At 35.6% G+C, this 60,948-nt stretch overlaps 1 protein-coding gene across 2 annotated transcripts; it reads left to right on the top strand.

Annotated features, from left to right (window-relative positions):
- Positions 1-48,631: 48,631 nt before the first annotated feature.
- LOC138715479 (uncharacterized) lies at positions 48,632-60,630 on the top strand. 2 transcript variants are annotated; one of them, XM_069848421.1, is made up of 6 exons: positions 48,632-50,479; positions 51,741-51,812; positions 54,720-54,782; positions 55,766-55,831; positions 59,386-59,451; positions 60,150-60,630. In XM_069848421.1, exons 1-6 carry the CDS (start codon positions 50,405-50,407, stop codon positions 60,282-60,284), a joined length of 477 nt encoding a protein of 158 aa, XP_069704522.1. In that variant the 5' UTR covers positions 48,632-50,404; the 3' UTR covers positions 60,285-60,630. The 2 variants fall into 2 exon arrangements, 1 of the variants encoding a protein (XP_069704522.1); XR_011336366.1 differs by lacking the exons at positions 48,632-50,479; positions 51,741-51,812 and having other exon boundaries at positions 51,819-54,782; positions 55,766-55,920; positions 60,150-60,304.
- Positions 60,631-60,948: the final 318 nt, after the last annotated feature.

Consider the following 60,948-nt stretch of genomic DNA (forward strand, 5'->3'; position numbering starts at 1 on the left):
AGTGAAAGTCTCAGGAATCTTCTATGCCACATCAATAAATTTAAAAATGCAGTTATATTGTCAGACTCCAAAGCAGCTATTCTATCAATAGTCTCTAAACACACACCTTCATCTCAAACAGCAGAAATAACTAAAATGCTCTCTCAATTAATATCACTCAATAAAAGAATTGTATTCCAATAGATACCATCCCATTGTGGAATCCTGGGGAACGAGAATGCGGGTGCTTTAGCAAAGAAGGACAGCACTGCTACTTACAGACCTGTAACTAAATCTACGTATTACTCTGTGAAAAGATTTATTAAATCTACATACTTAGACTTCAACAAACAAAATTTGATAACACAATCTCAAGGGAAAAAATGCAACTCTTTGCATCAAAATCCACAGTTAATTCCCGATTTACCACGAAAATCGTCTGTAGCTGGATTTAGATTGGCAACAGGCCATGATTGTTTGGCCAAACACCTGCATAGAATTGGAATATATCAGTCCCCTAACTGCCCATTGTGCAACTCAAACCTAGAAATGGATTCGGAACACCTCAAAATATGTGCTTCAGTGGCTGGTCATGATAATATCTTTGAAAAATATTGGAATGCAAGAGGTCAAATGACTTTGTCAAACGCCAGGCATTAGGAAACAATAATTTATCGTGATTATACTGTCTTGTGTAAGTTTTGTTTACAATACACTGCACATGTGCAGTAAATGAGAGGCCCTGTGTATATATATGCTACTTTTGGACAGTCATGTGGAATTGTTGCCTGCATACAGGTGAACTCGCTACAAATTTAATTCTCTATCTGTACATTAGGGCGTATTATAAAAAAGGAAAATCCGAAATTCAAAATGTAAGGGCGCGCAGAAATAGTCTTGTCTTTACTATACGGAGTAAAGTGACTAGGTTTGTAATTCATTTTTTACTAAGCTGCATGTGGTCCAAAGATTAGCTTAGAGAAAAAAGTTTTAACTTTCTTATTTGCATAATTCTTCAGTGTATAAGTCAATGTGGCTTAAGTGACTATTTTTACAATTTTCAGTTTCTGCTGGACTATTAAATAGAAAAACTTCAGCTTTCATTTGGTATTACATACAGACTGGGTGGGTGGAATAAAATTAAGCAATAAAATGCTCAGTTTGCCTCGTGTCTTATTTTCTAACATTTTGTCGGCATTAATGGTTCATGTCATCATATGCCCTTAGTACCATCACTATATGATTTATTGGAGAAATGTTACATTGGCCACTTATGATTTTTATACCCCTGTACTTCAACTAACGGGTGTCGAAACTGTGTTAGTGAGAAACTTGTAAGATTTATATTTCCATTGTTACATTCTAGAATATGAAAGAATTGCATTAACGAGTTAGTGTTGTAAGGTATTTTCTTATAGAAAAAAAATGGGTTTTCTAGCACAAAGGCAAGTTCACATTGACAAAAGTAGGCAAATGTCTAATAGTATTTTCTGTACATGTTTATATGTTTCATATAAATAGACATTGGCTTGCTCTATGGATTCGACTAAAAATAATGATTTCAGTACCTGATATTTATTTACTACATGCAACTGGTTCTGTATGGGTTATTTTTTTATCTAGTGCAATAAAGTTTTCTTCGAATGTCACTTACCTCAACAATAATACATACATACATACATACATGAAGGATGAGTGCACTGAATTCCTATCGAACTTTAATATAAGACGAAAAAAAAACTGCTATTACTAAGTCTTCCATAATGATTCAGATCTGCAACAGGAGCATATTTTGAAGAGTGGTCCCCCCCAAACTTAGTTGACACATCTCCTTTGAAAGACGAAGTTGTTTTGTCTTTCACGAACAATGACAATGCTGAAGCCAGTTCTTCGCATTATCCGTGGGCAAAAGCAGTGCACATGGAATGAACATTTCTTTAAAATGCTGGGAATTAAACATTAATGTTGGTTGAAAGGGACTTTATTGCTAGGAAAATGAAATCACTTTAACAGTGTTTTCTGCCATGATTACAGTTTTGAGATCATTAGTTGTATGATACCTGTATGCAAATGTTTTCTCAGCACATTGGATAAACACAAATTTGTTAAACAATAGACATATCATTCAGAATAAAAGGCTGAGCAATATTGAAACATAAAAATGAGGAAGAATTAAGTGAAGTGCAGTGACTCAGTTTATTTACTGACGAGAGGCAGACTAGATTAATACAGATAAATAAAAAAACACAAATAAAATTAAATAATACATATAAAAAACACAGTGTATAATCTTTATTAATTTTGAGGACCAAATAGCAGTAAGAACTTGTATTGTTTTTCCCTCATGAAATGCATTACATTAGAACCTCTGTTATTTAAGTACTGGTGATATTCTGCGTATGGTGGAAGATGAGGAATTTTCTGAAGGAAAGAAAAACATTCCTTATTTTCCATGTCGCACAATCAGACTGGTGAAGATAAGCGATACTTCAGCTACAGTTTGTGGTGAAAGATGTTTCTGTCGGGTCCACATTGCATACAAGAAAGAACTCCAATCCTATGAGAAGAGAGCAGATGATTTTTCACTGAGAGCAAAATGAAAACAAAAATAGAATAAAATAAATAGTAGGTGGTTGGGTGGATGGAATTTGTTAGCATCCATCTCCCCATGGTGAGTTTTGAATTAATGCAGATTGTAACATTTGTACCTTTTATTTTGCATTCCTGCAATCTCTTGGAACTTTAAAAAATAATACTCCTTTTCTTTCACCTGCCAATAATAAATCATACCAGTCTGCATCAAGCAAAGACCTATAATCATGCTTGGTTAAAAGTGCTTCTAGGAGGTCAAAATTTTTTGTGCAAAACATTGAAACCCTTATGTAACTTTTGTAGACTCTAAAATTTTGTTGGCTTTTTTTGATAAGCCCTAGTACTGCCCGTGTCTCACGTCCTGAACCGAGAGCTCCCTAGTGCTTATAACCACGCCTCTTAGGTCTGCTCGGACCGGCACGGCAGCTACAGCGTGGCGGCACAGCAGCATATTACATGTGTTGAAAACATTATCCTATGCCAGTGCAGGGGTTTTTACTCTTTATAATACTGGACACTCTAATCGTGGTTACCACTATCGCTATTATCTCTGATGGCGATTTCCTAAAATGTATGTACACACTAGGCCACTCTTCGTTCAGTCTGGACAACTGCTGAATTACCATAGAGCAATATTTCTCAAAGTATGTTCTGAGGTTCCGTGATCCCTATTTGATTTTAAATTTTATTCCATACGTTTTTTTACTTGGTTATTTAACAACATTGTATCAACTACTACGTTATTTTGCATCGATGGGATTGACGATAGCGAAATGGTATTTGGCGAGATGAAGTCAGGGATTCGCCAAACATTACATGACATTCGCCTTACGGATGGGGAAAACCTTGGGAAGAAATCCAACTAGGTAATCAGCCTAGCGGGGATCGAACCCGTGCCCAAGCGCAACCCTGGATCGATAGGCAAGCGCCTTAGCCAACTGAGCTGCTCCGGTGGCTATTTTATACTTAACGTTAGTGGTTACCATAAAAATATATCAATATTACGAAAATATGAATCCATAATATCATGAAACCACTGATAATGATGATGATGATAATAATAATCCAATAATATGCCTAATGACAATATGTTTGATGAACATCTAAAACAGAAAATACCCATAATACTTATCACTTTCATCACTGGATTCTCTGCATATGTGTTCATTAAAACCAAGAGGGCTTAGATCTAAGCCCTCTTGACTAAAACAAAATACCGAAAAGACAAAATGCAGAAGTACAGTAGAAATGAGACCACAACTTTCCGCCATAAAACCAGATTGCAGGCTTAAAAAGCAAATATACTCGTCCCACTGAACAATTATTGAGATACTAGCTTTCACTTGTCTGTTAATTATTAATTACTAATAAAATATTACAAGGATTCCGCAGTTATACTTTGGATTAAAAGGGGTTTTGCGGTGGAAAAAGTTTGAGAAACACTGCCATAGAGGAAAGAGTTTACTGATGTGTACACGTGATAACCGTAATCGCGATTAGGTCGATAATCTCAAGCAGAGACTGTAGTCTACCACTGGTATCAGTGTTTAGTTACAGGAATTGATGAGAAGGACATAATTTGTTTTGTGAGGGGACAGCCTATACATTCACTTGTCCATGGCTGATCTTGCTCCATAGCTGATGAAAGCAATCCTGAGAAGGTCGATGTGTTGAACATAGGGTAATAGGCACATGCGGTAGAGCTGGCGCCAGCATTTTTGGCGTGTGTCCTAGATGTATAGTGCCCAGTTTGTGAACATGTTGCTAGTGCAGCTGAGAATGGTACCACTTCCTGTACACGTCACATCAGCCATTTGCCAAACACAGTTGTCAGACTGACTGCGGCAATGTAAAACACTCGCACTTAACATTCCCATTACTTTTTTCACAAGCCAAAAATGGTGATGCAGACTGTACCTAGGACAGCCCACTTTCCCCCTCTGCATCTCTCCCCGCAAAGAAACAGCTCAGGAAGTGAGGCACGGGCAGTATATATTATTCTACAACTATGGACTTAGATAGCATAAGTCCTTTTATCATTTAGAATCTTGTTATAAACAAAAGCCGTTCAGTGCTAACAGGTTTACTTTAAAAACGAGGTCGTCGTTTTGAGATCAGTAAATTGCCGCACTACTAAGGAACAATATGAGCAAATGTTATGACAGTGATAGTGGAATTAAATTGGTATCATGTGAAAATACAAACAAAAAATCAAGCAATAAGCAGAAACAACATGTAAACTTTGTTTCGTAGAACATAATTAATTTCTGTTACATAGGTAAGTTATACCACACCATACCATTATACCAATGAGCTACCGCACACTTTGACAACAAAACTTTAACATTATTCCACATGTATGTGCAATAGAAGTCACGGGCACCTGAAAAATTATTTGTTAAATTAGTGTATTTGAAAGTTCCGTGAATTATAACATCTGAATTAGAAACATAATGGTAGAACAGGATTGATTTCGTTCTAAAGATGTGGGAGGGAAAACGTGAGTGGAATCATGAATAAAGTGTGATGAAAATTAAGTTTCTAAACCAGTTAGTTTTTATTTCCATGAGTACACTGGTCAAGAAAACTTCTGTATATTGTAACATTTTGTATTTCTGGATGAAATATACTCGTAACACTGAAATAGCTTGAAGATAATGAGATAACACACGATTCAGGTGGGGGGGGGGAGCAAACTGGAAAAAAAAAATAGAAGCGGCAGCAGCAAATTTTCAGTGCATTCAGTAATGTTTGTGGCCTCCACGAACCCTAGGTTAGGTTTGGTGGGACATGCTCATCACAAGGTTGGTTATCCATTACATCTTGTGGAAGGTTGTCCCATTCCTGTACATGGCAGCTGGTATGAGATCCTGTAGGATTTGTTGATGGTTGGGATGGTTAGCAATAATTGTCTTTTCAGTAATCTTCATGCATGTTGAACGTGATTCACATCGGAAGATGATGCCGGGCTGGTCATTCTTTGAATACTATGGCTTTCCAAGCATGGTGAACATGAGCATTACAGTGAAACCTGCTCCAATGGATGCTCTAAATGTTCAAGGATGTTATGTTCATACTTTTGTGTGTACATATTCCTCTGGATGTGGATTGGTGGTGCGGCAACTCATAATTCCTCCCTAGAACCTAGAGTGCTGAACCACGTCCTTCCTGATAGTGTTCGATGAAAGCTTCATTCAAATGCTGACCATTTATACTTCAGACGTGTGTACTATTATCATCTGACTCCCATGCAATTCATACATTCATCGGGAAATGTTTCAATCCATTGTTCTCAGGCCCACTTTTCATATATTCTTGCCCATAGTACACGCTGAGTTCTGTGATGATTGAAGTGGGAATGACGAAGGGTGAACCAGGAATTAAAATTTTGATTCTGACCCAAACAAGAGTCTGGCCATACAAAGACAAAATACAACATAGTTTACTGGGCGTGACAATAAGCCAATGTTATGACTTTGAAGAAAAAGAGAAGGCTATTCAGTAATCTTTATATGCAACTAGTCTATCAGGATAGGAGAAATGTCAGAGGGAAGTGGAATAGGAGTGAAGTGCGTCAGAGATGCCCTGATTAGCTACCCTATTGAATATCTTCTTTGAGGATTTACTGATAGCTGTTTTCAGAACATAGGAAGGATGATGGTAGGAGAGTACTGATCATATTGCGTTCTTGGCAGGAAAGATGATACTATTATTTGTACATTTTGAACTGGCAGCTCAAGGTCAAGCAATGGACTGCATTTGCCATGTGTACTTACCCCAGTCCTGGACCATTCTCCTCAACTAAGTCAGCTAGGACAGCCGAAATTACCAGTGTTTCAGATCAGTGACTTGTGCGTGGTTTGTACGTTTATATGTGACTTTGATCCGCCAGTTCGAAATGCACAGATAATAAGCAATGTGTTACTGGAGCTAAATGACAACTGTGAGCAGTATGGGATAAAGATAAATGCAAAGAAGACAAAGACCATGGTTATTGAAATAAAAGAAAATCAATATGTGAACTTCAAATGAGGTAGGAAAACAAGTGAACAGCTTCAAATACTTGGGGTAGAGAGCTCATAAAATTTCGTACTTTAAACTGTTAATTGCAGAGTACTTGGAATCATTTTTTTTTTTAATAATGAGTAGAATCGAAATAAGGATATATACTTGTATAATTTTTATATTTCATAATTTTTTCATTAAAAATTGTTATGAACAAATCTTCATATTTTCTGTCATGACCTTTCTTAAATATCTTCTGATCTACTCAGTCTTGGAGACGAGCTTTGATTGTCTTTAAATATCAGAGGACAAATAACATGTTATACCATGTTAAAATTATCCAATCACAAGCAACCTATTATAATACTAGAGCCGGTATAGTGTACAGACTTAATTTTGCTACCTGCATATAATAACTGTCTTTATCAACATACTGTGAAGTTTAAGATATTTGAGTTCAAGAGTGCTGTGAATAAAAGTGAAATTGGAGTTTTGAGCTATACTGTTTTCGCTGTAAGAAAAATCCTAATGTAAACATAAGCACGTGGCTGTCATACCCGTAATTGGCTCCCAGTCGAAACACTCACATTACGCAGGAAAATATAGTTCGTATTTGGAAACCACAATCTTGTATTATTTGAAAATAAAAAATTGAATTCTAGTTGTTAAATACGATGAAATATTTAACTTCACTCATATATAAAACGCTATGTAAAAGAAAAGCAACTTTTATATGTTGTTATGTACTATGAACGCGGAGGAATACCAACAGTAATACTGAGGTATTCTGTTCTTGTAACAAGCTGGAGTCACTTGAGCTCGTACCGTAGTTCACGTAAACACGTGGTACTGAAGTATGGCTTCTGTACCCTCAACTGTCCATTGTGAAGACATAAGACTTAAAAAATAATTTAATTACTGTAATTATAAAGTAAATGTTTCCTAAGCAAATGAATGCATAGTAGTGAGGTTAGGTCTACTTGACGAGTAACGGGAAATGTTTAACATGAAACAGAATGTACAACAGTAGGCGGGAACACGTACTGAGAATCTATGGCGCCAAACAGTGGCCAATGACGCCTCACTTCAGTCACGTGCTGTTGTTTACATTAGGATTTTTCTTACAGCGAAAAGATTATAGTGGAGATTCAAGTCGACTTTGAGATTCATCTTTATAGATAGAGATGTAACTAAATCCAGCACAGTTGAAACCACGTTCTTCTAATACAATTCCATTGTTGCGTCATGTGACTACCTGACCCGAAATAAAAATAACCTCAACTCTGAAAATTAATTATTGCGTAAGTTTTTCATTCTACAGAGGGATTCATATTAATTTATGTCCAACTTTTTATTATACTGTAGTAGCGAAACCAATCAGGTTAAGTGACCCATTCCACCACTAACATGTACTGTGTTCTCAGTACAGTCCGAAACATTTAATGTAATCAGAAAAATGTAGTGTAAATCTTAAAACATTAACCATGGCCACAAGACTGTCTGTGTACGATTGAACACGAATTGCTGCTTGAATGGAAGTGTGACAGTCCCCAATTATGGTGGAGAATGGTGAAAGGAAGAAATGTGATGTTGGACTAAAGACAATCAAGAGACTTCACACCAACTTGATTCGCACCGGCTCAATTCTGCAACAGAAGGGTACTGGCCTACCAAAAACGGTGATCACAGAGGCAGCCAAAGCAGTTGCTACTGAGGCGTTGAAGAGAAGTCCTAAGAAATCGATCCAACAGTACCAGCGGGAATCAGGTGTATCCTATGGGTCTGTGCAGTGGTTGCTAAAGGAAATGAATTTGTGGCCATGGAAGAGACACTTTCTGCAAGCTCTTGTGATGTGAGGACTGTGATATCAGAATGGAGTTTGCGTAGTCTCTACTAGCATGGATTCAAGAGGAACCTAACCTTTTGTGACACATCCTATGATCAAACGAGAGGAGTGTGGCCAGATGCCAAATGAAATGCTTGAGAGAGCAGTACAGAACATTGTCACGTCTGGAAAAATGTGCAGCAAATGTTGGTGCTTACATCGAATTTAATATTGGTGGAATTTTAAGCAATCCTAATGACTGGACTATTAGTTAATGCTACTTTGATCCTGTCATGTTAATTCATTTACTTGTGATAAATGAATAAAAATGAGTCACTCTGTAGTTTAAAGATTCATTTCCGTGCATTTGTTGGACTACCATTATGGACGAAGGCAGCACAGAATTTAACTCTACGTTTATTGAAATTATTAAAGAACAACTTACTGATATATTTTCAAAATCAGAAAGAGGTAGGCTGCAGCAATTTTGGAAATAAGGGATAACTTAAATGTTGGGAAGAATTTGAGATTGAATCGTCGAAAACACAAGTATCTATAAGAATCAAACATATGAAAAGTGGGGTGAACAAATCAGATGTGACAAAAACAGGCTTATTGCCTGAAGACTGGGAGATACAGTTACTGAGCATGATGGATGCAGAGTCAAATTCGTCAATAATCAGGATGACAGGTGAGATTAAATTACTCGTATTAAATTCATAAACTAATATTATTAATTATTTAGAATGAAATATAAGGTTGGTTGTATAATTGAATTTTTTTTTAAGCATAATAAGTTCAACTGTTCCACATACATGAACTTTTTTTTTTTTTCTGTACTGCTGTTGCCACTCCAACTTTTCATTTTCAATAGCCTTGGTTGTAGATGGAAATAATTCAGTTTTCTGGCCCCCTTGCAATATTCTGGGCAACTTCCCAAAATGTCTCAGACACCATACTCTGATATTTTCATTTTGAAGAGACGGTATAGACCGATAAGCAATTGAATAGAGTGAATATAGGTTTAATGGTCCGTCTGTTTGCTTATCATGTAATGTGTAGTCTTGTATTATTAACTAAACCACATTTATTGATAGGATTAACGTTTTCGGCAATTGTTTGCCATCACCAGATCATCACAAGTATCATAGTATACACACTATAGCGGTTTCAGAATAAGAAGGCATATGGCTTAAGCCAATTGAGTGCTAGCAACAGTTACACGTTGTCACACAGTGCACGGTGCTCGAGACGTGGAAGACAAAGACATCAGATAAGGACAGAACATATCAGTAGCAGCACTCTCGCTGAGCGAGCGGGTCGAGACCTGTTTCTTCATTGTGTGTAATGTTTACTGAAGTAATTCTCATCTCAATTTTTATTACGTCTTCGCTTCATAGATCAGTAGCTCTTGGAGTCACTGACTTGCGAAATAAAGTGACAGATATGTAGAAATTTACTTTGATAATGTTTTAATTCTTACTCAGACTTCCTTGTACAGCAAAGCTGAATTTATTGTTTATTTCTCCAGAGGAAAGATAAGGTGCAGTTTGTTTGTAGGGGCAGCCTAAGAATATAGCGATAACAAAACGAAAACATGTCTGTAGATACGTAATTTAGTATTGAAGTTGGAAAGTATTTTATTTTTCCTCCGTTAAATGAAGCCTATATAATTTAATTTAATTCTCTAGCTTATACATACCTAGGGGTCCAGGGTTCTACATTCTGATTACGAATCTGGCTATAATGCAGCGTAATCATAATGTGTGTTCATATATAATTCAGTACTCATACTGGAACTGTAGATTATTTTATTTTTCTCTGATAAACTAAGTCCTTCTAATTTTATTTTATCATATAATTTTTACATATCTAGAGGTCCAGTGTTCCATATTCTGGCTAAGAATCCGGCTATAAGAATCTAAGCATATCTGTTCATATGTAGGGCTAATTCAATACTCATATTGAAACTGAAGATTACTTTCTTTTATTTTATTAAATCAAGCCTATCTAATTTAATTTAATCCTCAAGCTTATACCTACCTAGAAGTCCAGGATTCTATGTTCTATCACTCTGGCCTGTGGCAATATAAACCTACGAGTGAAGGTAGTTGTACATAAGCGAATATGAAAACCGTAATCCAATAATATCGTTAATATATTGAAGATAAAATTGCATATTAGAAAAAATCGTATGAAGTGTAATATATGTAACGAAAGGTTTTTAAAATAGAAATTGAGTTTTGGAATTATAAAATCTCCTTATTCCTAGCATGCCTGCATTTATTTTAAAAGTGAAATGTAATTAATGTGCTTCATTTTATAAAATTTTCTAATGCTCTTAAGGAAGAATGTTGTTAATGCTCTTCGTATAATTCACGGAAAAAGAGGCAGGAGTGTTTATGTTTACGATGTCATCCAAATATCTCATATGTTTATGTAATATTTCGTCTTATACCATGTATAATATTCCAATGAAAAGTGAAAATCGTACCTATGATTATTCTCAGCTTTCTTCTTCTTTCCACGTTCTATTTTAATGGCACTGCTAACACATACTGCTAATGTATTTAAAATATCGTACGATGAAGTAATACACGGTTCTGAAAATTGTACAAATAACACGTTTGTTTTGCGTTATTTTCCAGGAGAGGTAAATTCAAGTATACCACCTATTTTAATTGTCTTTTTATCCTGTCCGAGAATATGAGATAACGTATGCACTTCTAAACCACACGTCTCTGCAGTCAGATTCTTTGTTCGTGAAGAACTGACACGCACTGAATCATAAGTTAGTCCTTTAAAAAAATATATACAAAAATACCATACTCCTCGCTTGTGAGTCTTGGACTATCCCTTTGCGTATAACAGATGGAACACCAGAGCCAATTGCAATCCCTTCAAGAGACATTGTTACGGTAAGTTACACATCACACAAGAGAAAACAGTCCACATCTGAATTTGAAAATAAACAGAATCTATCTTCGTTTACAGAGACGGAATTCAGAGCAAAATATGTTCTATGCTGTAGGTTGGATATCTCTGTTTAGTCTTAAAGCGATAACACGCGAACCAGTTGACATACAGTTGCCATTCTTGTACTGTTGGATTCAAAATTCGGAGCCCTATCGAATGGCATAGCTTAAAATTCATTCCTAGCCATAAGTATTGTGCGCGCAAGAAAGAAAATAATACGCGACGCTTCAGCGAGACTTCGCGACGATTTAACTGGGCAACACCGCTTCACTGTCACTGGCTAGTCGAGATAGACCGGCCTGAACTAGCTCCGCCTTATATGCCTTCTTATTCTGAAAGCGCTCTAAATACAAATGTGAGTTGAATGAAGTAATATTCGGGCAAACAAAACTTGGTTACCACTTGACTTACTGAATGTTACATTATGATTAGACGCGTCCTTATTCGATCTGTTTACATAAACAATATTTACATTTTGTCATAAGTATTATTGAACACCAAATTATGACATAAAATAGGTATTACATATGTTATTGATTCTTCATGTGGAAGTATTATGTTCCATATATTGCATAAGTTAAAACAAGCAGGTTACGAACATACTTAATGCAAAATAATTGCTGTGTTTGAAAATTATGGTGTTGAAATTACATTTACATGACATGTCAAGTAATCACCCGTAGTATTGCATTTTATCATAAATGTTAAAAGTGAACATACAATAAATAAAATTGTGACGTGAAATGATTACATGTGCTATTGATTCTTCATGTAGGAAGTACAGTAGAACCTCTATTATCCGTGGTAATGAAGGGGGTGGAGTGAACGGTTAATCGAAAAATCGGATAATCCGTACCATAAAAAGTTGTCATAAACAAAGTACAAAATATTTTCGTAATTTCCTTCATGGTCTTTTCTTTTAATATGCTAGATAGTGGATCAGAAGTTAACTAATTTGTCTGATTTTTTACAATTCATGTTTGATTTTCCGATAAGTCAGTTAGTAAACATTATTGTACTTAGGCCTAAGTCTGGTTTTCAACGACGGGTATTTAATGGCCAAGGAAACTCCTTATGACGACTGTCTGTGGAAAGATTGGAATAGTAGAGGTCTCATGTTGTAGATTTACAAATTTTATACAGTTTATATTTTGTTTTTCATTAGCCCAAATCGAGCATTGTTGTAATTTCGATGTCGTATTGTGATGTGAGATAAACCACAGTTTCTCTTTTCCCAAACCACTCAATTACTTGCACTTTTTTTCCGTAGTACAACATGTTTTCTTTTGACACTTGTAGAAGACAATTTGTACAGAAGTTAAACAGTACAGTCACTCGAAGAGTAAAGGTTTGTCAAAAACATTCTGTAGAACAAATTCATACTAATGTATAGTACCATACTTAATATTTTTTTCTGTGAGAGACAAAGATAGTCGGATAAACCACCAATCGGTTAATAGGGTGACGGATAATCGGAGTTTTACTGTATTATGTTCCATATATTGCATAAGTTGAAACAAACAGGTTACGAACATACTTAATGCAAAATGATTGCTGTGTTTGAAAATTATGATGTTGAAATTATATTTACATATGTCAAGTAATCATCCATGGTAGCATGATATGAGATTAAAATAGTGATAAATATTAAAATGATTAAAATACAGCTGAAGGTGAGTTAAATGTGGTACAGTTTTGGTTGTCACATCTCGAGGATCAGTCGGCTGGTTTCGGTGCAATGTTGGCTATTGACGTGATGTGCTCAGATCTGTTGTTCAGCTGAAACTGATGTTCGAGTTATGACAAAATGTAAATATTGTTTATGTAAACAGATGAGTCAGGACGCATCTAATCATAATGTAACATTCATTAAGTCAAGTGGTAACTAAGTTTTGTTTGCCCAAATATTACTTCATTCAACTCACATTTGTATTTAGTATTTAGCGTGTATAATACAATACTTGTGATGATCTGATGATGGCAAACAATTGCCGAAAACGTTAATCCTATCAATAAATGTGGTTTAGTTAATAATACAAGACTACACATTACATGATAAGCATACAGACGGACCCATTAAACCTATTTCACCATACTCTGATCCGCACCAATATCCTCTGCCACTCCACGTGATGACCTGGGTCCCACGCATACCGTAAGAAAATGTTCATTATTTGTTCTGCATTCAGAGGAGATCTCTTTCCTCATGAACTGCACCAAAAAGTGTTACGGAGCTGCTGCATGTCTTTCAAATCAATACACTTCTTTATAATTTTGAACATGAAAATCCTTCCTAATCCTGTACATTCTCCTCCTCTAAACCAACATTACTAACTCTGCCATTCTACTTTCCAACTTCACTGTCAACTGTAGAGACGCTACTGAGAAATTTTTAGGATAAATCTCAATTATACGATATGCATTTAAACTTACAATGCAAGGGAAAATGCATACATCTTAGAATGAGATATTTTAAAACTGTTTAAAGGTAAATTAGACAGTGAACAAGAATGTCATGACTAGGCCCTGGATCTTTATGTAATATCAAAGTGCGAAATATGTACATAAAATGTAGTAAATATCAGGGAAATATGTAATATGAATAAAATATGTTATTTAAAATCGGTATTTATTAATGCATTAAATTCACATAAATTTCACAATTCAACTGGGAGGATGCAGCCTGGAAAGTCGATTTGCCATTTCCACTCCATTGTATAGCTTGCAAATACAACTTGTCTCTGCCACAATCTATGTTTAAGATTGCCTAGAAAAATATTTTTGTATCACACACAAAATATTTTGGCTTACCTGACACCTAACCGAAACCCTTTGCTAATAGCCTACTTTCAATTTGTAACAAAGTTCAGTGACCGGAACACCTGCCCATCTCAGCTTCTTAGAAAGCATTAGTGCAAATGTATAGAGTTGAAATACTCAGAACTATTATGTTTTATAGACAAAGGGTTGGAATCCCCAGTTTTATGTTTATTTTTAAAATAATTATTCTCTTAAGCCAGCTGAGCAATTGAAGTATTTCCTATAGAAACATAACGATGTCAGTTTCGAGCCCTCCCTATTTATCTCAAAGTATACAGAAATAAAATTCAGTAACTTTGAAAATTGTCCCGCGCCATGGCATCGTGGTCTAAGGCATCCTACCTAGGACTCGTGTTATGGAATGTGCGCTGGTTCGAGTCCTCATGGGGGAAGAAATTTTCTCATGAAATTTCGGCCAGTGTATGGGACCGGTGCCCACCCAGCATTGTGATGCACTTTGGGAGCTACGATAGGTAGCAAAATCCGGTTGTGAATGCCAGCTATAATGGCTGAGGGCATCATCGTGCTAACCATACAATACCTCCATTCTGGTTGGATGATCGTCCACCTCTGCTTCGACATGTGGGCGTGAGGCCAGCAGCCGGCTGGTTGGTCTTAGGTCCTTCATGGGCTGTAGCGCCACAGATGATGAACTTTGAAAATTATTGCCTAGATATGCAGAAAAACGTTAATGTAAAATATGTAATGTTACAAAGAATATATAAAACGAAATTCAGCTATAACCATATCAGAACCTTGAAACAGTGTACAACTAATTTCTCAAAATTTTCTTCACCTATGCTCATGTGTATATCTGAAGCAGATTCTTGAACATAGAAAATTATCGAATTGTAAGTATTTTACATTTCAGCATGACCGTGATCCCACAACACTTCACAATTCCACACCAAAGTATACTAAATTGCAGTTTCAAAGCATGCTGCTTTTGCCTTCCTTTCTTTAGTATTTTGGCCTTAGGCTTGTGACGAGCAAGAGTTTGGGGTTGGAAATTCCAGTGTAACAAAGGTGAGTTTCGTTAGAAATCCAAAGACTTGTCAGGTAGAATGCCACAAAACCATATTACCGGTAGCTTTATTTTATGTTTTTCTCAGTAGACACACAACGTGAAGTCTGACTAATGTAATATGTAGCTAGTCGGTGATGTATGCAATGGAGGGGGAAAGGAACTGGCCATCCTATTCCATTATATCCTGGCTTGATTGCCTCATAAGTGGTGTCTTCCGACAGTTTACTAAACAACATCGAAACAATATGCAATATAAAATTCTAAATATGATAAGCTATTAAATCTAAAATCTTCATAATAAGCATTATACGTGAATTTAATCCCCCTACCCCCCTCCCCCCAAAATTAGGCCAAAACATGATTATTTGGAATTGATGTCATGAAACGAATATTTGAAAAGTTTGAGAAGTATAATAAACTTTATAAAAACGTGCATTTATTTGCATGGAACTCTGGGCAATTGTCATGACCGACATAGGAAGCTAGGAAGGAAAGTGTTTAATTATTTTATAAGAAAACATAATTGTGGCACAAAATAAAAGCACATCTGTAATTAAAATAAAGTAGGGTAGCTTTAAAAAGCGACATTTTCAATAAGAATTCATCTTTTAATGCCATTGGATGACTTTTCGTAATCTCGGGGACATAGATGGTATCATTGAGTCATTTCACATCAAATCGAACAGGCTTGTGATTTCGATGTTTCGAAACTGTTGGAAATTATATGTGTAGGAGGTTAAAAAAGAAACTGTGCATATTTGAGGAGCTTTCCCCCCCCCCCCCCAAACTTAACATGTCCATTTTCAGAAAATGCTACGTGCTACAAATATGCATCTGTGATAAACGAAGGTTTTTCTTCGGTAAAAATTTATACGAATTGATTGCAAAAATAATAATCTTTAATATTTCGCCAGAGGAGTAAGCTTTTGGCCTCTGAAGTGTATTTTCGTATATTGAACATGTTAATTTTTTGAGAAGAAAAGCTCACTTTTATTCAAACCAAAAAAAAAATTGGAATATAAATGAAAATAAAAATAACAATGGGCGAGCATTGATAGACATAAATGCTTATAACTTTGGTTCTGTGTGTTAAACAGAACTCATCTTAGGTTCAATTGAAAGCTTAAGAATTGTAGTTTTATTTCAAATCACTCGTTTTTTTGAGATAATTTATTTTAAATACAACACTAATGCATTTTTAAAGTGGAATTTTCAATATGTTCGCGAGAATTAAAAAAAAATGAATAATCAATTTATTACCTGTTTCGTTTTCTCAATGTATGTTTAAAATTCTAAGATGGAACTGCAGAAACTGAATTGTAAAGAAATATTTTAGAACGTGTGTGCACTGCCTTTGCTGCTGGTGGGATACATAGCTCCCCTCAGTGATAAGGATCTGATGGGATTATATTTTGACTCTCATGAAAGAATTCATCAATGCTGTTGGGTAAACACTTCCTTGCGGGAAATTACACTAATCCTCATTCCATAAATACATAAAGACTCCGCATATCAACAAACATTTAGCAAAATCCTTCCTTGTCCCAACCAATGATTGGTTCTTTGTTCGTGCCGAAAAATGTGGCATGCATCAACACATGTGGAGCTATGTGAGATGACAGTTATTTTGAACTAACAACCTAACATAAAACAAATAATAGAAACTGTTTGACTAAAACCATTGTTTCCACATCTCTTTAGGTTATCATGCCTCATTGCAAAGTTTCGCCTACAGATCACATTATTTCCTGATAACCTTAATTAGTTTTCCAGCCACTTGAAATATCGTATTGCCTCTGTGTGTTTAGAAAAACAGGAAGTTTGCCATTAATACTTGAAGAGTCCACTGCAAGAATGATGGATGTCACTTTTTTTGTCGAAAATGAACCAACAGTTCATAGAATAAATACACATCAAAAAAATTACTTTCATACTCCATCGGCAAGTCTATTGTGCTATCAAAAAGGAGTGCGTTATATGGCAGTAAAAATGTTTAATAGCCTCCCTATCGATATAAAAAATGAAACTCAAAACATAAACTTATTTAGGGCCAAATTAAAGAAGTACCTAATTTCTCACGCCTTCTATTCTGTAGGTGAATTCATGACATTCAATAACACTTCATGAAATTGATACTGAAACTTTGTGTTGTACTAGTAGACTATATTGTAAATCTCGTCTGTATATATTTGATCTAGACTGTGACTATAAATTAAGACTTTATAATAGTATAAGTTTTTTGACTTGTTCCATATTCTCGCTGTAAAGCAATATATGAATACCATGGAATGTTAATAAATACACTACAATACAAGACTCTCAAAGCATAGCTTAAGACATATAGAATGTACATAGAGAGTTATATAGTCATTGTCCAGTAATGATCGGAAAATCACAGTTAAGCTTTGAGCGCTAAGCATTTCAAACTTTCAATTGCTTCTCCTGAGAAATGTATTCCAAATGACATCCATCATTCTTGCAGTGGACTCTTCACTTCGAAAATGTATAATAAATGTGCTTTCAGAAAGGGGTCTTATTTAACAACCTGCGAGATATTTATAATGAAAACTTTATTGAGAAAATTACAAGCAATGAATGAGTGATGATAGTTGATAGAACAGATTATAGAGTCACAAGATGAGGATTTTTTTTTAGAAAAGTTATCCACAAAGTTAGAAGCCTTTGCACCATATGCATTTATTTGGCAGCTACAAGCTAAATTTGTCAGAACGAAAAGGTACAGGAAGGATAATGCTTAATCATGTGATTTTTCGTCATTTAAGATTCTGTGCAATGTGTTCAGTGGGATAACGATAAGGTCACAGACCATGGTGCACAGACCATGGTGCGTTCATTTCTATTTCACACAAGAATGTGAAGTGAAACACAGGAATCTAGTTGCAATATCTGAGTGCCTTAAACATGAAACCAATGCAGTTCATTTTTTTCCAACTTTATTTGATATATTTTCTAAAGGAGGAAGGGATTATTAATAAAATTATTTAATTTTTCTGATGGAGCGAGTACACAATACAAGAATAGAAAGAATTTCGTAAACACATGCTACCATGAAAGGAATTTTGGAGTACAGTAAAACCCCGATAAGACCTTGTTCAAGGGACCGGGTGTAAACCGCGTATTAACCGGGACCACATATTAGGCGGGTATACTAATTTTGACTTATATACAGTATCTATTAGCATTTTTCTTTATTGAAATACATGATTCATGAAGGGTAATGCAGTATTACTCCATTATGTAATTTTTGTACTGTACATCAAAAACATTTACAATATGTACTGTACTTAATTCTTTTGGAAAAAAGTAATTTATAATCGTTTGCCGTGTGCGTGTACTCCAAGTCCTCATGTTTACCACACTTCAGTTTCCTGCGATTATATCCTCCCGATGACGTCGCAACTGTAGTGATTGAGTCGCGATTTTTTTATTATTCTTAATGTCGATGATGGAATTCCTAATGAATCAGAGAGTTGTTTCTTAGTAAGAGTACTGTTTTCTTCGTACTTTCGTAAGATTTCCAATTTTTCTGACACAGAAAGCGCTTTTCATTTAACACTCATTGTAATGACATTCACAGACACTTCAATACACTAAAGGACAACAAACTGCCCAGCAAAAATTTCCAGAATTTTATTACGATCGAATGCTGTTTGAGAGAGGGTTAGCAAGAGGGTGAGGTATTGTAACTGTATGTAGGCTTTAAGTGCACAAGTCACAGTATGTTCTCTATACTGTGCACAGGAAAAGAGTCGAATAAGAGAGCGTAACAAGAGGGTGGGGTATACTAAGGTATGAAGTATGAAGGTTTAAATGTGCAGGTAAAGGGTCCAATACCAATGCTTTTCAGGTTAATGGCACCCGTGAGTTCAGTGACCAAGATGTTTCATTCCTGTTACAGTACATTACTGAAAATTACATCGAAAATATTCCACAAAAAACGCGTATTATGCGGGACTTGAGCGCAACAAACGAGGTATTTTATGAAGGCATTAATATATGAATTGTGCAGGGACCGGACAAAAAAAGCGTATTACGCTGGATAGCGTAATAAGCGGGCGCATCTTATTGAAGTTTTACTGTATCTGCAAAGTGGCACCTTTTTTGCAACATCACACAGTAAAGACCCTTGTGATGGCTTTGATGGCAGAACTAAAATGCTTGCTATGAAAGCAAGTCTTCAGCCACTTTAACATCCTATCATAACACTCAAGAAATGTTCGAATGGGCTGTGAAAAATATTAGTGGCATTTTCTTCAAGTTCTTCAGCAACGAGAATTATAAAATAGAGCGTGAACTTTTGGAAAAAAACTGTATAAGAGATATAACCACTGTGTGGAACACTAACAATACTTTTCTTCCATTACCATTTCAACTAACAAACCAGTCATAAAACAATACTCTGCCTCACTTGAAAAGAAAATAATGGTGCTTGGAACTGATTCCATACAGTATATTTTCCTGTACATAATATTTGTTTAATGCAAGAGACGTGTGTTAATATACTCTCCTGTGATTGATGTTCATCCATACACTTCTCCTCTACTACAACATACACGCAGCGCAGAGGCTGCCTAACCTCTTATTGGGTAAGTCGTTTAATTTTTTATGAACTTCGAGTTCCATCCTGAAATTTTTCACACATACCGAGAATTAAATGGAGAATGCAACCATTTTTCTTTTTTTTTCATGTTTTAGAGTAGTAGCGAAATTCCTTAAATTTAAAATTTTAAAGTATAACTATAGTTTACACACAAACAGTTACATTTTATTTATTTCAATGCCATATTTGTTGAAAGCATGTTTAATTAGGTTTAAAATGAGCCTAGAACAGTGCTGTTACAACAATTACAATATGAGATATTAAAGTTAATATGAAACAACAATGTGCAGACTTTATGGAAATTTATATATTTTGTAACTATCAAATTAAAGGAGTTTGGGAACAATAAAAACAACTGTGTGTGGTTTTACTCATAGAATGGCTTTAAAAAATTTCATAAAAATTGATGACATGAAGGTCATTTTTCTCTTTTACATACATAAGTATTCTGCCCATGGGCAGGTCTTTCACTGCAAACCCAGCTTTCTCCAGTCTCCTGTTTTCTACCTTCCTCTTAGTGTCCACATATGATCCACATATTTTAATGTCATCTATCATCTGATACCTTCTTTTGTCCCGTTCGCCATTCTTTCTAATGCATCCTTTAGTAGGCAGGTTCTTCTCAGCCAGTGACACAACCAATTCCTTTTTTTTTTCTTTCTGATCAGTTTCAGCATCATTCTTTCTTCCAACATAACTTCATTTCTTATTCTGTCTGTCCACTTCACATGCTCATTCTTCTCCATATCGACATTTCAAATGCTTATATTCGTTTCTCTTCATTTCGTTGTAATGACCATGTTGCTGCTCCATACAATGCCACACTCCACACAAAGCACTTCACTGGTCTCTTCCTTAGTTCTTTTTCCAGAGATCTGCAGAAGATGCTCCTTTTTCTATTAAAAGTTTCCTTTGCCATTGCTATCCTCCTTTTGAATTCATGGCTGCAGCTCGTGTTACTGCTTATAGTACATACCAAGTATTTAAAGCTGTTCACTTGCTCTACTGTCTCATTTAGAATTTGCAAGTTTATATTCTTTATTTTTCTTGTGACAGCCATAGTCTTTGTCTTGTTTGCATTTATCTTAATCCCATACTGCTCACAGCTGTCATTTAGCTCCTGTAGCATATCCCTTGGTATCATCTCCTGTTCTGCTAACAATGCCATATCAGCAGCAAATCTTATGCATTTTATTCTTCCTCCTTTAAACTGCCCGAATTCACGTGGAATGACTCATACTTGAAATTACAGTAGAACTGCAATTATCTGGACTAACTGGGAATCAGACTAAGCCAAATATGCAGAAATCCGCATAATTTGATATAGCTCAGGAATAATTAAAAAAAACGATGTCTGACAAAGTGAAACCCCAATTTTTATTGATAAAAAACTAAACAAATGTAGACATGTACTGTACTGTACTATTAAAATTGTACATTAAAGTATAAATAAAAAAAAAAATTAAGATACAGTATTGTATGCAAATTTAGTTTAATACAGTACCAGTATATAATTCTGTATAGAGCTTTCAATGCAATGGCTAAAAAAATACCCAACTAGGGCACGTGAAGGTCGATGACCTGCACCCTTGCTGTTCTAACAATTTACTGTTCAGTGTTAATTTTTTAATTTTCTCCCAAATAGATCCGAATAATTGGGAGTTTTACTGTAAATCTAACCTTCTGCGAGTGCATCGCAGTTATTCTGAGTTAGTTGCCATAATATATCAGCAGTCGCAGGTGGTGCATATGGCCAGTTCTTCCACGGTGTAGAGAATACATTTTAATAAATATACACAGACATTTCAGAAAATGGTTCTGACTTTGAAAAGACTTTAGAAATGTAGTTCAGTTTGTACCATTTAGGATTGCTCGCACATTCATTAGTCACCCATGTTAAGCCAGCAATATTTGGTAGACCAGTATTGTCTGGAGGAAACGCAAAAATTACAGTTCCTAAGAAAAGACCAAAATATATTACTCACTGATAAAATAAGAGGTCTATAAGATTTTTTAGTCACCATCACTTCAGTAAGATCGCTTAGCAGGAGAAAGTGACTCTGCCCTCTACATTTCAAGGCAGTTCTCGAAACATGCAGCAGCTATACCGAGATGCTATGTCTATTGTTCGAAAGCATGGCAAACCTGACATTCTCTTAACTCTCACCTGCAAGCCACAATGACCTGAAATAGCTACTGCTTTATTTCCACATGAAAAACCCATTGATCATCCTGACATTGTTACTTTTTGTTTTCGCATTGAAACTCGTGAACTGAAGATGGATAGATTCAAGAAAAAGTATTTGGCATAAAAAACCATTCAGAGGGAGTATGTTTCATTATTATGGAAGCAAATAACTTTCAAAATGTCTGATATTCTTTTTTAAGTTCCACACATAGCTAATCCAGTATTTACCATTAAATAGTTGCCTCACATAGGTCTCTTGCTAGATCCTTTATATTCTAGCATTCAGATCGAATTCTAGCTAGGTTTTTTTGTAATTTATTAGGAAAGAGAGAAGGAGAAAGCCTGACAAATAATCGAGGTTCTGTATTTTGTTCTATGAATAAGTACCAAGATCAAAAACCCCATGTATAAAGGCTAGGTTTACGGGTGAGGGGGTGGAGAGAAATAATGTCCTTCCACCTCAGTATTCCATCTTTTCAGTCAAGCAGTTATAAAGTAGTAGTGACTGACAAGTGCGAGTTTTGTCCAGTAACGTATTGTATTGTGGTCATATGATTTCGATTTAACAAATTTAAAAAAGGTAAAGGTATCCCCGTAACATGCCATGAAGGCACTTGGTGGGCATGGAGGTAGAGCCCCATGCTTTCCATGACCTCGGCACTAGAATGAGGTGGTGTGGTTGGCACCACGCTCTGACCGCCTTTTACCCCCGGGAAAGACCCGGTACTCAATTTTATACGAGGCTGAGTGAACCTCAGGGCCGTTCTGAAAGTTTGGCAACGAGAAAAAATCCTGTCACCACCTGGGATCGAACCCCAGACCTTCCAGTCCGTAGCCAGCTGCTCTACCAACTGAGCTACCCGGCCGCCTTAACGAATTTAAACATGAGTAAAAAGAAATGATAATGGTAGAGATTCACTGTAAGTAAACATGTCACATCATGTCAAGTTCTGAAGTTTGCAGGCCATCCTAGTGATTTCCATTATATTTGTGCAAAATTGACTCTGAAATCACAAAAGAAAAACATTACTCCCACTATTACAAAAGCTTACAAACTCTACTTTGATTGTCCCTAGGTAACCAGGATAGGTTTTGAGCCACCAAGATAATATGTTCATGCTTTTTACAGTTTCGATGATTTGGCGAGAACCTAAAGTTCATGTGAATGACTGATTGCTACTTTTGCTTGACGAAAATTTCAGAATTTACTGCAAAAACCAAATATTTGTTTATCTCGAAGTAGTGGCATCAGCTTAAAGCCTGTACCACATAGTGATGACCTATTTGTGCCAGATCCATATAAAAATAGCGGAAGTCAATATCCTGAAACATCTTCCTTTTCATGTGATCATTCTAGTTCTGAAGAATATAATTCCAGCGAGAGATCTCCACATTTTATTCAACAGTACAGGTTAAAACAATTTATGGCGAAGTGTATCAACATCGGTTAAAAACGCAGTAATCGTAGATTATGAAACGACGGTTAAAAAGTAACAGTAGTTAAAATGTAATTTGCGTGCACCATCCATAATCACCGATTACTTAAACATGGGCAGCTGACACCTTATTTAACGAGAGTAAAGTCTATGATGGTACACTGTTTCTACAAAATGACTAAAGGAAAGCATCCATACCGCTGCAAAGATAATAGTCAACGTCTAAAAATGACTGCGCTCACTCCGTTCTACATGGAAATGAACGTGTCCTACATTTTCGCTTTGCATTTGTTTGCCTTTGGGCGCTGTTATACTTGCGAGTTGCATTTCCTTGCTGTTAGGTTAAAATCGTACAAAATAGAAAATTGAATGCAAAAATGATTATATCCCATTGTGTGGTTGAAGTATCGCTAGATTTAATTACTAGAATTTAAATATATTATATAAACAGATGGAATATCTATAAATGAAAAGGACGCAGAATATTACTAGGAATGTGTATGCGATCCAGGACCCCATTTACACCAGGGAACTGTTCATTATCCTATGATCCATCCATAACCTCTCTTTGTTCAGCCAGTGACATAGAGAAAGAGATATTAGAGTATTGCCTCTTAAAATACAGAAAATAACAGTTACATAGAATCGTAATATAAGCAGCCGAACCATAGGAGAAATATGACTTTTTGTGTTATTTCAAGTGATCCATTTGTAGATTTTGATAAATGAAACCCCTCCTGAAATTTTCTGTCACTTAATTCCTCCTAAGAATTCTCTCTTTCCACTAAAGAACCTTCACGCTCACGCTCTATCAAGTAATTCAAGTACTGTATAATAATAATCGTCTTCGAAATAAACATCTGTGGCTCTGGCCGCCATTTTGCTTTATTTGCTCTACTAATCACTGGTTATCTCCTTTAACCGCTCGAATATGGCTGGTTAGAGATTACTGTGGTTAACCTCCTATTTAAGTCGTAACCGAGGTCGATCCACTGTAAAAATGCTTAACCAGAGGTTAGGTGACAATTTTAACCGGTGTTTACAGTAACCGACGTTGATACACGTGGGCATTAGTATGTGATCTCAACCAGTCGAAACAATATGCTTCAGGATTGCAGCAACAGAACTTGTTAGCCCCCAGTACAATTGTTACTGTGTTAGAGAACTTAATAAACTACTTTTGTATGAGATTCAAAATGATTGGTTTCGCTTGGTTATGTTCATGAGCCTCAGGAATGGCACTTTCTCATCGATTGATTAAAATTTAGTTTGAAAGCAGTGCATCTACATAGTAGTAATGATTGGAATCTTACTGTTACATGGTAGAAATTGAAGAACCTTGCGAAAATATGATTGTCAATTTGAACGCTATAATATACGAGAATATTTGAGAAACATTTGAAAGTGTTTATTTGCTTTACTTCTTGATTTGCAAGGTGGATTTACTAAATATTCTTGTTCCTAGTGTTTATGGGATGTTTGAGATGGGCAGGGCATGTAGCACGTATGGGCGAATCCAGAAATGCATATTGAGTGTTAGTTGGGAGGCCGGAGGGGAAAAGACCTTTGGGGAGGCCGAGACATAGATGGGAAGATAATATTAAAATGGATTTGAGGGAGGTGGGATATGATGATAGAGATTGGATTGATCTTGCTCAGGATAGGGACCAATGGCAGGCTTATGTGAGGGCGGCAATAAACCTCCGGGTTCCTTAAAAGCTAGTAAGTAAGTGTTTATGGGATAGTCGAGTCTATGAAAGGAGGGACTGGCCTGAAAGAGATACATCAATAATTTGTGAAAGAAATGTGAAAAATGTTTCATTGATTGACTTGACTAAGATCTTACTGTCAATGCACATAACATTAGATATCATTAAAATTTTCATTACAGCTTTACACAAAAATGGGGGTTGGATTTCTACATCTAAGAGCAATATTTCCAGTTCTCAGTGACGTCTAGTTAAAGGAGGGCATTTTTGCTGGTGTGCAAATATCATGGAAGTTCTTAAAGAATCAGAAATTTGATGTGAAAATGAACAAGAATTGTCTATCTGAAATTATTTTGAAGCCCTGACTACTGGGTTTATTTGGGGGGGAGGAGAAGCCTCAAATTATGTGCAGTTAGTGAATGGTCTTCTAGAGAGCTATAAAAAAACTTTGGGTATCTAAATTTGTCTTTTTTTTTTTTCACCTTCCTTAGCAGTGAATTAAAATTTTTTTATCACACTATCCATGACAAGCAACTCATTAGCAACAATGAAATCCATACTTTCATTCATTTATAACTTCTTCACAAACACATTACAGAGAAAAGGCATATAATTTAAAATTGTTATAGAGACTGGTAATGGATAAAATATTGTATAGCACATGAGTAAACAGATTTTATGCACTCGAAGTTTTCGTCCTTAGCTCTGCCTCGGGCGCTAAACTTTCCACTTGTGCATAAAATCTATCTTACCCTCTTATACTATAAATTACTATTGAGAACTATTTTTCGTTCACAACAGCATCCTTTCGGCTTTGCAAGAAGCTGTTGCTTCCAGTAATTACCATGACAACGTTAGAACCTTTAGAAAAGGACATTTTCCAGAACAAAAGAAAACCAGTAACTAGGACATCTGTGTAATTTATACAAACTATAATTGCCACGTGAACTGTCCACACACACAGCAGAAGTACAACTAAATGGCGAAAACAATAGGATTTCATCACGAGGCCTTGAGGCAATGGCCCTGTGTGTGTATGGAGATCAGCCAGACTTGAGATTGTGACTAATGGGAAGGACAGGCTATGGCGGGAATCATGGTCTAGTCATGCCATCTTGACAGTCACCTAATTTAAATATGTGTTCAAATTTCTAAAAATCAAAGGAATTAGTATATTAAACTCATGTTAAATGTGCATTTCTATATAAACTTGTTCAATGTTGGCCATGTTATGACTAAGAATGTGACATCACGCTGTAGCCTGTCTTTCTTGTTGAGATTAAATGACGTATGTATGAAGCTTTATATAGATAGCTGGATGGAGAAATGGGAGAGGTCAGGAAAGTTGAGTTAGAGAACAAGAATACTCTGGGAAGAAAGAGGTGAAAATGTATAAGTACTATTTTATTGCAAAAAAAAAAAAAGTAAACTGTCAATTGTAATGCAATGATAGTCTTTTAAGTGGCTGCGTTGCAGATAGTATTTCGGCCATGTACAACACTGTTGAAGCAATGGGAGTGACAAGTACCAGAGCCTGAGCCTCATCACCAAATGCCATGCTGCAATCAATTCTACTGACACTAATAATTGTAGGGATCAAAGGATCAGAGGTATATGCAACACAAAGTAGTATTGCTAGTTGGTATATATTTAACCACTCCCGCCCATACGCATCTGATCAATTTGGTGTGCATATTAGCCCAATCACAGTGCACTGTACAGTTCAGCAGGCGACTATTTGTATCCTTTCAGATAAAGGATGGAAAATTTAGGGTCGATTTCTAAAACGAGGTCTAGACCACGACCATGGCTTTAAACCGCATTTGGATTTATAAAACGAGGTCTTTTTCATTTTTCTGAGCCATGGCTCGAAACCATGGTCTGAAGCAGAGACCACGGCTGGGGTAGGTTTAAAACCACGGTCTCATGTATACAAGATGGAGGAAGTAGATCAGCTGGATGATTATCAAATGAAAATTTGTCTCTACGGTATTAAATCCCCGGATTAGAGTGATGAGAGACAGGAATAATCCTTTGTAACTATATAACGACGATAATTTCAGGCGAATATTTCGATTTTCGAAGGAATCAATGCAAAATTTAGCAAGAATGCTAAATAATAATCTGCAACGAAATGCAAGAGGCGGCAGGTTGACAATTTTTTCACAACTTCTAGTTGCTTTGAAGGAAGTAAGATATAATACTTTATATTAATTATATCTTTATGCCTATAAGACGATATAACTTAATTCTTAGTCTTTACAGTGGTTTTGGTCATTTTATTTAATACTCGAAATTTATGTGAGCCTATAAGAATATGAAGCAAACTTGATTTTGTCTTCTCATTTTAAGTTTTATGCTACTGGGGCTTTGCACGTAGTAAGTCTAGTATATGTGAAAATATATAGAACTACACTACATTTTAGTTTCAATTGAAATTTTAATCCAGTTAATACTTAGGTTATTAATTCCTTAGAACCGGGTTTTAGGTAGTTAATGTTGGTAGTAGTTATGAACAAATGATAAACTACAACATGAACGCTCGATTTGTGCTAATCATTTGGGCAATATCATTCTAGTACCTAAAAATCTGTTTACTATTAAATACTAAGTAATGCTAGTATTTTAAATGCACATATATTCTGTAAATTAGTAAATATAACAATACCTTAGCTGAGAACAAAGGAATGTGACTTACTGCAATTCAATAAAAATATTAATCCCGATGTTCATTTATTTCTAATATCGACTGTTTACAAGAATAAAAATCGATTCTTAGCTGCCTTGCCATATATAAAACCGACGAACCTCGGTTTCTTCTCAAGCCGCATCTCGACATCGTTTTAGAAATCGCATAAGGAATCAGACCTTGATCGTGGTTTAAAAGCCGGGGTTTGGAACCACGATTTAATCCATGTTTTAGAAATCGACCCTTAAACTTTGTAATGTTGTAAACCATGTTTACACCATGCCTATTCAAATATAATGGATGCCATTTTATATCAGACCTGTATGGGGACTATGTTATATACAGGATGAATAGGAACTAGAGAGACAAACTTTAGGATGATGTTACTGACGGGGAAAAGGAACAAAAATGTTCATAACATATGTCCAGAAATGCATATTTTCCATGATAAATGGCAATATCTCGTTTTTTGAAAGCTGTTTATATATTCACCATTGGCTGGCTATGGCTAGCCTGTCATGACTTCGCCGGAGTCCCTGTTACCTGCTTGTTTCAGGGTACTTTTTAACTTTGCTCTAAAGTATGCCATTAGGAAAGTCCAGGATAACAGAGAGGGTTTGGAATTGAACTGGTTACATAGCTGCTTGTCTATGAGGATGACGTGAATATGTTGGGAGAAAATCCACAAACGATTAGGGAAATCGGGAATTTTACTGGAAGCAAGTAAAGAGATAGGTTTGGAAGTAAATCCCGAAAAGACAAAGTATATGATTATGACTCATGACGAGAATATTGTACGAAATGGAAATATAAAAATTGGAAATTTATCTTTTGAAGAGGTGAAGAAGTTCACGTATCTTAGAGCAACAGTAACAAATATAAATAATACTCGGGAGGAAATTAAACACAGAATAAATATGGGAAATGCCTGTTATTATTCAGTTGAGAAGCTTTTATCATCCAGTTTGCTGTCAAAAAATCTGAAAGTTAGAATTTATAAAACAGTTATATTACCGGTTATTCTTTATGATTGTGAAACTTGGACTCTCACTTTGAGAGAGGAACATAGGTTAAGGGTGTTTGAGAATAAGGTGCTTAGGAAAATATTTGGGGCTAAGAGAGATGAAGTTACAGGAGAATGGAGAAAGTTACACAATGCAGAACTGCACGCATTGTACTCTTCACCTGACATAATTAGGAACATTAAATCCAGAAATGCATATAGTGTGTTAGTTGGGAGGCTGGAGGGAAAAAGACCTTTAGGGAAGCCGAGATGTAGATGGGAAGATGATATTAAAATGGATTTGAGGGAGGTGGGATATGATGATAGAGAATGGTTTAATCTTGCTCAGGATAGGGACCAATGGTGGGCTTATGTGAGGGCAGCAATGAACCTCCGGGTTCCTTAAAAGCCAGTAAGTAAGCTATATCATAATCGATCCCACAACAAGAGACACGAATGGTAGGTGAAGAAGAAGATAGCAGTACTGTTATTCACGACACCATTCCCTCATAACAGTACTTACACCACTTCACCACTTACAGTGGTGTTTGTGTTGCAGAGGCTTCTGAGTGAATGTAGTGAAGTGTAGCTACTATGGTTCGGTATTCATATCAGGAAAAAGCTGAGATGATATTAATGTATCGACAAGCGAATGGAAATGATTGGGAGCCCATAAGGAGAAAGGTACTCCTCAAGGACAGTACCACCCGAATCATAAAACTTCTGCAGCCATTTTTGGGTGTTTGTGTCAGATGGGGTCCTTTGATGGAAGAGTTGAACATGAAGGGTGGCCACGTCAAGTTCTTACATCAGACCTGGAAGAACATGCTCTACAAGAAATTGAGTACAAATCTGGTAAAAGCTTCAGGCACTTGGCCTGCCACCATAGTGTAAGCCAAGGGACTGTGTTGTATCCTACATGAAAACCACTACTATTCTCACTATCTGCTATGTGTGCGGGCATTATGAACACTCCAAACCATCTTCTGTGCCATCAGGAAGTAGAAATATACTAAGAGCATCATATAAAAACCTGTGAAGTTCAGATGAGGAGCTCCGAAACAAAACCCATTAAGTCCACCTCCAATCGAAATTGAGTTTGAAACGAATTCTTACTCTACGAAATGTGCTACATTGATCTACAGTCTCTAGTCAGTTCTCACTCCATTGCGTCCCTGTTAAAAATGCGGTCGAAATCTAGTGTTTGTTTCACAATCCGTTTTCAGTCCACTGCTCCAGTCGGAACAAACCCTGTTAAGTCAACAGACTCAGACTTCTGTTTATTCTGCAGCCACATAATATTAATAATTTTATTAATTCATTGTTGCAGCTGCATCTGCTACTGGAGGCATATCAATGTTACTGTAATGGCATTATTGTTGGTGTATAAATCAGACATTTTCAATAATTTAAGCAAGAGAATAAAATTGTAATCGTAGAAAATAAGTCAGTCTCGCAATAGTGTTCTAGTAGTAGGTGCCATGGAGGGAAGTGTGTCTGTCTTAGAGGGATCTTCAGGGCCAGAAAGAGGAAAAGAATGTCTGAGACAAGGCGAAAGAAAGAATATGAAGCCAGGTACAATATTTAATTAAATCATCACTGTAAATTAAATGAAAACAATGTGGTCCTGAGTTAAAGTGTTCGTAAAAATGTCATGGATATACGACTCCACAATTTTATTCTAGATATTATAATGACAAGGATTATGGTATTATGGAATTTGAACCTCCCGGTAGTCGCAAGGAAGGGCGCTTCAAATGCTGTTCGATCCCCACATATAGTTTTGTAAAGCTCAGAAAAAGGATTTATGCACATTATAACAAAGTGAAATAAGACAGGCTTCTTGCTTCATTGATGTCTGTTTCATCCATGAAGAGGCGACATCAACTTAAACGAGATTTCGAAAAATTGAACAGTCTTGTTGTAAAATATGTGGTAAGAGGGTTTTTCAATGTAATCATGTTCATGATTGGGTACATAATAATTTATGCATTTGTAAGCATCTCAAAAATATTATTTCCGATCTGAGTAGCACATTGGTAGCGTGCCTGCCAGTGAACTCAAAGGTTGCGTGGTCAAACCTGGCACAGCACATCAAAGATATTACCCTAAAGATACTCAATTCAATGTTACAAGTGGTTATGTCGCGATATAACCGAGTTTTTAGAGCGAGTATAACCAGATTAAAAAAATATATTATTATTATTATTATTATTATTATTATTATTATTATTATTATTATTATTATTATAGAATCCAACACACTGGCTGGAAAGCCCACTAAGGAAAGAATGGATGACGATTGTAGGTCAAGTTGGTTTCAAAAAAGAGACGTTCTATTATTACATTTATATCAAACTTGAAAGCATGCGAAAGCCACTACTGTCGCGGAAAAAGTAAGAGATTGTACCTTCTTTCAAATCTCAGTATAAGCAAACTACATAAATTTTGTAATTCCAATGTGTCGGACTCTTTGAAAGTAAAATGGTGGTTCTTTTACAACACCTTTTCCACTGAATTCAACTTGAGGTTTGGTACACCTGCTACCGACACATGTAGATATTGTGCAAGAATACATCATGAAGTGCAATCATCCGTCAGCAGTAAGAAAAAGGAAGAAACTCGTGCTGCACTCATCACCCACAAAATCAGAGCAAAGAAATTCTACAAAATGTTGAAAGAAAATTCTAACACACTTTGTTTAGATTTACAGCAGGTTCAGTCGTGGCCGAAACTACAAATAACTATGTTAGACAGATTAGTTTCTGCGCATTCTGTATTACAGATGTTGAGAACAAATCCCCTAACTTTTACTTCTGAACTGAAAATCAGGGAAGCTGAGAAGCAAAAGAAGTAGTTTCAGCTCTTACAAATTTTCTTAGCAAACAGAATTTTGATGAAGCTGTCTCCACTAAAAGGCTAGTTCCAGATGGGTGTGGAGGCCAAAATCGAAATTCCATTCTTGTACATGCTCTCTAGTGGTGGATTCTGCAAAAATCACCGCAATCTGTGAAAGACATATATGACTTTTTCTGGTCGAGGCCATTCATATCCTCCCAACAGGTAGGGCGTTTGGCATAATAGAAAAAGCATTGCAAAGGCACTCTGAAATATTTATGCCTAAAGACTACCACAATTTCTGTCGAAATGTGGACGAACTTTCCGTTCTGGGGATAGATTAGAAAGTTCAAGACTTCAAGGCATTTACCTCCAAAGTTCATAAGCTGCAAGGGATCAGTACTATGAAAACGATACTTCTGATGAAGAAAATAAAGGCAGGTAAAACGAATGTAAATGTAGCAATGAATGTGTCATATCGACTTGATCATTCTAGACGTTCGAAATCATTGTTAAAGAGAGGTTGTCATGTGAAAGATATAACTTGGTCCTTGAACTGCAAAGAAGGCTGTTATGGACTGTTTGTTGAAACAAAGATTTGTAGATGAGTGGAGGAACATGCCAAAACTACAGGTTTTATGCAAACATTGTTGATTATCAGAAAAATGACACAGAATGAAGAGGAAAATGAAAGATGTGATTGTCTTGATAAGGAAGAAGGTTTTGGAATGATATAGCATTTTCTTTTGTGTTTTGATTTGCTTGTGAAGATGAATAAAACTTAATAGTCAAATTTTGGATCATCAATTAATTAACAATCACCGTAACATGTACCGGTACCAGTTAATTTTGATTTAGTAAACTTTATTTCCTAAAGTGCATACTTGTATTTCGTTAGCTTCCGTTTCAAAAACTGTTTTGTCCACTTGTATGGAACAGAATAAGTTAAGTCAATCCGATAATTTTTTTTAAGTTGCCATTATTCCTAATTTAGATGCAACTGATTTTCAGCGCTAGTCATTTTGTTATCAAGAAAGAATTCTTTTTACAACAGTGGTTTCTTTTAATTTTTTTATGCACAAGTTTAAGCGGTAGAAGTTTTTCGTCTTTTCTGAAAATTTATGATTTGTGAACTTGACGGGTTTTGTTTCAGAGCTCCTCAGATTATCATGATCTAACATGTATCTATGTGTCTAATGCTCTCGATTTAAAGTAATTCTCTTTCTTATCTTTTAAACTTAACTTTGACTAAACAATGAAAAGACACCATTTTAGTGGGTTGAAATAACCACTAAGTTCTTCCATTAGCTCACTAATATCATTACAATATACTCTACTCTAGTTCGTCGTTTTTTTTTTTTTTTTGAAAAAAAAAAAAGTAGCAAAGAATGTTCATGTTTCCTGTATGCTGTTACTTTGACACCGAGTTCCAGCATTGTAACAGTCCAAATTAACTTTTTGTTAAGGCAGTGCTACAGTTGCGGTATATGCTAAATTCCAAGAGACAATCATTCGCTATTTGATGAATACAGAGTAATGGGGATTGGTAGTTTGTTGTAAATATTTGGGATTTCCCAAATGTTGGTCGATCACAAAATCTTTCCTTCTCAAAGTTGGTCTTTTACCCACATCAAAGGAAAGAAGCATTCGTCCTGACCATGTTCATCTCATGATCCAAACATTTGGGGTTTCGTAAGTGATGCTATATAGGAACAACGTAGAAAACTCTGTTAGTCTGTGCATGCATCAATCTTAAAGAGTGACACAGTATACTATTCACCACCTCCTTCCTAATTGTCAGCCAATAACGGAAGAAGGTGTTACTTATGTAGACTTCCAATGAAGCAAAATACAGTATTTTCGCATTTTTTTTTTTTTTTTGCTTTTACTTAATAATAACAACTCAAAAAGTAGTAGTCAGATTCTAATAAGGAAAAATGCATGTTGAAGAGCATTGTTTGTAGATTTTTATGGTGTTTGGGTCACCACAATATAACAAATGTAAGTCTTCTTAATTGAGGTTTATTTTGTACGACTATAGTATGGGAAAATATGTTTTTGAAGTAGAAAATCGATCAGCAATAAATTTTTTTGTTGAAGAGATAAGTGGGTAGTTTCAGTGTATGAAATCGTCTAAATAGACTCTACTTTATGTTCAAAAAACCCCATGTTAATAGAATGAGTCAACAAGATATCATCACTTGTTAAGTTTATGTCCGACTGCTTGTGGTTGGTCAAGTAGGGAATACATAAACATTATTCATCTTCAAAACTCAACTATGCTTTAAAAATAAGCATTTATTGCATTGATTGGTTTCATTTACTTAAAGGGACAGACTAAAATGTTTAGTCTTCTCCAGTCTTTTCAATTGGATTTTTATAACAGAAATTGGGTCCTCACTTAACATAAAGGAACGATTGTGTCACCTTCTTTTCGTAGAATATGGAAAGACAAGTGAAAGAAATGTGTTGAGCACGTTAAAAAAACCAACGAACAATATTTTTCTAGTGCTAGTGTAATAGACAGTGAAACTGACAGGAGAATGTTTAAGTGATAGCAGTGATGCATCAGATGACTTGTCAATCAGTAGCAACAATGGTTCAGATTAATGGAGGGAAACACCGCCTCCAGCGCAGCGGTAAGGTTTAGTAACGTCCCATAATGGAGTTTTCCCAGTTGTTAACCTATAACATACTTTTGCTTATTTATCGGTTTGAAACTGTTTCGATAGAGTGGTCAAACAAGTTGGTGTTGCTCTTTTAACATGGAATATTTAAGTAGACAGGTTAGGAAAAATGTCCGTTACCATTTCTGTAATACTCTACGTACATTTTGTTCCTTAGTGGGAGTGTCCCAATGCAATCTGCAATATGACATAAATAATACAAATAAAGTAACTGTTAATAATGGGGCATGTATAATCTTTAATTGAAGAGCCTATCTCACTCTACATTTTTTTCTTTCAAAATCTGATAGTAGACTCCATCTAATGTGTATGTTCGTGAGTTTTATTTATTTAATTTTTTTTTTTTTTCGTTGTAGGATTTACCTAACCTAACTATTTTTTTGTCTTTTCTCAGAAGTTTAAAAACTTGGGATAGGCCCTTCTTCCACCAAGCCCTTCACTATAGTTCATACATATAATAACCTGCAAATATCCAAAGCCATTATGGTCACACAACCACCAGCCACTCAAATGTTCCACGCCATTATAGGGATTTTACGAATTTCCTGCTGTTTTATTGCATTGTTATGAGAAAGTCAATAATTGGAATATATATATATATATATATATATATATATATATATATATATATATATATATATATATATAAGAAAGAAACGAAGTACATGATGCTTGAAAATGTATTCAAGAGAACTTAGATGTGAACTGTTCAGTTCCTGATACAGTATTAAAAAGAAACAAAACTTTAGATTAAGGTACCTTACTAAATTTTTAAGTTCAGCCTGGGAAGTCACATGAGGTTCAGGTAGTTGTAGCTAGAAATCGGGTTCACTGATGTTGCATTTTGAGAGTCTATATCTGAAAGGATGTGTGAGGTTTCATACATACTTCATGTGGCATAGGGATTGGTAGGAACCTGTCATGCCATACGTACTCCGAGAAAATACTTGGGTAAGCTATGGCATGTTTTGGTTTAGAAGAGAAACCATTTACCTAGGCAGAAGTAACAATCAGTTATGTTCTCTCCAAACCATTGGAATGGCAAATGTCTTTGACTTGAGGTATCAATTAATCAGCCTTGTGGGTATCATAAACATCTACTACAACACATATCTGGTGTCCAACTCCTGTCTTGAGTCTCCAACCTTGCAACATGTACCTTTTTCACTGTAGGCGATAATGATTTACAAATGCAAAAATACTGAATATTTCCACTCTATATTCCTAAATGCCATAAAAAGGTATAGATTATCTACAATATTTTGTTAGAACCGCTCCTTGCAGCTCACGGTGAGAACTTAGTATCTCTTTCATAATGTGCAGTACAGTGCCCACAATGGAAATCTTCACATAAATTTTGTGTCAGGTTTTCCCTCGCATTCCAAGCTACGATGGGTGGGTGTAGTTTCTTTTCATGTTAGCCATGAGAGTGCAACTTTGGCATGCTGTCATTATAGGGGTATCCTGAACTAGCACCAACAGATAGCGCACGTGTACTTTGAGGGATGCGCTTTGCGTGTGCATTTGTTTTTGGGTATGTAAACATTGAGGATATACGTAGTGTATTAGTATATTAAATTCTCTTATAAACAATTAAAAATGGCAAATTTTTGTTATGTTCCTATGTGTAAAAACCGGGGAAAGCTTTTTGTCTTCAATCAGGTCCCGAAATATTCTGAATATAGGCCCTATGCTTTAAACCTTCAAAAATATAAGTAATTAAATTGCGCCTCGAAAGTGCTAGCTATTAAATAAAAGTAACACTTCAAGTAAGGAATTGTTGACTATAGTTTCATTTTGGAAGGAGAAAAAGAAAAATTAATAAAAACATATGCAACCTCGACAGCGAGCTATGTTAGCTTATATTATTTTAATGTACCGAAGTACATATGATATTTTCATGCAGTTATTCTGCGTCATCATACGATGAAAGAGTAATGGAATGGAGAAAAACTCTCTCCGACACCGGGATTTGAATCCGGGTTTTCAGCTCTACGTGCTGATGCTTTATCCACTAAGCCACACCGGATACCCACCCCGGCACCGGACAGAATCGTCTCAGATTAAGTTCCAACTCTTGGGTTCCCTTTAGTGGCCGCCCACTGCACTACATCATAGATGTCTATGAACGTAGGACTGAAGTCCACACATGTGCTGAGGTGCACTCGTTATGAGTGACTAGTTGGCTTAGTGGATAAAGCATCAGCATGTAGAGCTGAAAACCTGGGTTCAAATCCTGGTGCCGGAGATAGTTTTTCTCCATTCCATTACTCTTTCATCGTATGTTAGCTTAGATTATATGTAAGTAGTAGTTGTAGGAGTTTCCAAGTTTACGCCTGCAGTAAACTCTCGATAAACTGGGATGTTTATTATCCAGGATGATCCGTAGTGAAATCCATTTCGCGAATAATGTTTTTAATGCACTGTACCCTAATTATTAAAACCATGTTTTAACTTCAAATCTTCAAAACCATCCTACATAGTATTCAAAACTGCATGTCCTTAACCTACAAAAGGCACGACTAATCGTGATACTACTGTGATTATATTCTATCATCCTATTAAAAATTGATTTTGATCTTTCTGCAACTACAGAAAAAAATACATGGAATTCAATCTCGATAGTCCCTTCCTTATAAAAAAAAAACCACATTGGTGGCTGCATATCCTGTTTTTAGTGTACGGTTCTTAAATATTAATGGTTAAAGAGGGCAATATTCACCTTCGACATAGTTCCTATTTCTTATTCGTGCTTCTCGTTCTCGAAGTTCTCGTTTAGGTTCATGAACATTTAATTTACTTGTATCTATATTCTGCATACTGCAGATTTCCTCGCCCATCTCGGGGAATCTCTCAATATTATACAGGTTTACGTTATTATTTATTGTAAATTAAATTAAATTATGAGGTAAGAAAATATTGAATTATATTAAATTATACTAGGTTATACAAAATAATTGTAAATATAATTTTGACATGCACAGAAAACCAACAAGCGGGAAAACATAATTAACTGTAGCATATGACATAACATAGCCCTACAACATGTTGCGCCGCATGGAACGCTCCTGCCAACTAGCGGTAAAACTTCGCATAAGATATTCCTATTGTGGCAGCTGTTTTCTTCAAGCATTCATAGAGGCAATATTTTTCTACTTCACTTTGGCCCATACATCAGTGTCACCACTTTATGCATGATAGTGACCCTGTCCACAAGACAAAACAAACGTACCGCAGTTCAGAAGCGATTGAAAGACAATATTATATCTGTACTTGAATGGACGGGTAACTCACCTAACCTGTCCCAGTGGAAATGTTTGAAACTACATGAGAGACAAGGTTCAACTACCAAGGAACTACAAGAGATGCTGAAGAACTGTTGGGTGGAAATAGACAAGAACTGTTTGGAAAAAACTCACAGTTTCAATGCCCACATAGTTGTACAAGGTTGTGAAAGTGTAGATAAACATCACAAAGTATTAGATGTGAGGATACTATAGAAATTAAATACATTTAATTCGTATTTCAGTTTAATTGCCTTCCTGCTGTGCATGTAAAGATTTCTTTTACAGGCACTCTACACATGGTGTCGCACTGAGAAGATATTGCTCATAATCGATTTTGTCCAAAATTTTAGGCAATATATAAAAATGGATTTCACTTTCGAAATTAAAACGTAAAGATATATTACAATAATGTATTTTTTGTCATGTGCAAATTTCATTGTTGTGCAGTGTAATTGTAGAAACATGCAAGTCTATGAATCATCTTGCATATATATTTTTTTTCAATAATCATTTAAACAGAAATCATACTGAAAAACAATTTTTTTTATAAGTTATTTCGCCTTCGAAATGAACATCCTTTTTACACTTTCGATTAAATTTATAGGTTGATATGTGAATGTTTTGAGTGAAATTTGATCACTTTCGTATCTATTTTCAGGTAAAAGTCGACTTTAAAGAAGAAGAAGAAGTGCTGTAGGAGGAATGAAATTTAAGCAAAACGATGTGGCTAACATTCCTTTGGACATCATTGGTAATGATTCCAAATGTGATTCAAGGCCTAGGTGTGGCAGAAACACGGAAGTTGAAACAAATATTTCTTTTAAACCAGATCCAACCAATACTCATCGCAAAATAAATCAGAAGAGAACTAAATGTAAGCAAGGTGAGGTAATGTAAATAGTTATACTTAATTTTAATTGTAGGATACTTTCATTAAATACTTCAACGTTTGCTATTCCAATTCATTCATTCAGTAATGGAAAGGCATTTAGTTATTTTTCTTTCAATTTTTAATGAGAATTTCAGTACTAGTGCTTGGTCAGTTTTATGGTATAATGAATCGGAAACTGTAGAATTGGGGAGGATGATATATATTTTTTTTAACTTTTTTCCTATTTTGTGTAAAATATTAATTTTTTGTATGTAGAGAGCTCATGGCTGTAGCAACTCAATCAAATATAAATATTTTGAAAAAAAAAAATTGGGGGGGGGGGGCACAGATTTGAAAGAAATGTGCTCCAATGCAGGATTTTACTAAAACCGATATATCCAAGCCATTTTTAAAGATAGATTCGAACAGTTTTTTGCAATGTACTTGCAAAAGCATGCCCTACAAACTGTCTGTAACAGAATGTTGATATTAGTCCCTAATTTGTAAAATAAACAATTAAACTTTAATAACACTTTTTTAATTTTATTTTTTGCAAACAGACAGACATATTTTTAAAATGAAATAATTAACAAAATTCTGTTACAGGGAAAAGTTTCCTAATAGTCTAGAGAACGTGTGTTCTAAATTTTATGAATGTATCTTTAATAGTTCAGAAATTATATCCATTTTTGTCTGGCAATGTGGCAATAAAATGAAGTTGCCGGAAACAATAATCAAAGTTTATCATGCATTGCAAGAATATAAATCTTACTTTTCTGCACTAGAACTCTCCTGCGCCATACGATAGTCCCTCCTGCTTCTTTTGCTCTCATTTTAGCAATCTTGACAGCTTTCCTGTAGTTCTGTAGTGTGTCGCTTTTGCCTCTGTTGATTAGCCTGGATATCTCTCTGCTTTCCCAGTTAAAGAGTTGTGCTTTCAGGGGAAAGTCCAAGTTTGCTCTGCCTATGGAAAATTGTGTAAGTGTGCCCAAAATTATACTGACACAGCTACGGTTATTTTTCTTTTGGACATTTGTTCCATATACAACTGTGTAGGGGTTCGTTAGCTTTCTGGGTTCTGCCCTCTAAATATCTTTGCAGTAGGTCGTCAGCTGCAAGTGTCTGAAACATTGGTATCATTTTCAGGATCACTTTTCCAGAAATAGGATTGTGGACGTTATCTGCATGGGAGTCAGGTGGTTCTTAGTGACAGCCCTATTATAGAAGCACCATGACTGCTCCTCACCTTCTGGACATTTGCTGTACTGTGGCTTATTATCAATAGACATGCAGTGGTAGAGGATGGCATATATTGCAGTCTTCATTTCTTGTTTATTTCCTTTGTATCTGTAAATGGCATTACTATAATTATTTGAAATCTTGGTAATAGTGGATGCTATGAGACTTCAGTAAGATTTACCTCCTAAGCTGTTGCCCTTTACTCCCTCATCTTTCACTAGCTTTCTTAGAGCTGTCCCCATTTTTTTGGCAACATGGTTTATGCATTCTTCTTTCTTTATTTCTATGTGTCCATAAACCATGTTCCATTGCAAGTGATGTAGTGACTTGCTGTCCCCATCGCTCACAACTGTGGTACAGAGTGTTTGTCTACGGGTGAGGCCAGGAAAGCGGCATGTACTGATACGCCGCTTTGTGCGTGCAGTTGTTGAGACACGCTCGACAATCAAGGACATTAAGGTCCACAAGTTATCAGTTGTGAGCCAGATTTTGCAGTATTTAACACGTACAGTGCAGTTTCTTGACACAGTTGCTTAAATATTTAGCGTGTAAAATGTGTTAACAATGCAAAACGCAAAATTCACGCTTGAACAGAGAGTTTTTATGTATGATGCATATGTGAAAACAGAGTCATGTAGAGAGGTGCGTAGGCAATTTGAAGTGAAATATCCGGGTGCTCCAATTCAGGGTAGAGAAACTGTTTGATGTCTTGTTAACAAATTAAGGACAACAGGGTCGATAAATGCTACAATTCCTAAGCAAAAACAAAGAGTATTGACAGAAGAAAAAATTGATGAAACCAGTGCATCATTTCCAAACTGTTTCACAGGAAGTTAGTGTTTCAAAAATATCAGTCTTTACTGTTGCTAAACTTTTAAAATTAAAACCTTATAGACTATAGAGTATTAGTATAGAAAGCGGAAGCTTACGGATAGACGATTCCCGCAAGCGACACCGCAGGCAGGCCACTTTCCTGGCCCCACCCGTATGGCGAACGCTCTGTATATCTGAAACCGAGCTGTTCAGACCTCTGCCAGAGAATTAGTGCAGCCGTAATTTCCATGGCAGGTGAAGATCCTGAATAGTTTGCTTCACATGCATCTCTATGCCCCTCATTCCAGAAATAATATTCTGGAGAGTTTTCCCCTAAGTGCGACTTGTTTACAGTACAAGTTTGACAATACTTCGGTAATATTTCGTAGTCTATGACATCCTGTCTGCACATCTATAACACATCCCACTCCATATTGTAACTTTTATTTCAAACAATAATGTAACTTTTATTGTTTCAACAATAATCACTTTCTACAATTGAATTCAAACACTCCCATCAACAATGGGATTTCCACTCCACACAGCAACACAGTATTCGTTATTGTACTCCACAGACGACAATGACAATTCACTTGGATTATTGAGAACAACAATGTACTGCTAATCTCAACTAATGTTCACAAAGCACTATTTACAACACAAAACTGTCAGTTCACAGTTCGTTTGCCTTGGCTAGTTCTTCTAGCTCAGTCACTCAAGTTCACAGAATATCGAACCCAGGACTTGCAAGAGTCAGTCCACTGAATTTCGAACTCAGGTCCCCCAACTGCAGTCCACTGCACTCGAATCAAAGGCTCCGGATATGCCGCACTGGCCAGGACGCTCCCACAGTTGCGGACACACTCGAGTCGAACTCCAGTCTCGAAGCTGGCTTCACTGCTACACAGGACTGACTGGCTCGCTCCTTCTTCACGTCTCCTATTTATCACTCAACCATAGTTTCGAGAAAGTACGATGCTCGAAATTTCTACTTCTACAGACTTCTGTTCTCGCTGCTTCTTCCTGGACGATTCTGTTCGGGAGGTTTCGTCCGCCCCTTCACCTCGCACAGCGAAGCACCAGCAGCTTTGCGTTCCCTTTTGCCTCGCGCCGCAGTGCACCTCCCCTTGCCCTCTCGGCATGCAGATGTTCCCCTTAAATCCGTCTTCTCGCAGTGCTCACCAGCGCTGGCCTCGTTCCTTCCACGCGCGCCCTCCCTTTTGCGGGATGCGTGATCGAGTCTCGACGTGGCTGTCACAATATGTTGAAGTGTGACCTCTTCGATGCCATGTCCGATTGTAACTGACAGCAATGTCTGTGACAGGTTTGCCTCCCAGTGACTGGTCAAGTTCTACTAGGCGCGTCCATAAAGTAACTTTCCCACTCGTCCCACAGCTAGCAAACCATATGTTGCGCGAAGCTGTGGGACGAGTCATTTCATTCATTCATTCATTCATTCATTTATTTTATTCCATAGATCTTACATGAGCAATGAACCTTTAAGATGTGGAACAAGTCAAAATTTTACAATATTACAATTACAATTTTTACAAATTTTTATAGTTTTACAATTTAGTAATTTTCTACAATTTTTACAATTTTATGCAATTTTTTATAATATTTTGACGAGATGTAGTGAGATGAGGTGAGGTCCGAGGATTCGCCAAAATATTACCCAGCATTTGCCTTTTGATTGGGGAAAACCTCGGAAAAACCCAACCAGGTAATCAAATCAAAGGGGTTGATGCCAAGGACTCGCCATAGACCATCCGGCTTCAGTCCCACGGCTATGGAAAACCTAAGAAGAAACCAAAGCCCAAAGGGGGATCCAACCCAAACCCGAACGCATCTCAGGATCAGCAGTCCAGGGAGTCTGCTGACTGAGCTACATGGATGGCTCTACTAAAAGTATACAATACATAGCCAATCTGATTATTAAATTTACAAACTCAAGTTACTTTATGGACGTGCCTCGTATGTATTTATTCCTTACCTCTTGTCTTGCTTGTGTAAGGAAGTCACTTGCACGTGAGACTGCAGACTGATGAACTCTCAGAAACAGGTTGTCATATGAACTGTGAGACATAGGTTTCATATTGAGAGAAACTGAATATTTTCAGTGCACCATATCCTTTTCCCATGTCACTGACTGCTACTGTTTATTTATATCAAATGTAGGCCTAGTAGAACGTTCAGTTCCTGTGTCGAGCTATATTCAGACCATGAAAACCCACAATCTTTACACAGTAAAAGAATATTGGATGAGATATTGGAAGATTTTAGTACCTCACAGTTTTGTGAGGTACTAATCACTAGAGATGTCTTGAAACACTCTGGACATGCTGTGACACACAATAACTTCAGCAGACACTGCATATAATAATAATGTAGTTTGTATTATTCTGGCAAGTGCTGTCATTGGTACTGACATTATTTTGAAATTCGAGTCTCCTACTAGTGCTAGGAAGACTCTGATATGATGCATCAGTGGATAGAGAATATTGTTCTTGCACTGTTGTATTTGATGGCACTTGTTTATTTTCTGTAGATCTAGATCCAACTTTCATTATGGTCTTTATGTGCTGTCTAAGTCTATCTTTATGTTTCTTTACTCTACCCATTATTACTATTCGGCCTAATAATTTCACTGCAACTAAATTATAACCTACACTATTATACCTATTACCTATATACACTGATTTTATAATACTAATATCACACTTTAGTATATACAGTTGCGAAGCTCAATACTTACTAAATATGCAAACATAGACAGTTGAAATATGCATCCATAGATAGTTGCTAGCAACCAGGATCGCTACTATCGCCTCATCACAGACTCTTTCCCTAGCAGACGATAAAATGTATTGTATTTTTGATATCGTGTTCTTTTGAAAAATTAACACCTTCCTTCCACTATTGAAATACATAAGGTTTATATATTATTTTCATAAAATATATATTATATTTTATAAACTCATCTTCCTGGACTTTTCGGAAGAAGGATAAATCTGACCTCTTTTTCTGACAATATTTATAGTACCACACACGTCTTCTTGTCCCATATTATTATTCAAATTATTGTATTTTAGCTATTTACAGTTATTACAACCGATAACGAACATTTCACAGTTTACACAACTTTTCACAACAATGCGAAATACGGCACAGTCAATGTCTTTTCGATCTAGACCAGGCCGTAATATATGTTCGGTTTTCTATTTCAGTGTATGTAGCTCAGTGAATTATTATATTATAACTTTATTGCGTATCATAACTAAGTTTTATTTAGTGTAATGTGTCCATAAGTTTCCTTTACTTCTTGTTGCATAATATATTGCAGAAATAATTACAAAACTGTGTTATTTTAATGTGAAGAGAATTTTACATGTTAACATAATCTTTTCGCATCAACATTTTAAGTTTAGAACGGAAGCTATTTTGAGGTTTAATAAAAAAAGAATTTATATTGTGATTTTAATATAGCACATCTACCTTCCTTGATAAAGATAGAAAATTTATCATACCACTGTTATGAAATTAATGTTACTTCGTCTCTTAGGTAGTAGATAAATACAATAATTCAATACTCAATTGTAGTATTAAAATACAGACAAATTGAATGTGCGGAGTATCATACATGACATTATGCTTAATTATAATGTATAATTGCGAATTTAGGAATATAAGATATAGTAAACATAACCTATAATATTTCCATATGAATGGCAGGGGATTGGAGACCACTAAAATTAGACAGAAAGGGGCAACTGGGACAGTAAACATAACCTATAATTTCAACATATCTAAATATTCGTGCGGTGCAACTGAAAATGATTGAATCGTGCATAAATGAATGTACAATAATTTCGCAATATTTAATCGAAATAAAGGCAGGTAGTTCTATTACACATACGAACAACGTAATTTTCCCACCAAAAATAATATTACACCTTAACTCACAAGGAATTATGTCTGAAGTGTCTCCTAATCATTGTTTTAAATTTTATTAATGCAATTACACTACATTTTAGAGAAATATATGTTACTTTTCATGCATTCCAATTAATTTATATGGTTGAAACGCTGCCCTTCGTGATCGGGTTAAGCGAGTTACATGATCTGCCTTACAGCCTATATTAGATCACGATGGCAGTGACACAGTCTATTGTTCCTAGTACACACAGCGCTCCAAGCGGCTAGCAACTATCGCGAGAAATGCAAAAAATCACCCCAAGCTTCGCGACTGTATATACTAGACTGTGCTAATATGCTTAGACTATAATATGTACCCTGATTTTATACTAGTATAAACACTGATTTCCACTTCTAAAATCGAAAATCCACTTGGCAGTCTAACTAATATTATAAAACAATATTTACACAATTTATTTACACGAAATTATGCTGAAATTACTAAAACATTCAACAGGTGAACAAAACATATAAGCATGCTTTCTTGTATACAAAAGAAAACAAAGCTGAAACATGGAGTATAGATTCCTCTATGGCTAAAACTTTATACTGCCACCTATTTTCAGAAATGGAAACGCTTTCAATCAGATGCTGCCATCTGCTGACATCTATACAGAATTTCATATTAGAAAAATCCAATGTAATTTGCAGGGCAGGGAGACTTTTATAAACAGCACCGCAAAAAAGGAGGCATGTGATTTTAAAACCCAGAATGCAGGAACTTTAAAAATGTCTTCACAACATCCAATAAAGGCACAAATACCCACAAAATGTTATCCAATGTATTCCACTCATATCATAGAGTATTTTAAAGCAAAAAAATATTTTTTTTTAATTTACTCATTTTTTACCAAAAAAATACCATTCTCTCCCCTTAAAGGACATTTGAAAGAGTAGAGTTCTTCCCATAGAGCATAATTGTCAGCATTTGGTTACATCATAGCCATCTTAAATTATCAAGCCATGTCCATATACTTGGCAACATTGCTTCTCTAGCATACAATAGTCAGAAAACATAGCAGATGACACATTTACGAAATGTGTTTAAAATATCGTTTTTAATGACTTCGTAGTAGCTCAGAAAACTTATAAACTATTTCAACATGAAAGTGATTAATTATATACATTGTATTCCACAATTAGGAAATATTTACATAAAACCTGTATTTTATGATATGTACAGTTGCCATGTAGGCTAGTGGTATTCAATCTATGGTATGCGGGGTTGTATCAAGAGGTATGTATTCCTCTGATTACGTATGTAAAAATGCTGACATATTTTATTATATTTGTGGTAATTATTTCGGTTTACATATTTTTTTAATTGTTTTTTATTTCTCATATAATTACAGTGCAGTTTAGGGGTGCGAAGGTAAAAAAAAATCATTTTTTGGGTTCCATAACAAAAAGGATTGAATACCATTGCTGCAGGCTGTTAGTAATCAAGGTCGTCATCATCATCATCATCATCGGCGCTACAGCCCTTGGTGGGCCTGGGCCTCCCTTAGTAATTGTCGCCATCCGTCTCTATCTTGTGTAGCAGCCTTCCAATTCTTGCACCCAAACTTTCTGGCATCCTCTTCCACTCCATCAATCCACCGCAAGTGTGGTCGACCTCGTCTTCTCTGACCTCCCGGATTTGTTATTACAATTTTTTTGCAAGGTTCACTTGGGTCCATGTGTATTACATGTCCTGCCCACCTCAATCTGCTAGTTTTAACTGTATTGATTATATTTGGCTCTCCTAGAAGTCTATATAATTCATAGTTGCATCTCCTCCTCCAGAGACCTTCCTCAAATGTTGGGCCATAGATCCTTCGCAGAATCTTTCTTTCGAAAATCTCCAATCTTTTTTCATCGTTTTTGGAGATTGACCACGTTTCTGCCGCATATGTCAAAACTGGTCTCACTAATGTTCTGCAAAGAATAACTTTTACTTTTACTTTCTTGGATAGAGCATGCGAACTAAAGTAATCAAGGTAATGACCTAATTTAAAAAGTACATATCTGTATGTCGGAGGTAAATGACACTATGTCACAAATACTGAATTTTACAGGAAATGAGAGTGCTCTTTAACACTGTACCTTATGGCACATAGTACCTTTCCAACTGGCTAACTCAGAAGATTTGCCTTAGTATAAAGACATTATCAATTGTGGATCTTCCTTTTCGGAATCCCATTTGCGCGTCCTCCAAGTCTTTCTCTATGATGTTTATTACTCTATTATTTAGAATACAGGCAAATATTTTATATGTTATATTTAGCAATATTATTGGTCTGTAGTTCACACAGTTTAGTCTGTCCCCATTTTTATAGATCGGGACTGTTATTCCTTCAGACCATTGATTTGGGATTTGTTCTTTTTCCAAAATTCATTTAACAGTTTATGTATTTTTATTTTAAGAGTTCTTCCCCCTTTCTTGATCAATTCTGGTGGTATACCATCTGATCTTGCAGATTTATTTGTTTCCAAATTATTTATAACGTAACAGACTTCATTTAGTGTGGGTGGTTATGTTTCTGGGGTATTAACTATTTCTTCTTCTATAACAATTTCCTCTTGATATGTTGCTTCTTGTGGTAAACTTAGTAGTGTTTCAAAATATACCTTCCATTCATTCAAAACTCGTTCTGCTTGCATTACCAAATTACCTGCTTTATCTTTACAAACTGTCGGTGTAATTGTTGTTTGTTGCTGTAGGAAATTGAGGTCTTTAAAAAATTTTCGTGGTTCATTCTTCCGATAATTTGATTCAACCTCAATTATTTTGTTGTTAATCCAATTTTTCTTTTTCAGATTTTGTTTGCAATCTTCCGTTTTTTATTATAGTCATCTTGATTTGCTCTCATGTTATGTTGTATTACTTTTTGTTTCACTGTATTTTTTTCCTTAATCGCATTCTCACATTCATTGTCCCACCACAAATTCCTTTCTTTTTTCTCTTGTTTTTGAATAACAGTTTCTGCAGTCTCTATTATATTGTTCTTGATCTCTTCCCATTTTTGGTTTATTGTTTGGGTTTCCTCTAATGTTTGTATACTGTCATCTTCAATCAGTTTGTTATGCAGGATCTTTCTATATTCTTTGATTTTAATTGGATCCTGTAAATTTGTTTTATTAAATCTCAAAACTTCATTATTTCTGTTTCCCTTTCTATATATTTTAGGTAGTGCTTGTTTTAATATGCAATTCAATAGAAAATGATCTAAATCAATGTTTGGACCTCTCTTTGTCTTCACATCCTCAATTAGTTCGCATCTGTCGTTATTTATCAGTACATGGTCAATTTGATTTAATATTGTTTTGTCTGGTGACATCCACGTACTTTTGTGGATCCTCTTATGTTGAAATTGTGTACTCATTATCTTCAGATTGTTCATTATTGCTAGTTCACATAGTAGTTGTCCATTGTTATTAGTTTTCTCATGTAGAGTTTGTCTTGTTACAGTCCTGTACATGGGTTCTTTCCCTAATCGTGCATTCAAATCCCCTACTATTATTAGGGTATCATTTTTGGGTGTTGAGTCAATTACATCTTGTAAATTATCATAAAATTTTTCTTTCAATTCAATATCTTTATCTTCTGTTGGTGCATAGGTATTTATAATTGTTGTCATATTGTACTTTCCTTTAATTCTTAACTTACAAATTCTTTCGTTATATGGTGTAAAATCTACAATATGTTTTTGAATTATTTTCTTGCATATGAAACCCATTCCAGCTAGGCCTGTTCTATTTTGTGGCCTGCTATAAAAAAATATTGTATCTTTGCCCTGTATAAATCCATTTCCTGGCCATCTTGTTTCTTGGATTGCTACAATTTCGTTTTTGGTTTTATTAATTTCGTTTGTTAATTCTTGCAGTTTACCTGGTTGTAATAAAGTGTTGACGTTTCATGACCTAATATGTATTTTCGTGTACCTTTTCCATTGCTTTGGTCTTGTTCCAGTGATCAGTCCGTCATAGTACAAGAGTGTAATTTAAAGTGCATTGTCAACTCGGCTCGTGAACTTGTGGATTGGGAGAGCTGCAGTAGATTTTGGTACATATAAATTTCACTTCTTGATACCATTACTAATAAATATAGGACAAAAATAAATGCACTACATATCGAAAAACCAAAACTTCCTGACTTAGTTGGGAGATGTCTGTGGCATCATTTGCTAATCGCTAAAAAAAAAACTAATACCATCGATTTCAGTCTGAATTTCTGATCAGCAGACACTCAACTTGCAATTTACCAGTGAATTCTGAATTGTCTTAGAATTACCTTTCAACAGTGGCATGTTCCAAATGATTTTTGAGAGGCTCATTTAGATTAATCGTGAACTGTAGCAACCCACGAAATACACCAGGGTTCTATGAATCGTTTTTTCATCATGTCCCCTAAGGGAAAGTTCATATTGGCCACAAAATTTGATACAATCAATATTTTTTAAAATAATTTCACCATTTTTTCTCACTTCTTCGTTACGTTTGAGAATGTTTGTTCTGTTTGCTTCACTTAATTGCGCAGCAATATTAGTTTCGCCTAACATAGCCAATGAAACAACATTTTTCAGGTGAGACAGCGAAGATTCGTGCTTTTTAATTTTTAGGGGCAAATGTCCTAAATTTGTCACACCACCCATAGTCCATGCAGTATCACCACCAAAGAGGAGGCAATGAAAACAAAATACAGCATTTTTTTTGTTCACATCCACATAACCACAAATGCTTAGCGTAAATTTCATTGTTAAACTTCCTTACATATTCACTACTTCAGCTGGATGAAACTTGAGGAAGATTTAAGTCTGGTAATGCACGACCCTTTAATTTCACTTCAGTCATCTCCGCAAGGGAAAGTTGAGAAGAATAAAATTAATATTCTGTAATTCACACACACTCATGCTTGCAAATTTGCACTGGTTAAGTTACGGTACTATGACGTCACACCAAAGCAACACTCAGATATACTGATGGTCAACAATTTTCTAAAACTGGAAAGGAAATCTCTTTCGTATTTTACGTGCTATATCAAAAGGATTCTACTCGTGCAATCATTTTGAGTTAAGGCAAATATTAAGTTCTGCTGGAGGCTGGATATATATGTACGTAATAATAAGTCATAAGAGAATATTAATTTCATTATATTAACTCGATAAGATTCTACAACAATAAGTATGTGAAAAGAAAATAAAAATTTTGTCATTAAGTTTCAAGGGAATAGAGAATCCATTTGACGCAGCATTATAATAGTGGTGTGGGAGGGGAGGAAAGATCTCTCCTTGTAGCCTGGCTCTGCAAGCCACTGCAGCGAAATTTGAGTTTTAAACAGCAGCAGTTTCCCTCTGCTTCCCTTCACCTTTCTACCCCTCTGACCAAGCAAGACACACTCGCTTACGAGCTGTCCCACCCTGCAGATCCCAGGATGACTTTGAATGCAATGTCAATTCCAATACAGGCAACGCGCAAAAAGATTATTCATAAGATAACAGTACATATTCCCGGCCAGATGAAATATAAAGCAATTTACCAATAAAAGCTGTAACAATTCTTCTACAAATTAAAATAAATATTATTTTTATTTTCCTGTCAAAGCAGGGAGTGCTGCAGCTCCGCAGCTCTTATGGACGAGCCGCCCCTGACTGTACCACATCGAGATGTGTAATGGTTACTGATCAATCGTCAACACATTCACTTCTTGCATGATGGCGCTCCTGCACACTTCACACTTAAATTTTAACCAAAGGTCCCAGGTTCGATACCCTGCCCCAGATCAATTTTTCCGTCGAAATTATTCGGTATATATCATGCCGCAAAGTGTACCAATCTGGGAGACATGGATCCAGCACTCCAAATGTGTAATTGCACACCCACGTGCCAGATACACCTATTGACCATGTTGGAGCGTAATGTAAGTACATTGAATATTTTAATCATATGTACTTAAATGTTTTTGAACGTGACATTCATTTTACCATACACAGAACCAACATAAGTTCATTGAATAGTTTAATTAGTTTCATTTCTGATGTACTTAAATGTTTTGGAACGTGACATTCATTTTTTAATAATTTTTTTTATGATCCGCGGTTGCTCATGCTCTAACAAATATTACTTTGCTGTTATTGTTTCCTTGTTGTGATTATCACGATAGCGTTATTAATAATGTGATTCATAAATCTAATGCATGATTCTTATCAAAGTGCACATCATTAATTACATTAATCAGTGCATCACATTCAGTTTTTTTTTTTAATCATTTAACTAGATTGTGGGCTTATTTTCATTTAATTGTTGTAATTACATGACGTTCCTGCGCTCATAATTTGCCCATACTATTCGTTTCCCATGTTTCTTAAAATAATATTTATGTACCTAATTTCATTTTAATTTATTTTATTTACATAAACAATGATGCAGAACCGAGAGAGTTTGAGACTCGCATTGAGGAGGTCACGGGTTCAAATTCCGTAGCCGACCAGAAAGACAAACTGCCAGATTGGAAATTTACATGTCATGATTCTTCATAACCTCAATTACCAATACGATAAACATTAATCAAAATCTATAATTAGTTACATGAACACAAGCCATCTATGCAAAAGGATGAGACAGGTTGACTTTCATGACAACAGTTTCAGAGGTTCAAAAAATGCCGTTTAACATGTTTGTTTCATGTGCTCATTTAATAACTGGGGGCTTAGCTCAATTGGTAGAGTGTTCGCTTAGGAAGTGTGAGACTCCGGGATCAATACCCGGCGCCCCCAAAAGTTTTTATTTTATCGACAGAATTACTCTGAAGATAAAAAGTTCCAGAGATTCAAGAATGCCGTTTAACATGTTTGTTTCATGTGCTCATTTAATAACTGGGGGCGTAGCTCAATTGGTAGAGTGTTTGTTTAGCAAGTGTGAGGTTCCGGGATCGATAACCAGTGCTCCCAAAAGTTTTTATTTTATCGATAGAATTACTCTGATAAACGATGTAAATCCTTGCATCACATTCCTGTTTTTTTTTTTTTTTTTTTTTACTAGATTGTAGGCCTATTTTCATTTAATCCATGATTGCTCGCGGTCCATTTAACTAGATAGTATTTTCATTTAATTGTTGTGTGTTAATCAACGATTGCTCATGCTTCAACAAATATTAGTTTATGTATTAATTATTTTCACAGATGGCAGCTGGGGTAAAGGCACCTCTGCATAAAAACACACCAGCTGGGTTGGAGATGCCTCTCCATAACCACGTACATTCATTGAATATGTTAATTGTAATTAAATGTTTTTGAACGTGATATTCATTTTTTTAATAATTTTTTTTATGATCGACGGTTGCTCATGCTCTAACAAATGTTACTTTACTGTTATTATTTCATTGTTGTGATTATCACGATAGCGTTATTAATAATGTGATGCATAAATCTAACGCATGATTCTTATCAAAGTGCACATCATTAATTACATTAATCAGTGCATCACATTCAGTTCTTTTTTTATCATTTAACTAGATTGTGGGCTTATTTTCATTTAATTGTTGTAATTACATGACGTTCCTGCGCTCATAATTTACCCATACTATTCGTTTCCCATGTTTCTTAAAATAATATTTATGTACACTTAGCGGCAAAAAGAATGGGCCGACTCTTGGTCGATAGAAATGCTAAGATCTATCGCGCGGTTCACTCGTGTAAATGTAACCCAGTGCAAGGCATTGCTGTGGTGTCTCTTCATTGAAAGTCGTCCGTCTTTAATGTAGTAAACCTTACGAGCAGTGTGTGGCCCAGTGGTAAGAAGTGTGACATCTGTGCCAGAGGTTGTGAGTTCGCCTACTGGTACGGTAAAATTATTTTTTTTATTTTAACTTTTACTTTATTGGTTTAAATGTGAAATGGCATTTATTAACAAACTTCGTTATGCCTGCCTTGTAAAAATATTATTGCCCATCACCTATGGGCTGTTAATAGGTGATACCTGGTCTGTATAAAGAAAAATACTTGTTTCACATCCTAAAAAAACGGACGCATATCAAACACAATTAAATAATTAAATTAACAAAAACAAACAATTAATATATTAACAAAACAAGGCTGTGGTGGGGACAAACCACCTGCGTCAACATCTGCCCTCATTCTGAGCTGCATGGAGTCCACAAGATTATGGAACAGGTCTAAATTCTTGGCCATCTTTTCCCTTGCATCTAGAACTCTGTCCTACAATTCCTCAGGTGTCCGAACGGGTGGTTGTTCTGCCCAATTAGAGCGTAGGATCCTTTTGACTGCAGCCCACAAATTTTGAAACGGATTCATATCTGGTGAATTTGGAGGCCAGTCGACAGGGTCGACATCACGCCTCCTCGTAAACCATCTTTGAATCCGGTTGGCGGTGTGTATCGGATGATTGTCCTGCTGGAAGAAAAGAGTTCCTTCTGGATATCGTTTTCGGGCAGAAGGGATCATTGCATTTGCCAAAATGTGCTCGTAGACTTCTGCCGTAAACAGACTGTGGATGCGTTCCAGAAGTCCTGCCCCATCGTATGACATCCACCCCCAACACACGACCCTCACGCGAAGCATATCTGTGGTCATTCATACAATAAACTAGGGCAGTACTATCGTTCCTATTGGAGACAATTACCTCATCGGAGAAAATGACATTTCTCCAATCAAAGTCCTGTCGGAGAGTAGCATACACAGAATGTTACTGGAGACAATTACCTGGTCGGAGAAAATGACATTTCTCCAATCGAAGTCCTGTCGGAGAGTAGCATACGCAGAATAACCTATGCGAACCAGGGCAATGAGTTATTGTTTCTGTGCCATCTTCAAGCGTAATGACGAGACAGAACGTTATATTAACAGATAGCAGTATTGCTTGAAAGAGAGAGGGAGGTTTATTATTATTATTAGAGTTTGGGCATATTCTAAGAGATATCACCACATAATTATAGCTTTGCGAGACACATATGATGGCAAATTTGTAATAAAAAAAAAAGAAGATTGGGGGAGATTGGAACTTGAGCTACTACTACTAACTTATTCAATATACCAATGCCGTAACAACTTACACTACTGCAACTGTTTATATTAGTTAGGCATAATACGTGGTTTTCCTGTTCATATTCGCTCTGTTCAATTTTGTATTTATCAATTTTATTACTATTTCACTCTTCAAGGGCCCTGATGTGTCTGGAATCAACCCGCCATTCGATTTTATTACATATTTTAGCCTCTTAAGCAAAATACAGCAAATTTAAATGGTTTAATTATGTGTTACCTAGTGAACTATGGCGTTGACGAGAATGGCATGCACAATGTATGTCTCTGGAACTTAGAAATTGTTGGCCGGCCCATTCTTTTTGCCACTAAGTTTACCTAATTTCATTTTAATTTATTTTATTTACATAAACAATGATGCAGAACCGAGAGAGTTTGAGACTCGCATTGAGGAGGTCACGGGTTCAAATTCCGTGGCCGACCATAAAGACAACTGCCAGATTGGAAATTTACATGTCATGATTCATCACAACCTCAATTACCAATACGATAAACATTAATCAAAATCTATAATTAGTTACATGAACACAAGCCATCTATGCAGAAGGATGAGACAGGTTGACTTTCATGACAACAGTTCCAGAGATTCAAAGAATGCCATTTAACATGTTTGTTTCATGTGCTCATTTAATAACTGGGGGCGTAGCTCAATTGGTAGAGCATTTGCGTAGCAAGTGTGAGGTTCCGGGATCGATACCCAGCGCCCCCAAAAGTTTTTATTTTATCGATAGAATTACTCTGATAAACAGTTCCAGAGATTCAAGAATGCCGTTTAACATGTTTGTTTCATGTGCTCATTTAATAACTGGGGGCGTAGCTCAATTGGTAGAGTGTTTGCTTAGCAAGTGTGAGGTTCCGGGATCGATACCCGCTGCCCCCAGAAGTTTTTATTTTATCAATAGAATTACTCTGATAAACAATGTAAATCCATGCATCACATCCCCCCCCCTTTTTTTACTAGATTGTAGGCCTATTTTCATTTAATCCATGATCGCTCGTGCTCCATTTAACTAGATAGTATTTTCATTTAATTGTTGTGTGTTAATCAACGATTGCTCACGCTTCAACAAATATCACTTTATGTATTAATTATTTTCACAGATGCCAGCCGGGGTAGAGACACCTCCGAACAACACACCAGTGGAGATGCCTTTCCATAACCACGTACGTTCATTGAATATGTTAATCGTACTTAAATGTTTTTGAACATGATATTCATTTTTTTTTTTTTTTATTTTTTTATGATCCGCGGTTGCTCATGCTCTAACAAATGTTACTTTACTGTTATTATTTCATTGTTGTGATTATCACGATAGCGTTATTAATAATGTGATGCATAAATCTAACGCATGATTCTTATCAAAGTGGACATCATTAATTACATTAATCAGTGCATCACATTCAGTTTTTTTTTTTTTTTTTAATCATTTAACTAGATTGTGGGCTTATTTTTATTTAATTGATGTAATTACATGACGTTCCTGCGCTCATAATTTACCCATGCTATTCGTTTCCCATGTTTCTTAAAATAATATTTATGTACCTAATTTCATTTTAATTTATTTTATTTACATAAACAATGATGCAGAACCGAGAGAGTTTGAGACTCGCATTGAGGTCACGGGTTCAAATTCCGTGGCAGACCATAAAGACAACTGCCAGATTGGAAATTTACATGTCATGATTCATCACAACCTCAATTACCAATATGATAAACATTAATCAAAATCTATAATTAGTTACATGAACTGAAGCCATCTATGCAGAATGATTAGACAGGTTGACTTTCATGACAACAGTTCCAGAGATTCAAAGAATGCCGTTTAACATGTTTGTTTCATGTGCACATTTAATAACTGGGGGCGTAGCTCAATTAGTAGAGCATTCACTTAGCAAGTGTGAGGTTCCGGGATCGATACCCAGCACCCCCAAAAGTTTTTATTTTATCGATAGAATTACTCTGATAAATGATGTAAATCCATGCATCACATTCTTGTTTTTTACTAGATTGTAGGCCTATTTTCATTTAATCCATGATCGCTCGTGCTCCATTTAACTAGATAGTATTTTCATTTAATTGTTGTGTGTTAATCAACGATTGCTCATGCTTCAACAAATATCACTTTATGTATTAATTATTTTCACAGATGCCAGCCGGGGTAGAGACACCTCCGAACAACAACACACCAGTGGAGATGCCTTTCCATAACCACGTACGTTCATTGAATATGTTAATGGTACTTACATGTATATTTGCGCACCCACATGCCAGATACACCTATTGACCATGTTGGAGCGTAATGTAAGTACATTGAATTTTTTAATCATCTAAGTCTCATATTTATTGTTTCATTAATGTACTTGTATCCATGTATCTGCTTACCATACACAAACCAACATAAGTTCGTTGAATAATTTAATTAGTTTCATTTCTGATGTACTTAAATGTTTTTGAACGTGACATTCATTTTACCATACACAGAACCAACATAAGTTCATTGAATAGTTTAATTAGTTTCATTTCTGATGTACTTAAATGTTTTTGAACGTGACATTCATTTTTTAATAATTTTTTTTTATGATCGACGGTTGCTCATGCTCTAACAAATGTTACTTTACTGTTATTATTTCATTGTTGTGATTATCACGATAGCGTTATTAATAATGTGATGCATAAATCTAACGCATGATTCTTATCAAAGTGCACATCGTTAATTACATTAATCAGTGCATCACATTCAGGTTTTTTTTTTTTTTTTTTTTAATCATTTAACTAGATTGTGGGCTTATTTTCATTTAATTGTTGTAATTACATGACGTTCCTGCGCTCATAATTTACCCATACTATTCGTTTCCCACGTTTCTTAAAATAATATTTATGTACCTAATTTCATTTTAATTTATTTTATTTACATAAACAATGATGCAGAACCGAGAGAGTTTGAGACTCGCATTGAGGAGGTCACGGGTTCAAATTCCGTAGCCGACCAGAAAGACAACTGCCAGATTGGTTTGACAAGGTTCTAACTGCAAAAACCATTATTCTGAGAAAATTGAGTTTAAAGTTTCATTATACTATAACTTTTTTATTTATGAATATTTTTCGAAATAATTTTATATACCTTCTTAGATATCAATGGAAAGTAGTTTTAATGCGTTCTCTTTAAAAAATATCTTTTTAAATCGTAGAATCTGAGGTAGCGAAAATGCAGTTAGAACCTTGTCAAACTAACTTTTAATCACTATTCAAAAAATAATATGTTAGTTACAACCCCAGATTATAGGGACAAAAAAATTAAAACAGCGTAAATCTATGTTGAAGAAAGAACATTATGGTATCAACTATAAAATAATATTGGATTGTGACACTATTTCAAACAAAAATGTATTTAGTCTATACTAAGTGGGTTGCTGAGTAGTAACTTGTCTTGCAGAGCCATGAAAGGGATAGCTGCTTTCATGTCCTTTTTCAAATCTGAGAGTTCAATCTTCTTATTTTGGATTTTTGGTTTGATATTCAAAATACGTATTGATGCTGTGGAACAGGCTTCAACACTCCTCTGTGTTCATTAAAATTGATATTAGCAACTTCTTTTGTTCATCTGTCTCATGGGTTAATTTGTATTTGATTTCATGATAAGGCCTAAGTTATGTTTTGTGAACTTCACAGTAGCTAGTTGGGAGAATAGAACAGTCTTGTAGGCCCTAATTTAATAGCTTTTCAGTTGCTGAAAAATCCTTGATATCTTCTGCTCTCATTTGTATTACCCGATAAGAGTTACGACGATTCACTTGCTTTAACAGTCTTAATATATCTATTGAAGAGTAGCAGACTGTAGAAAATAACAGGTTCTATGAAGCTCTACTTGTTCTTTGTGAATATTTTTTGGCTACATTTATATTTGCATATTGCCTGACATTTTTGGTATATTTACAGTTTCTTATGAAACAGATTTTCCTCTCCTCTACGATTAACATAGTCTACACCTTACCTTCCTGATGTGCTTTCTTCTGCATATTACATTTCCACGATACTGGTTTTCCCATAACCTTCCGTACATTCTTGTTCTTTGGTGTATTTTGAGGTGGTTCATGATTTGTATTAGTTTCAATTCCAACTGTACTCCTTTTCTCTACTTCATTTTCATCAACATCCGTTTTAAAACTGTTTGTTGTAATGTTACTTTTATATTCTGCTGTTGCTGTCGCACAATAAATATTCACGTTCGATGGTTGAGGAATAGATCTTCACATAATGTAGGAAATTTTAGTTTTTTATGTCATGATGTCTTTTTTACTTTCTTCCTCTAATGTTTAAAACATTATAAGTTACTTACTTTATAGGCCCACAGAATTTCTGAGTTTTATGTTCCTGTTAGTTAAGAAGTAACACATTTATAACAGTAACAGAAAATAGTAATCAAAATAATTTATTGAGCTCACTGTGTATACAACATTTTAAATAACACTATTATAATATTATGTGATATGGTAAAAAGGGCTCATAATTAAGGTTACTCTAAAAGAAAACTAATTCCGGAATGTGGTATGTGACAATAATGTCTAATGGATAACTATGACACTCATACAAATTTAATTCTTGCGAATATTGTTAACTGGTTCGATTTTTTGGACACACTGTAGTTACAGAAATAATTCAATTTATTACGTAACAGTATTTTCATCACTACTGGTTGGTCTCGGTAGAAGTAGGTGGGGCGAAATCATATGAATCACTTTTCGAGAAAATATCTTGTTCGGATTTATTTTCACTTCAGGAAAAATTATTTATATGAGTATCCAACAATGAGTAGACAACCAAGAACGTTTCAGTAACAGGAATGCGCTTTTAAACCACCAACACTGCAGAACAAAAGCATGAGCTATGCTTTTGTAGTTACAACCTTGTCAAATTAAAAAAATAACCAATTTCATTGCAGATAGAACTATGGCACAGTACTAATTTCTTTGTTTGTCAACAGATAACAATAAAAGTCAGTTTCCTATAAAGATCTGATTGAATGAAAGGTTATGAGTACACAATCTCAATTCCACCGATTTTGTCAGTTAGAACCTTGTCAAACCAAGCTCGCAAACTGCCAGATTGGAAATTTACATGTCATGATTCTTCATAACCTCAATTATCAATACGATAAACATTAATCAAAATCTATAATTAGTTACATTAACACAAGCCATCTATGCAAAAGGATGAGACAGGTTGACTTTCATGACAACAGTTCCAGAGGTTCAAAAAATGCCGTTTAACATGTTTGTTTCATGTGCTCATTTAATAACCGGGGGCGTAGCTCAATTGGTAGAGCGTTCGCTTAGCAAATGTGAGGTTCCGGGATCGATACCCAGCACCCCCAAAAGTTTTTATTTTATCGATAGAATTACTCTGATAAACAGTTCCAGAGATTCAAGAATGCCGTTTAACATGTTTGTTTCATGTGCTCATTTAATAACTGGGGGCGTAGCTCAATTGGTAGAGTGTTTGCTTAGCAAGTGCGAGGTTCCGGGATCGATACCCGCCGCCCCCAGAAGTTTTTATTTTATCGATAGAATTACTCTGATAAACTATGTAAATCCAAGCATCACATTCCCCCCCCCCCTTTTTTTACTAGATTGTAGGCCTATTTTCATTTAATCCATGATCGCTCGTGCTCCATTTAACTAGATAGTATTTTCATTTAATTGTTGTGTGTTAATCAACGATTGCTCACGCTTCAACAAATATCACTTTATGTATTAATTATTTTCACAGATGCCAGCCGGGGTAGAGACACCTCCGAACAACAACACACCAGTGGAGATGCCTTTCCATAACCACGTACGTTCATTGAATATGTTAATCGTACTTAAATGTTTTTGAACATGATATTCATTTTTTATGATCCGCGGTTGCTCATGCTCTAACAAATGTTACTTTACTGTTATTATTTCATTGTTGTGATTATCACGATAGCGTTATTAATAATGTGATCCATAAATCTAACGCATGATTCTTATCAAAGTGCACATCATTAATTACATTAATCAGTGCATCACATTCAGTTTTTTTTTTTTTACTAGATTGTGGGCTTATTTTCATTTAATTGTTGTAATTGCATGACGTTCCTGCACTCATAATTTACCCATACTATTCGTTTCCCACGTTTCTTAAAATAATATTTATGTACCTAATTTCATTTTAATTTATTTTATTTACATAAACAATGATGCAGAACCGAGAGAGTTTGAGACTCGCATTGAGGAGGTCACTGGTTCAAATTCCGTGGCCGACCATAAAGACAACTGCCAGATTGGAAATTTACATGTCATGATTCATCACCACCTCAATTACCAATACGATAAACATTAAACATTCGTCTTAATCATTTACCTTGATTATATATGTTCTATGACACTCCTATCTGATTTTTGTTAATCAACGATTGCTCACACTGTAACGAATTTTACTTTGTGTTATTAATTACGTTTACAGATGTCAACTAATTTATTTTACGTAATGACTTGCTGTTTTCACAGATGCTCCAGTGTGAGAGACTGTTCCCCACACACGTGGAGATGGAGGGAAGAATGAAGCCACGAATGACAATGGAGGAAGAGGGGAGGGAACAGGTGTGCTCTTGCATTGCATGTAGAACAGTTACCATCGAATAAAAAACAACCAATGAATATAACGAGTTATTATTTCGAAAGTGAAATCACATTCCTTGTCACTGAGCAAGAAACCTGTCCTTATTCTCATCTTGGGGGACTTAGGATCGAGGTAAAAGAAAAGAGTAATAAAAGCAAATAATGTGTATATATTGATTACAATGCAGCAAATACATTATGAACATAAAAACATGAACAGTGTGCAAATATATGACCTTGCAAAATACAAGTATTTTATATAAGTAGGCTATATTGAAAGCGCTAGTCACATTATGATTGTAACTATGTCCTAATGTTTTTTATTTGTATAATTTATTCATTAATTTAATAAACTAAGACAGTTATTGAAGGATTTTATCAATTATTTTATATTATATTATTTTGGCTGAAAAAGGGTATCTGTCGGATACAGGGGGGAGAGCCATTAATCCTTCCCATTGAAGGCTGTAAGGAACCAACCTGGACAAATACCCAATGTCCCATCCCTACCTTCCCGTGGTGCAGCTGTTAGTAAGCATAATTTTACAAGCTGAACTAAAGGGAGGGGCTACTCATCAATTAACACTGGTCAGCTTGATGAGTTAATGACTGAATTTGGTATAATTTTCCTCTAACCAATACCTAATTCCCTCTTTACCCTTTCCTATCCAGTCCTCTGACCCTGACG

Source organism: Periplaneta americana, chromosome 15 (assembly GCF_040183065.1).
Source record: "Periplaneta americana isolate PAMFEO1 chromosome 15, P.americana_PAMFEO1_priV1, whole genome shotgun sequence".
NCBI classification, from domain to species: Eukaryota; Metazoa; Arthropoda; class Insecta; order Blattodea; family Blattidae; genus Periplaneta; species Periplaneta americana.

Bases quoted from the DNA above. Each gene is read 5' to 3' on its own strand.
- LOC138715479 (XM_069848421.1), top strand. From the start codon at position 50,405: ATGGATCCAGCACTCCAAATGTGTAATTGCACACCCACGTGCCAGATA. The intron at 50,480-51,740 runs GTAAGTACATTG...TTATTTTCACAG, and splicing joins TGACCATGTTGGAGCGTAAT to ATGGCAGCTGGGGTAAAGGC. The intron at 55,832-59,385 runs GTACGTTCATTG...TTATTTTCACAG, and splicing joins AGATGCCTTTCCATAACCAC to ATGCCAGCCGGGGTAGAGAC.